The sequence below is a fragment of the Salvia splendens genome, chromosome 21, assembly GCF_004379255.2.
Source record: "Salvia splendens isolate huo1 chromosome 21, SspV2, whole genome shotgun sequence".
Taxonomy (NCBI): Eukaryota; Viridiplantae; Streptophyta; class Magnoliopsida; order Lamiales; family Lamiaceae; genus Salvia; species Salvia splendens.
This window is the reverse complement of record NC_056052.1, coordinates 23,519,647-23,583,578: the sequence shown is the minus strand read 5'-3', so window position 1 is coordinate 23,583,578 and position 63,932 is coordinate 23,519,647. Positions and strand designations below refer to the sequence as shown.

The 63,932-nt window shown below is 39.1% G+C and overlaps 5 protein-coding genes and 1 long non-coding RNA gene across 15 annotated transcripts; 3 read left to right on the top strand and 3 right to left on the bottom strand.

Moving 5' to 3' along the window:
- Window positions 1–18,283: 18,283 nt before the first annotated feature.
- LOC121784046 (F-box/kelch-repeat protein At3g06240-like) lies at window positions 18,284–19,644 on the top strand. The gene has a single exon (XM_042182229.1). The coding sequence runs from the start codon at window positions 18,284–18,286 to the stop codon at window positions 19,601–19,603; it is 1,320 nt and encodes a 439-aa protein (XP_042038163.1). The 3' UTR covers window positions 19,604–19,644.
- A 3,978-nt stretch (window positions 19,645–23,622) lies between these two features.
- LOC121783631 lies at window positions 23,623–30,435 on the top strand. Of its 3 annotated transcripts, XM_042181766.1 has the most exons (9): window positions 23,623–23,700; window positions 23,769–24,328; window positions 24,698–24,765; window positions 26,523–26,947; window positions 27,399–28,436; window positions 29,309–29,503; window positions 29,590–29,741; window positions 29,896–30,006; window positions 30,106–30,435. In XM_042181766.1, the coding sequence occupies exons 4-9, from the start codon at window positions 26,795–26,797 to the stop codon at window positions 30,167–30,169; spliced, it is 1,713 nt and encodes a 570-aa protein (XP_042037700.1). In that variant the 5' UTR covers window positions 23,623–23,700; window positions 23,769–24,328; window positions 24,698–24,765; window positions 26,523–26,794; the 3' UTR covers window positions 30,170–30,435. The 3 variants fall into 3 exon arrangements, with proteins under 3 accessions (XP_042037700.1, XP_042037698.1, XP_042037699.1); XM_042181765.1 differs by lacking the exons at window positions 23,623–23,700; window positions 23,769–24,328; window positions 24,698–24,765 and adding an exon at window positions 25,193–25,302; XM_042181764.1 differs by lacking the exons at window positions 23,623–23,700; window positions 23,769–24,328; window positions 24,698–24,765 and having other exon boundaries at window positions 25,167–26,947.
- A 213-nt stretch (window positions 30,436–30,648) lies between these two features.
- On the bottom strand, window positions 30,649–33,713 carry LOC121783205 (alkylated DNA repair protein ALKBH8 homolog). Of its 2 annotated transcripts, XM_042181205.1 has the most exons (9): window positions 33,632–33,671; window positions 33,434–33,538; window positions 32,719–33,018; window positions 32,196–32,297; window positions 31,990–32,076; window positions 31,766–31,891; window positions 31,395–31,676; window positions 31,010–31,075; window positions 30,649–30,880 (listed from the first exon to the last, which is right to left on the bottom strand). In XM_042181205.1, the coding sequence occupies exons 3-9, from the start codon at window positions 33,010–33,012 to the stop codon at window positions 30,824–30,826; spliced, it is 1,014 nt and encodes a 337-aa protein (XP_042037139.1). In that variant the 5' UTR covers window positions 33,013–33,018; window positions 33,434–33,538; window positions 33,632–33,671; the 3' UTR covers window positions 30,649–30,823. The 2 variants fall into 2 exon arrangements, with proteins under 2 accessions (XP_042037139.1, XP_042037138.1); XM_042181204.1 differs by having other exon boundaries at window positions 33,434–33,713.
- A 7,724-nt stretch (window positions 33,714–41,437) lies between these two features.
- On the top strand, window positions 41,438–44,255 carry LOC121784832. Its single transcript, XM_042183075.1, has 9 exons — window positions 41,438–41,831; window positions 41,903–42,106; window positions 42,280–42,337; window positions 42,443–42,505; window positions 42,827–42,902; window positions 43,294–43,406; window positions 43,568–43,657; window positions 43,731–43,862; window positions 43,966–44,255. The coding sequence occupies exons 1-9, from the start codon at window positions 41,533–41,535 to the stop codon at window positions 44,095–44,097; spliced, it is 1,167 nt and encodes a 388-aa protein (XP_042039009.1). The 5' UTR covers window positions 41,438–41,532; the 3' UTR covers window positions 44,098–44,255.
- An 11-nt stretch (window positions 44,256–44,266) lies between these two features.
- LOC121784830 (rop guanine nucleotide exchange factor 14-like) lies at window positions 44,267–50,033 on the bottom strand. Of its 6 annotated transcripts, none has more exons than XM_042183068.1 (10): window positions 49,898–50,033; window positions 49,570–49,725; window positions 49,146–49,249; window positions 48,334–48,457; window positions 46,062–46,442; window positions 45,824–45,978; window positions 45,667–45,741; window positions 45,312–45,581; window positions 44,877–45,224; window positions 44,267–44,802 (listed from the first exon to the last, which is right to left on the bottom strand). In XM_042183068.1, the coding sequence occupies exons 4-10, from the start codon at window positions 48,407–48,409 to the stop codon at window positions 44,419–44,421; spliced, it is 1,689 nt and encodes a 562-aa protein (XP_042039002.1). In that variant the 5' UTR covers window positions 48,410–48,457; window positions 49,146–49,249; window positions 49,570–49,725; window positions 49,898–50,033; the 3' UTR covers window positions 44,267–44,418. The 6 variants fall into 6 exon arrangements, with proteins under 6 accessions (XP_042039002.1, XP_042039005.1, XP_042039004.1 ...); XM_042183071.1 differs by adding an exon at window positions 48,861–48,932 and having other exon boundaries at window positions 49,570–50,026; XM_042183070.1 differs by adding an exon at window positions 48,861–48,929 and having other exon boundaries at window positions 49,570–50,026.
- A 9,748-nt stretch (window positions 50,034–59,781) lies between these two features.
- On the bottom strand, window positions 59,782–62,272 carry LOC121785569. Of its 2 annotated transcripts, XR_006046975.1 has the most exons (3): window positions 62,124–62,272; window positions 61,931–62,022; window positions 59,782–61,649 (listed from the first exon to the last, which is right to left on the bottom strand). It is a non-coding gene; the product is annotated as an uncharacterized LOC121785569 (long non-coding RNA). The 2 variants fall into 2 exon arrangements; XR_006046974.1 differs by having other exon boundaries at window positions 59,782–62,022.
- Between the last annotated feature and the right edge of the window lie 1,660 nt (window positions 62,273–63,932).

Here is a 63,932-nt window from a genome sequence, read left to right as displayed (position 1 = left end):
AGTGATAATATCTGGATTTGATATGATTATAAATAGTGTTTGTGTTCCTATTTTTTCAACGAGTGTTTCCGTGATTTCTTGTTAAAATTCCACTGATCGTTGATTTAGTTTGTGAAGTTCCAACAGCTTATTGCGTTGGCCTAATTTGATTAGGTTGCTTTCCTTATATTTTTGCTTTGAGTCTTTGTTCAATTAACATTTTGATTATTACAGTAGTTATTTATTAGTTCTTGATTTGAAAAAGGTACGAAGATTGTGAATATTAAGGATTGTTGTTAATTATACGGAGTAGTATATTTTTTAATTTGTGAATTATGCTAGTATTTAATATTAAAAATACTCCAAAAAATACTATAATTAGAGTATAGTATTAGTTACTTATAGTTAGACATGGGAGTGTTATATTGTTAACTCAATACTTAACTATAATTAAATAATAGCTATTAGATGTTCAAATCAAGGGCATAGATCATCAGCTCCGGAATATCAATGCGATCAACAAAAAACGTCAATAATGGTATTAAGGTCAATTTACAACAAATTGGTAGTAACTAACTTTTGAAAAATATCCCATAACTTTAAAACGCATATAAATTTTTCGATTTAAATTATTTTTCCGCAGAACATATGTCAAATTAAAGATAATTTTATAAGGATTCTAATGAGATCTTACTTGCATACGTTCCAATGTCAAAATTTTAAAAAAATCAAAAATTTTCATAAATTTCGTTAACAGCTTTATATCAATACACGACACATAATATGTCAATACAGTGCTTGTACAATGTCAATATGGAATTGTATTGACATTGTCATGTCTTTGTGTTGATGTATTTCATACACTGTATTGACATTTTGTTTGTAAACCTTAAATTTGATAGTTGATATTATCTTTTTAATATTAAAAAATGAAAAATGAAATTACACATGGCCAATATTAGTGTAATATCCGAAAATTTGTGGAATTTTATTCTTTGATTTAAGGATGAAATTTTTATGATTTTGTGTTTAATATATGGTGTGGAAATATTATTTGATTTATAATATTGTTGTGGATATGGGATTTTCTACCTAGACAAATTAAAATTTGGTTTTATTAATTCAGCTATGATTTAAAATTCTAATTAATCGATTTAAACCTCTCTCTCCCTCCCCATTTTCGAAATCCCTTCCCCATCACCCCATGATGTTCTCAACTTCCTCCACCCTCACATAACCGATCCTTTTCTTCCCCTTTCCTTTTCTTTTCTCTTTTCGGTCACTCTCTCAATCTCTCCCTCTCTCTCTCGCAAAGTTGCTCTCTCTCACTGGTAAGTCTCCCTCCTTCTCCCTCTCGGTTTTTATCTTCTTCCTTTCACTCCCTCTTATCACCTTCTTGGATTCCTCAAGGTGATACCCTCCTTCGTCGTGAATCGGAGTCGGAAACGGAAGTAAAGCTTTTGCGTTTCGTTTGAACCATCCGGGGAAGGTAACCCCTAACCCTTGTTTAATTCGAAAACTCATGCATATAGGACGTTTTGGTTGGTTTAGATGCTGAATAGGGTTTGTGGCTATGTGATATGGTTGAGCATGTTTTTGATAGTAACTGGCAGTGGGTTCCGACCCCTTTTTAACTAAGCAAACGATCTCCGTTGGGTACGAATTTTGAACTGTGTAAAGGTTAATGTGTCTTTTGTGTGGTGTGTAAATTTCAGCCTCTTTGGATGTCGTATGAATTTATTATGATTTTTGCAAGTAAACTGCGCAGTTTCGCGAGTTGTATGTTTTTGGGAGATGTTTTCATGTGCAATTGGCGTGATTCTGAGTGATATGTTTTTGTGATGAATGTGGGTGTGTTTGGCCAAGAGATGGCTCGGGAAAATCAGTGTTTGGTTCGAGGGTTTCGCGTGGGTTGGCCGAGAGTTTTAGGGTCCGGCCTAGGGCAGTGTTGTGGGGAGTTTTTGAAGGGATGATCCCAGGTGTCTGGGTGTGTTTTGGGACGTAGAATGTGTGGTGTGAATGTTGTATAGGGTTTGAGAATCGGAAGTTGGAGGAAGGTGAGTGTGCACTGGACGAGCCGGCGGTCGAGGTGCCGAGCCAGCGGCCGAGGTGCCGAGCCGGCGGTCGAGGTGCCGAGCAGACGGCCGAGGAGCCGAGCCAGCGGCCGAGATGCCGAGCCAGGCGGCCGAGGTGCCGAGCCAGCGGCCGAGGTGCCGAGCCGGCGGTCGAGGTGCCGAGCAGGCGGCCGAGGTGCCGAGCCTGCGGCCGAGGTGCCGAGCAGGCGGCCAAGGTGCCGAGCCAGCGGCCGAGATGCCGAGCCAGGCGGCCGAGGTGCCGAGCAGGCGGCCGAGGTGCCGAGCCAGCGACCGACGTGCCGAGCCAGGCGGCCGAGACACCGAGCCATGTCGAGACGCCGATCCTTTTTCCGAGTTTTTCCGAACCTTTTCCGAGCCAAGTGAGCCGTTTGCACAGTAAGGGTATGCCAGGACTTGGAGTGCTGTGTTCGTGTGTCGTGTGCGCGTTTTGGGTACGTCGTTTGCGTGCGGGGTGTGTTTCGAACGTGTGACTTTGTGTGTTTGTTTTGTAATATGTTGTTAAGTGTATGTACGTGTAACGTGCTAGATGTTGAAGTCGTCCACGTAGGAATCTTGCATTGTCGTTTAAAGTCTCGTCTCTTCTGACTCTAATCATGATATTATTTATCTTTCAAAAGGGTGATCTTTTTCGAGGAAAGTGTGGTTGAAGGGAACTGTTTTAAAAGCTAAGCAATCGAGGTGGGCTTTTCTACCCTACTTTTATGTGGGTTATCTTTAAATACGGACTTTGTTCCGGAAATGTTTATGGAGGTGAACTGTTTGTCTTGCCAATTGTTTTGTTTTGAAACCTATCTGAAGTGGTTTACCACATATGTTTAATCGAATTCGGGTCTGTTGGGCTGCGAACCCTCAGGCTAGTGTACACGAGACCGGGAGCCATCTGAGAGCAAGTTGGCCGGTCTAGTTGACCTGGGGTGTGGCCACGCCCCTTGTCATGGTTGGATCAGATAGTGTATGATAGAGGGAATAAGGGTGGCAATATCTGAAAATGACTGCGCAGTCGAATTTATGAAATATATTTGGTGTACTTGGGTTATTTTCATTACACTCAAAACCCCAATGTTACACTGTTATGGCATGACAAACTATGTTTTTGGCGTGTGTCCACTGAGTGCAATAAGTACTCAGCCCTGCATGTTGTTTTCTTAATGTGCAGGTTGAGCGGCGATGGGGAGGACGGATGTTGAGCAGTTAAAGTCAAAATGCGTTTCACTTTGTTTTGGATAATGTCGTGTCGTCATACCCGGCATTATCTGTCTCTTGATCTTTTTCCGCTGCTTGTAATCCGAAACAATGTTTTCTTTTAAACTCTGGTTACTTAAACTTTTGAAATGTCGCTGCAGTACCTTGTTTTAAAATGAATTTCCTTTTATTAAATGTCTTTGGGTCAAATATTCTTGTTTTTCCCCTTTCTTCCCCGCTTCTTTACTCCTCCCCTAGTCGCGGTCCACCGTACTTCCTATCCTTAGGAAATGCGGGCGTGACAGAGTGGTATCAGAGCCTAGGTTTTCTCTTTCTGCTCTGGACCCAAAAAATTCTTTTTCTGACTGGAGTAAGTTTTCAAAAGTGTCATTGGCTCAACATCCGACTCATCGCACTCAACCTGAAATGAGGTAATGAAAATTTCGAAATTTTGGAAAGTATATGGAAGTGGAGGAAATTGTGATTTTGGTGTTGAAAATGATTTTTATGTAAAGTTTAAGTAAATGTTGAGACATGTGGAAGGGTACAACGTGATGTGGAAAAGTTGGAAATTATTTGAGTTATGAACTGTTATGGTGTTATGAACTGTTGATGTATGATGAACTTATATGAAAGCATGTGGCTGATGTGTGATGATATGATGACGTGAATGTTGATGTGAGCTTTTATGTGAGTATGTGTTGGCCTTTTGAATGTTTGAACTTAGACGTGATAGAATTTCACTAGTGCTTCTTGGACCTATGATAGATAAGAGCTTTTGGCCTTTGAACACCAGCGGGTTTGGGTTAGAACAACGATACGTGCATACACACTCTCTCTCTCTTCTTCGGTTATGTACTCTGTTTTTATACGCGAGGCGGTTGTTTCTGTTTTTCTATAGATGGCGCGTATGTTCCGAACCCCGCGACGGAGTGATCGCGATAGACTTAGGGCACAGAGGGTGCTCAGGGATTATAGAGTGTACCGGAAGAAGGATCACGTACCGTTGATCGAGTTCGTGGCACACTTCGACACCCTCTGGAGGGCAGCTCAGGAGTTCGGAGTGACAGAGCATGACGGCATTGAGAAGCTAATAGATTTGCTTCCCGATAGCTGGAAGGAGTGGGCCGAAAGAACGGCGAGGAGGTACACGTGGCATGAGCCCGCTACCGATGACATGGTGGGTGACATGGCTGGCTTTCGGAAAGCCGTGTATTGTGCACTGGTGGACTCTCGAGAGGAGCAGCCCCCACAGGAGGTGGAAGAGAGGGTCGTGTATCAGGACAAGTATGTGAGCATGTACGAGGGTGAACAAGGGTATGAAGATGTTTATGAGGAGGCTCTGCCAGGGAACTCCGAGGAGGACGACGACGAAGACCCGGAGGAAGGGCCTATGGATGAGGATGATAGAGTCGTAGTCTAGAATTAGAATAGTTCGTTGTCTTTTCAGTTTTGCTTTCAGCACGATCTACTCTTGGGAACAATGTTGGCCTTCTTTCTTTTAATGAGAATTTTGATTTTGATTTATATCCTATGTGTTGCATCTTATACTACATGAAGGTTTTATAAGAAAATTTGGAGAAAGTGGTAATTTTGGATGAGAATTGTAGTAACACTTTTTGGATATTGAATCAGAATGCCGCCAAGACGTGCACGCCAACCACGACAAGGACCCAACGTGGAGGCACCACCTCCACCACCACCGCCACCACCACCTCCACCCCCGCCTCAACAAGAAAGATTCATAGTTACGTTCTCAAGGCAGAATCCCCCAAAATTTGACGGACAAGGAGACCCATCCAAAGCGGAAGAGTGGATACGCGGCCTCGAGCGTATCTTCAGGGTCATGGAGTGCACAGATAGGGAGCGCATTGCTGGTGCTACCTTTCAACTGTCAGGTGCTGCCGATTACTGGTGGGAGACTCGGCCAAGAACTATGAATCCTGCCCGCCTGGAGGCGCTAACATGGGAGGAGTTTAAAGTAGAGATCGATAACAAGTATGTTCCAAAGACGTACAGACGGGCCAAGGTGGTAGAGTTCCACACACTAAGCCAAGGCCGAATGACTGTAACCGAGTATGACCGAGCCCTCGCGCAGATGGCACGATATGCGCCCGAGTTGATGGACACCGATGAGAAATGGGCGGTGAAGTTCCGGGCCGGGCTCAGAGATGAGATAAAGGCCGCATTGGCCTGTCGAGGAGAACTCTCCTACTCGGAGATCTTGACTTGTGCACTGGACGTGGAAGATGCACTCCCTAAGCCAAGAGTTGTGGCAACAACAAACGCGACACCTCTACAAGCTCAGCCGGGCCACCAAGAGAAGAGGAGGTGGGATGGTGACCAGGCTCAGTATGGTGGTAAGAGGCCACAACACATGAGGAACCCACCCTACAATGGCGGGAGACAGAATACTTTCCAACCGAGGGCAAACTTTCCGCCGAGGAACCCTCAATGTGGGAGATGCTTCAAGTATCACACCGGGGAGTGTCGAGACCCTAGGTGCTTCAACTGTGGTGGGAGTGGCCACTACATCCGAAATTGCCCAAACAAGCACATGGGAACGGGAACGAGACAGAACCAGCTAGGTTTCCGTCCACAATCCCAGGCACTACCTGCACCTCCACCGCAACAACGCCGCCAAGGATTACCATCGCAAGCAAGGGCCTACGCCTTGAAGGGGAAACAGCCGGCAAACGGGAAAGAAACCTTTGAGCAAGGAAACTTGGCAGGTATGGGCACACTTCTCAATATGCCTATAGTTGTCTTGTTTGATACGGGTGCGTCGCATTCCTTTATATCAACGTCTTGTGTGGATACTTTGGAATTACCTACTGTTAAGACCGAACCCACTATGAGTGTGACCTCACCGGTAGGCGGGGCTATAGATATATCCCGATCTTGTGCATGTGTGAACTTTGGAATAGGTGAACTCAGTTTAGTGGCTTATAATTTGCAAGTAATGACAATGGGTAGCGTAGACATAATCTTGGGTATGGATTGGTTAGCGGAGAACCACGTCACCCTTCATTGTAGAGAAAGGGAAATTTCGCTTGAAACCCCCGGAAAAGAGCCGATGAAGTTTCACGGAGTCCCAATGAGCCGACGCAAGTCCATTATCTCTGCGCTGCAAGCCACTACAATGATGAGGAAGGGATGTCCAGCGTACCTTGTTTATTTGAATGGGGAGGAGAAGAAAGACAGGAAGATAGAAGATGTGGCGATAGTGAGTGAATATCCCGACGTCTTCCCCGATGCGTTGCCAGGACCCCCACCCGACAGACAGGTAGAATTCACGATCGATCTGGAGCCCGGATCGGCACCAATATCCAAAGCACCTTATAGAATGGCACCAAAAGAGTTGGAGGAGCTTAAGGTGCAACTGTAAGAGCTATTGGAATTGGGATTCATTAGACCTAGCGTGTCGCCATGGGGAGCACCAGTGTTGTTTGTAAAGAAGAAGGATGGAACGATGAGGATGTGCATCGACTATCGAGAACTAAACAAACTGACGCTGAAGAACAAGTATCCACTACCAAGGATAGACGACCTGTTTGACCAACTTCGAGGGGCAGGAGTCTTCTCTAAGATGGATTTGAGGTCTGGGTACCATCAGCTGAGGGTTCGGCGAGAAGATGTACCCAAGACAGCTTTTCGAACAAGATATGGTCATTATGAGTTCGTTGTAATGCCTTTTGGACTGACGAACGCCCCGGCAGTGTTCATGGACCTTATGAACCGCGTGTTCCATCCATTTCTGGATCGGTTTGTCCTGGTTTTCATCGATGACGTGCTTGTTTACTCAAAGAACGAGGAGGAGCACAAAGAGCACTTGAGAACCGTCCTAGCAACTCTAAGGGACGAGAAACTATATGCCAAGTTCAGTAAATGCGAGTTTTGGCTCAAGGAAGTAAATTTTCTTGGACATGTAGTAACTTCAGATGGAATTCGTGTAGATCCGGCCAAGGTAGAAGCGGTGCAGGAGTGGAAGTCACCTTCTACACAAAACGAAATCCGAAGCTTTTTAGGACTGGCGGGCTATTATCGAAGATTCATCGAGGGATTCTCGAAGATAGCAAGGCCAATGACGCAACAACTGAAAAAGGGAGTCAAGATGTTTTGGACGCCAGAATGTGAGGCGAGCTTTCAGTTGTTGAAGGAGAAATTGACCACCGCACCAATTCTAGCTGTGCCGGAGCCAGAGACTGACTATGCGGTATATACGGATGCGTCGAAGGTGGGACTGGGATGTGTGCTTATGCAGAAGGGGAAAGTGATTGCATATGCATCGAGACAATTGAAGCCCCATGAACTGAATTATCCGACGCATGACTTGGAACTGGCAGCTGTGGTACATGCTTTGAAGATCTGGAGACATCATCTTTATGGAGTCCGTTGTGAGATATACACGGACCATAAGAGTCTAAAGTACTTCTTTGAGCAAAAGGAGTTGAACATGCGCCAACGTAGGTGGCTCGAGTTGGTAAAGGACTACGATTGTGGTATAAATTACCATCCGGGAAAAGCAAACGTAGTGGCCGATGCTCTTAGTAGGAAGTCTCAATCTCAGCTGGCCACCTTTCTTACTATCGAGGAGAGTATAATCCAAGAGTTCAGTAAGATGCGTTTGGAAGTGGTGAGAATGCCCGAGACTGTGGAAGGGATAGTAGCCACGTTGGTGATGGAACCCGACTTAAGAGCCAGAATTGTAGAAGCTCAACGGCGAGATACGTTACTAGAAAAGTTTCGCTCAGAAGTGAGGACGGGTGAACTCGGAAATTTTCGTGAGGCAGCGGATAATGGTCTCACATACAAGGGAAGGTTGTGTGTGCCTAAGGATGAAGGCCTGAGGATGGAAATCATGAGAGAAGCACATGAAACCCCATACGCTGCTCATCCAGGGAGCACCAAAATGTATCAAGACTTGAAAAGACAGTTTTGGTGGAACGGTATGAAAAAGCATGTTGCGGCATTTGTGGAGAGATGCCTGGCATGTCAACAAGTAAAGGCGCTACACCAACGGCCCTATGGGAAATTGCAACCCCTCGAGATTCCGGAATGGAAGTGGGAACATATTGCAATGGACTTTGTGGTAGGACTGCCAAAATCCCAGCGAGGGAACACGGTGATTTGGGTGATTATAGATCGCCTCACCAAATCTGCCCATTTTGTGCCGGTTCGTGCCACTTATGGATCCGATCAGTTGGCTAAGGTATATGTACGGGAAATTATACGCTTGCATGGAGTTCCAGCGACAATCACATCTGATCGTGATGCTAAATTCACTTCTAGATTTTGGACAAGCCTGCAGCGCGAGTTGGGGACTAAGTTGAATTTCAGTACAGCGTTCCACCCGCAAACCGACGGGCAGTCGGAGAGAACGATACAAGCATTGGAGGACATGCTACGAGCCGTGGTGCTAGATCGAGGCGTAGGTTGGAAAGAAGTGTTGCCCTTGGTAGAGTTCGCTTACAATAATAGTTACCAGGCGACTATCAAGATGGCCCCATATGAGGCCTTGTATGGAAAGAAGTGTAGATCACCACTTTATTGGGATGAAGTGGGTGAGAGAAGAATTCTCGGACCAGACTCTGTAGAAGAGATGATAGAGATTGTCCGACAAATCCGTGGGAGGATCAAGGAGGCACAAGATCGACAGAAATCTTATGCGGATGTTCGAAGGACCGAGTTACAGTTCGAGGTCGGGGAAAAGGTCTTTCTGAAAGTTTCCCCTTCTAAGGGAATAACTCGTTTTGGAGTGAAGGGAAAGCTGAGACCCCGATTTATTGGTCCATACGAGATTTTGGATAGAGTCGGCGTGGTAGCATACATGTTGGCTCTACCACCAAGCTTTGGAAATGTGCACAACGTCTTCCATGTGTCACAATTGAGGAAGTACGTGTTTGACCCCACACACATCGTTCACCAAGAAGAGATGATGGTCCTAAATCCCGATCTAAGCTATGAGGAGAAGCCCGAGGCCATTTTGGACCGAAGAGTGCAAGAATTGAGGAATAAGTCAATTGCTTCGGTGAAAGTACGGTGGAGGAATCATGGAACCGAAGAAGCAACATGGGAATCAGAAGTTAAGATGAGAGAGAAGTTTCCAGAGCTGTTTGAGTAATCTAACAAATTTCGAGACGAAATTTTGTTAAGGTGGGAGGAATGTAATATCCGAAAATTTGTGGAATTTTATTCTTTGATTTAAGGATGAAATTTTTATGATTTTGTGTTTAATATATGGTGTGGAAATATTATTTGATTTATAATATTGTTGTGGATATGGGATTTTCTACCTAGACAAATTAAAATTTGGTTTTATTAATTCAGCTATGATTTAAAATTCTAATTAATCGATTTAAACCTCTCTCTCCCTCCCCATTTTCGAAATCCCTTCCCCATCACCCCATGATGTTCTCAACTTCCTCCACCCTCACATAACCGATCCTTTTCTTCCCCTTTCCTTTTCTTTTCTCTTTTCGGTCACTCTCTCAATCTCTCCCTCTCTCTCTCGCAAAGTTGCTCTCTCTCACTGGTAAGTCTCCCTCCTTCTCCCTCTCGGTTTTTATCTTCTTCCTTTCACTCCCTCTTATCACCTTCTTGGATTCCTCAAGGTGATACCCTCCTTCGTCGTGAATCGGAGTCGGAAACGGAAGTAAAGCTTTTGCGTTTCGTTTGAACCATCCGGGGAAGGTAACCCCTAACCCTTGTTTAATTCGAAAACTCATGCATATAGGACGTTTTGGTTGGTTTAGATGCTGAATAGGGTTTGTGGCTATGTGATATGGTTGAGCATGTTTTTGATAGTAACTGGCAGTGGGTTCCGACCCCTTTTTAACTAAGCAAACGATCTCCGTTGGGTACGAATTTTGAACTGTGTAAAGGTTAATGTGTCTTTTGTGTGGTGTGTAAATTTCAGCCTCTTTGGATGTCGTATGAATTTATTATGATTTTTGCAAGTAAACTGCGCAGTTTCGCGAGTTGTATGTTTTTGGGAGATGTTTTCATGTGCAATTGGCGTGATTCTGAGTGATATGTTTTTGTGATGAATGTGGGTGTGTTTGGCCAAGAGATGGCTCGGGAAAATCAGTGTTTGGTTCGAGGGTTTCGCGTGGGTTGGCCGAGAGTTTTAGGGTCCGGCCTAGGGCAGTGTTGTGGGGAGTTTTTGAAGGGATGATCCCAGGTGTCTGGGTGTGTTTTGGGACGTAGAATGTGTGGTGTGAATGTTGTATAGGGTTTGAGAATCGGAAGTTGGAGGAAGGTGAGTGTGCACTGGACGAGCCGGCGGTCGAGGTGCCGAGCCAGCGGCCGAGGTGCCGAGCCGGCGGTCGAGGTGCCGAGCAGACGGCCGAGGAGCCGAGCCAGCGGCCGAGATGCCGAGCCAGGCGGCCGAGGTGCCGAGCCAGCGGCCGAGGTGCCGAGCCGGCGGTCGAGGTGCCGAGCAGGCGGCCGAGGTGCCGAGCCTGCGGCCGAGGTGCCGAGCAGGCGGCCAAGGTGCCGAGCCAGCGGCCGAGATGCCGAGCCAGGCGGCCGAGGTGCCGAGCAGGCGGCCGAGGTGCCGAGCCAGCGACCGACGTGCCGAGCCAGGCGGCCGAGACACCGAGCCATGTCGAGACGCCGATCCTTTTTCCGAGTTTTTCCGAACCTTTTCCGAGCCAAGTGAGCCGTTTGCACAGTAAGGGTATGCCAGGACTTGGAGTGCTGTGTTCGTGTGTCGTGTGCGCGTTTTGGGTACGTCGTTTGCGTGCGGGGTGTGTTTCGAACGTGTGACTTTGTGTGTTTGTTTTGTAATATGTTGTTAAGTGTATGTACGTGTAACGTGCTAGATGTTGAAGTCGTCCACGTAGGAATCATGCATTGTCGTTTAAAGTCTCGTCTCTTCTGACTCTAATCATGATATTATTTATCTTTCAAAAGGGTGATCTTTTTCGAGGAAAGTGTGGTTGAAGGGAACTGTTTTAAAAGCTAAGCAATCGAGGTGGGCTTTTCTACCCTACTTTTATGTGGGTTATCTTTAAATACGGACTTTGTTCCGGAAATGTTTATGGAGGTGAACTGTTTGTCTTGCCAATTGTTTTGTTTTGAAACCTATCTGAAGTGGTTTACCACATATGTTTAATCGAATTCGGGTCTGTTGGGCTGCGAACCCTCAGGCTAGTGTACACGAGACCGGGAGCCATCTGAGAGCAAGTTGGCCGGTCTAGTTGACCTGGGGTGTGGCCACGCCCCTTGTCATGGTTGGATCAGATAGTGTATGATAGAGGGAATAAGGGTGGCAATATCTGAAAATGACTGCGCAGTCGAATTTATGAAATATATTTGGTGTACTTGGGTTATTTTCATTACACTCAAAACCCCAATGTTACACTGTTATGGCATGACAAACTATGTTTTTGGCGTGTGTCCACTGAGTGCAATAAGTACTCAGCCCTGCATGTTGTTTTCTTAATGTGCAGGTTGAGCGGCGATGGGGAGGACGGATGTTGAGCAGTTAAAGTCAAAATGCGTTTCACTTTGTTTTGGATAATGTCGTGTCGTCATACCCGGCATTATCTGTCTCTTGATCTTTTTCCGCTGCTTGTAATCCGAAACAATGTTTTCTTTTAAACTCTGGTTACTTAAACTTTTGAAATGTCGCTGCAGTACCTTGTTTTAAAATGAATTTCCTTTTATTAAATGTCTTTGGGTCAAATATTCTTGTTTTTCCCCTTTCTTCCCCGCTTCTTTACTCCTCCCCTAGTCGCGGTCCACCGTACTTCCTATCCTTAGGAAATGCGGGCGTGACAATTAGACCACAAGATTTCTAAAATCTTATGGTCTTAAATTAGTTGTAGTTAGCAATTAAATGATGAGTTAGCAATTGATCACTTCCCTAGTTAGACGTTGTTAATTCTTTACCGATGTGACTAACAAAATATAAAATGTTGATGAAACTTTTGTACTAATATAATATATTCCAATAATTGATTTTTTTTTACCATGAAACAATGATGACACATTTTGTTGCATATGCAAATAGTCAATGGTGTCAAAACATAAAGACGAAATATATTTAAATGAAACACTGGCGAAACATTTTGTACTACTATGATTTATGCAAACATCAAACATTTTTTATGTGCAAATTTCAATCATTTGTATGATTTGTTTAATTATCCCATTATTATTATTATTTTTAATTTAGTAACTGAGATAATTATAATGTAATTATTTAAATTATGATACATAATAAAAAAATTAATAATGATTATTATTACTTTTATAAATTAGTAACCAATTATAAAAATCTTAATGCCATTTTATATATTGAATCATATTTTGTTATAATAATAAATAATCTTAATTCTTATATTAATCAAATTTAGTAGTAGTATTGTAATAATTATTATTTTTATTATTATATCATCAATTAATATGAAAATCTTGATATAATTATTAAAGTTATGAGTCATAAAAACAAAAATAATAGTAAAAAATAATTATTATATTTTTTCAATCAATAACCTATTAAGCAAATCTTAATCTAATTTTAAAATGATTGATTATATTATTTTATTATTTTAAATTTTTAATTAAAAGAATAAATTAGTTAATTTAATCATAATGTAATTAATATATAGATTAATATAAATTTAAAATTCTAGCAATTTCCCTTGATATTGCAGGCATAAATATAGTGACTGATTAGAAAGCATAATATATGTAATCATATTTCTATGAAATCATAATTTCCAACAATATTACTTTCCTATCAAACAAACAGATCCATTAAAAAATCTCGATATCGTATGTATTACTAGTACTACTTTTAAATGATTGAAAATATAGAGCAAATTCGAACCAAAGTAGACAATATATGTTGAAATTGAATCGATACAATTAAACAAAATCTAGAAAGGAATGGTAACAGCTGCAGACAAAATATATGCATAGCATCATATATTCACTTTAAACCACTATATATATCACCTCTCAAAACATAACTTTTATAAAAAAAGAAGTGAAAATATAAAAATATATTGCATAAAGCATTTTTTTCATGGGGAAAGGTAAGGGTAAAAAAAGATCATAAAGAAAGTGCGGAAAGCTCGGAAATTTCTGCAAATGTAAAGAATGATTATTATGGAGATTATGGGAGGGATGAAAATATCCATACTCATAATTTGATCTCGATGGAGGAGAAGAAAAATAGGGGTAAAAAAGATCATAAAGTAAGTGAGAAAAGCTCGGGAAGTTCTGCAAATAATTATTTTGGAGATTATGGGATGCTTGAAATTAACTTTGGTTCGAAGAGCAAAGGGAAATAATCACTTTTTTCTTTTAAATTTCATTACTACTACATTCTTTTAAGGCGACCCCCCGTCTCGTTTCCAAGACTATGTTACGTTAGTTATATTTCAGTATTTAGTTCAGTAGTATAATGTAATAGTATTAGTGAGTCGAGCGTACTTATAAGCTCTATCTCGGGTTTTCTTTGTGGTTCATTCCCGGGAGATAGGAGGTCGAACCGCCCTAGGGTCCTAGAGTATAAAAAGGGAACTTGCCATCTCATCCATTATCAATGATAAGTTTATTCCCAAAATTGTTCTTTTCTTTCATCTCTCTCAAAACAGAACCGAGGGGATGATCCTCGCACACAGTCCATCTCCGATCACTTCGCTCTTCCACTGACGATCCAAGTCTCTGATACGATCAACATCGTATCAGCATTACACATCTATTTCATCGTTGTTGGCTGCATAAAACATAGTCTAAGAATCTGGGGCATTGTTTAGACTAAATCAGCTACACAAATGCCATCACCACTCAGATAAGGATAAGAATGATGAAACGCATTAGAGTAAGAAACACATAAGCAACACAGAAATGTTAAATTTCGATACTATTTTAAAAATTATCCATGGATTAACAGTAAGGCTAAATTCTTACAAAAAGTACTACATCACATGTATCTCCATATTCATGAATTCCTTGTCCAAAACCTAACCATCACGTGACAATCTTACTCTCGTAAACCTATGCATTGGTATGGTGAGAATGGTCTTCAGTTGCCCTCATATTTTGGGTCTGCTGTCACGTAGTGGTAAGCAATCACCAGCACAAATATGAAAATACCAAGAAAATTGGCAAAGAAGCCCAGATCTTGATCATCAATCATCTGGTACAAAAGATTGATACAAAATGGTCAGATTTCGTTAGAAACTAACCCCTCAAGATGACATACTGCCATTGCTAATTTGCAAGCAGCAAAACACAACCTTGACAAATAGTACTATATTGGTTCTAACATCAAATGTATTAGTGTTACTACTATCAACTGCTTCTTATCCATTTGCTTCAATTGATTCACACTTTCCAAATGACTTGACTTCGTGCTTAGTTATAGCTATTATATATTGATCTATGGCTTATTTCACTAGTAGTCTTTTCAACTTTACATCAAAAGAAACACAAATTATTACGTCAAGCGTCTACATGTATCACCAACAAAAGGGCAACAATGATCCTAAACACATCTAGAATCCTCCCCGGAACAAACTAGTTTCCCTCATTCAACTCGTTCACGTCGACCATTTGACAGAGTACAATGTAAAAACAGAATCCAGTTATATAGGTGCATAAATATCAGTTTTTTATGAGAAATTGAACTCCTTCAATTCACTGCCAAGATCCAAAGATCATAACCAAAGGCAAAAACCCCTTTAGCAATACCAAAGTAAATTATTCAGGAGATAAGTGGCATATGTAACCATAAATCTTACTACTATTCTACAATATTCTTTAGGTTCACAATTTAAAATGTGAGGTCAAATAATAGTATTTGTTTCCTTGAATTATATTTCTAATACATCAGCTCCTGTAATTATTTATGTTTCTTTTGCTGAAATGAGTGTGCATTATATGCATTTTTCCCTTTCATCATCAAAATTCTGAAAGTTCAACACAAAAAAAATCCTGAATTCCTCCCTGAATAAATATCTTACGCAAATGCTAAAATGATCCTCCAAAGCAAACTCCTCAAGTCAATGAATCGATAAATTGACAGGAAAATTAGCAAATTAACAAACAACAAGCTCACAAACACCATATATACCATATATCCAAACCAGAAAAAAAGCATAGACTCAAAATCAGTTATCAGATCAAGGAACTGCAATTAAATGACAAAATTTCCTTGCAACCACAATTATGAACATTTAAAAAATCAATAATTCCGAGTGAATTTGAGAAATTAAAAGTGAAAAATTGAAACTAACTTTGGTAATGAGAGAGAAATTGCAAAACCGGGGACGAAGCTCAGATCTGAGAGCTGCAGAAAAACTTCCGAATTCACTTTGCTGGTCGATGCTGTGAAATTTTACGACTTGTAGCGCAAAACGATGTCGTTCCGAAGCTCTATGGTTCATTAGACTTGGTCGTTATTGTGGGCTCTTATTTAATTGATGTTAATTGTGGTTAATATTTTTTGCTAGTTATTTTCAAAATTTAATGATCATTTATTCATTTATAATTTTGATTTTCCATATTAGTCCCAGAAATTTCTAGGTTTTAAATTTGGGAATGGCTTTTCCTAATTAAATAAACATGAGTTGATCGAAGCGAAGGAAAATGGTAAGGAATTTTCATTTGTTTTAAAAAGAATAATTTGCTGTGATCCTAATGTTTTGTAAAAAAATTCATGAAATTTAAAGAATGTTCATACTTTTTCATAAATTTTGCAAAAACAGTGCATTTTTTTAATAAAAGAATGATATTTATAAATGGTCCTTGAAAAAAATTAGTCCGTAAACTCATGATATAATAACGTGTGGAGACTTCTTCAAAAGTTTCAAAACTTTTTGAGGACTAAAATGCCATCGAAACGTTTTATGAAATAGCTTAAGTATTTGATTTGTGATTATATTTCTATTTAAGCTTAAGGTTATTTGAGAGTATTTTAGACTCGGTTATAGCTTGAATATTTAAAGGAATTTTAGGTTATAGGAGTATGATAATTTCTGTAAGTTTATCTTAAATGTTTGAATTTATTGTTTTTAATTTTATTTTCAAAGTATATCAACCAATATAAGCATACTTATTCTTTATTAAATTCAAATGGTTTAGAAAATTTTAAATCATATACTAAAAAAAATTGCTATTTAGTGACGGATACGGATAATTCCTTCACTAATCAATGAAATTTCGTCACTTAATAGAGTTAGTGACAGATTAGTATCGGCATATCCGTAATTAAAAAGCTTGTCACTAAAAAACTTTAGTGGCGGATTTGTTCGTCACTAAAGTTACTAACACACCCAATGACGGAAAACATAAGTAGTGGTCATGGGAAGTTCGTATTAGTGATAGTCTAATATGTCACTAATTAGTGGCTAACGTTTATGGGTCATTTATCCGTCACTAGTTACTGAGTCATCGGCCGCAGTCACTAATTAGCGTTTTTTGGGTAGTGAAATTATATAAATGTTTAATTTTTGCAAAAGTGTAATTTAGTAATTAATGAATCCACTATATTACTCTATTCGTTCCATAAACATATAAATTTTTTTCATTTTCATCTATCTCATGAACATAGTTCACTTCTATTTTTGGTAACTTTTTTCACTCTAATGTGGTGATTTTCATTCTCAACTAACATACTCCAAAAATAAATTATTTAATAATTATACTATACCAAAATAATTAGTTTTATCTAAAGACCACCTACGGATATCGACAAAAAAATAGAAAGTAAAAGTGTTGACCTTAACAAGTTTATTTACTGGTACATGTACACTCTTATATTATCAAAAAACTACTTTCGGATATCGACAAAAAATTAGAAAGTAAAAGAGTTGACCTTAACGAGTTTATTTACGAGTGCATACACCTTTATATTTAAAAAATAATTCAAAAAAGTTGTAATCAAAAGTCCACTTATAGATATCGACAAAAAAAATTAGAAAGTAAAAGCGTTGACCTTAACAAGTTTATTTACTAGTACATATATTTATAATAACAATTTTAAAAAGTTATATCTAAAGAACATTTACGGATATCGATAAATAAATTTTAGAAAGTAAAATCGTTGATCTTAACAAGTTTATTTACATACACACATACATTTATAATAATAAATTTCAAAGTTTTCAATAATAAAAAATGACTTTATACGTTATTACACCATAATTTCATACACCATTGGTGATATTTTTATTTTAAAGGATCGAAATAGTCTAAAACTAATTTTTTAAGTTCACTCAGTATATAGAAAAGACCAATTGCCTAAGTTTTTATGGAAATTATATAAATGACTTGATTTTTGAATAAAAAGGAAAATATGAATAAAGAGGTTGCACTCAAGTAACAGATTTCATCGAATTAACTGCGCCTCCCTGCGTCATCAATTACATCACTTTAACATTAATGCTATTTAAGTGCTTTTTCCTCCTAAATTTACTCTTTTTCCTCTCCAAATCCAAAAATATATATTCCTCCATCTTCAAAATTCATTAACACCGCCAAATCTCCACATTTCAAAAGTCAAATAGTGACAAAATTTGCTAGAGGTGAAAAATCACCTTTCACGGAGTATTTCATAATACTCCCACCGTCCACCATTTAAAAAGTTGCAGTATTTTGATTCAATATAGATTTTAATTAAATTATTTGACTTTGTAAGAAAATAAATAAATAAAATAAATGAAAAAAATAATAGAATATGAGATCTACATACAATAAATTAAAAAAAGTGAACTCTTATTTTATATCGTGCACATCCATCCCAAAATGACAAAATTGTACTCGCCCAATTTCTGAAAAATATGAACTGGTACCTATAACCCATCATGTTATTTACAACTTATATCATTACACTATACTACTAATAACATAGGGCAAACTCTCTACTAACACCTTTTACACTATTATTTCTTACTTTCTTACTTTACTAATTATACATTAAAATCCGTCGCAAATAAATAATCATGGGCGAAGGGAGTACTATATAACCACCTTTCTTTGTCACCAAATCCTGCAAGAAAAAAAAAATGTCTGAATATCTGCCTCGAGACATCGTGATGAAGATCCTCTCCCGTCTTCCTCCGAAGTCTCTCATCAAATTCCGCTGCGTTTCAAAATCATGGTACCTCATGATCTCCGCACCCTACTTCATCAATCTACACACACAACACGCACTCCTCTCCCCCAAAATGATGCTCCTCCGCCGCTACTCCAAGCTCATCCACACCGACGTCTACTCCGTTCACGCCGCCGCCGAATTCGACGACGCCGGGATCGAAATCGAGTATCCATTCCGCGACCGCGTCCGCTTCTACTACCGAATCGTCGGCTGTTTCAACGGCGTCGTTTGCCTCCTCGACGACCAGTTCGGCCAGCCCGATGCCGTCGCGATCCAGCTCTGGAATCCGGCGATCCGGCGGAAATTGACGCTGCCGCCGCCTCCGTCTTCCATCAATGAGGATCCGAGCATGTCTATGGTTGCTCTCGGCTTCGGATTCGATGCGGAAAGAAGCGATTACAAGGTTGTGAGAATCTCCTATCTTTACGGCGACTGTGAGTATCTTCTCCCGCCGCGGGTTGAGGTTTATGCCTTGAGCAGCGGGAGATGGCACACAGTTGAAGGTGAAATCCCCCACAACTGCGTGGTGGAGTATTTCTGGTCTCAGGTTTTCACCCATGGCAATGTGCACTGGGTTGCTTACAAGACTCTCGGGAAAAACGGTAAACGCGAGAATTTGATCATGTCGTTCGATGTGAGCCGGGAGGTGTTCGATGAAATGCCACTTCCGGAGCCTCTCGTGAATGAGGTCCCGCTCAATCTAGGAGCGGTTGATCTCGGTGGGGTCCTCGCCGTCGTTCAGTACGATGAGCGGGTGTGTGGCATGCGGTGCTCCATTTGGGCGATGAGGGTGTACGGCGACGTGGGGTCGTGGAGTATGGACTACGTGATTAGTCTCGACTGCGGGATTGGGAGGGTTGTTGGTGCTAAACAAAACGGTGACGTATTATTGGCCACGAGGGTCGGGACCCTCGTGGCGTATAGTGGGGTCGATGGGAAGTACGAGGATCTTGGCATATCTGGCACTAAGGACTCGTTCTACGCGGGCACGTACAACGAGTCCCTCGTTTTGCTTGTTGAGGGGGATGTGGCGAGACAAAGACTACCCAGTAATAATGATAGCGAGAGCGAGAGGGAGAGCGAGAGCGAGAGCGATATGGAATATCAGTCTTCAATTGAGGATGGGGACGAGGAGGATTGCCTCAGAGATGTTGAGAAGAGCGAGTTTCGGATGCAGAGTAGTATGTATCAGTATCTTTCGGTTTTCTTTAGGCGTCCTTTCATATAGTTGGTTTAATCTATCCTTGTTATTTTATTTCATCATCTAAAAGTGGCAAAAACTGTAGTAATTGAAATTCATTTAACAAAGGAGTATGTTTTCGCTTTATATGGTCTATAAGTTTGAATGTGGTATTGTTTTTTATATGACCTAGTTTATACTTGTATACCTCTTGAATAGTAGTACTCCTGATATAGTCTAGTGTGTACTAACTTGAATATTTATTTGTAATGTATAGTATTCATTTCATGATATGATTAAAAAAATTAATTGTACACAAAAATGAAATATCTGGTCCTCATGAATGCTAACTCTTATCGTTCAAGAAGAAAATGCTTCAATATTCATCCATCACAAATATTTGTGAATAAAAAATTAATATCCCAAATTTCTCCTAATACTATATTATAGAGTACCTTTTCATTTTTTTATACAACAATGCATATAATCATGCAAGTTTTGCTAATAGGGTTAGTCTATTATCAAAACTATTGATGGTAGACACATAAAGTCTTTTAGTAGTATCACGTGCAACACAAATTAAGCATATAATTTAATATTTAATCTCATAATTAATGCATATAAATAATGTTTAATCCCATAATTAATTTAGTATATAGAGCTAGTAATTAACGAAGTATTTATTTCATACATTATGTCATCGAAGCTTTAAATAAAGGTGCACACATGGTACATTGACGTGCTTCTTTTATATCACACACGTGTCTTGACTCTAGTGGTTTAGAAATATTTTGACTTTTAAAAAGTTACTCGAAACACAATTTCTGATATCGAAATTATGTGCATTTCAACTTGATTCTGCGAATGCAACCTAAAAATGAGATACTAATAAACAAAGAATTGCCCAATATTTCTATAAGACTAGCTATATGTAAAACTAATGTTGAAGTCGCCCAAAAGTTAGGTCGTTTAGTTCATGATATCAGTGTTTATCATTAGGCAAACTACGAAACAGATATCTATTGAATAACATATGCATATTGTTGGTATCTCGTGAAATTATTAATATCAAATGTATTGGTGAAAGAGTTTACTCCTTTTATAGTATATTTTTCACTATTTTTTTTACAAACTCACTTTTTTTTCTCCCTTAGAGGCTATTTTAGTATGTACATTCAAATTATTCATTTATCTCTCCTCTATTTCATTTATTATTTCTGTATTTTCAATTTTTATTATCATTTATTTCCGTTAACTTCTTCTCATTTCTCATTCTTAATTTTAATTAAATTAACTCATTTAATATAATCTTATCACTATGTCTCATATTTTCATTATAAAATGTTAATATTTCATTTTATAAATGGACTTCACATTTGCAGTATCTCATTTCACTGGCATTTTATTAGAGCACCCGCAACGCGGGCCGCCGGCGTTCCGCGGGCCGTTCCGCCGGCGTTCCGCGGGCCGTTCCGCCGGAACGACTTCGCAGCGGAACGCGTTGCGGTGCATGGTGTCGTCGAGGAGCCGTTCCCAAGCCGTGCCGGGTGCCGACGACACGACCCGCGGCACGGTCCGTGCCACCACGCGCTTCGGCGACGTGGCTCTCCCCGCGTCGTGCGTGTCGCCCACTCGCGGGCCGGCGAGTGGGCGACGTCACGTGCTGACGCAATAATTATTTTTTTTTAAAAAAAAATTCAAGTTTATATATAAAAAAAAATTTTAACGGTATTATTATCGTTTTTTTATACCGTTTTTTTATTTTTATTTTCTTATTCTATAAATACTCCTAATTCATCCTCATTTCACACACAACTACACATCTATTCTTCCTAAATCAACTTCATTTCCTCTCCAATTTTCATATTCAATCTCTTCACAAAATGTCCGGCGACGGCAACTACGGCGGTGGCGGCTCCGGTGGGTGGGATCTCAACGCGTTCGGCTATTGGGAGACCATGTACAACACACTTGGTGGTTCCAGTTCGTCGACGCCGGGCACCCAGGGGTCGGCGACGCCGGGTGGGTATCAACCACCCACTTTCGATGTGGATGCATACGCTCGACCCGCCGCCTCGCGGCCTTCTCAAGGATTGTCCCAAATTCGGGAGGATATCCCCGTTGCACCCACCCAGGGAGGAGGCCGAGGCGGTGGAAGCTCCAGGGCTGCGTCTGAGGCGGCCGAGGAGGAGGAGGAGGAACATGAGGATGAACCGGAGGATCTGGGCCGGCATCCGTACAGCAACGAAGAAACAAAGGCGATGTACAACGCCTGGCTCACCGTCTCGTACGATCCCATCGTCGGGAATCAACAAGCCGCCAAGTGCTTCTGGGAAAAGGTCAGTGATGTCTACCACCAGACTAAGCCGAAAGGGACCCGGATGCAGAAATATACAATGTTCCGTGCTCACTTTCGCCGAGTCGACGTACAGGTCAAAAAATTCTGCGGCATCTACTCGGCCGAAGCGGCGCAATACCAAAGCGAAGCTTCGGGCGCCGATATTCTGAGGGCGGCTTTGCGCGCCTTCCACCAGGACACCGGTCAACAGTTCAAATTTGTTGATATTTGGCAGCTCGTCAAGGACGAGGAAAGGTGGGCCGGCGATGTCCGCTCGAGCTCGGGCTCAACCTCAAAGCGCACGAAGCACACGGCGACCGGCAACTACTCGTCTGGTGACACCGGTGAGGCCAGCGAGGGTGAACCGCATGTGTTTGGGGGTACGAGGTATCCAACGCCCGACGAATACGGGGGATCCAGCCGTGGGCGCCGTCGGCCGCAAGGGACGAAGGCGGCGAAGGCGGCTAGAGCGAGGAAGGGCCGAGGCGAATCAAGCCAGCCGGCCTCGGGATCGGGCTCGCGGGGAGGCTCGGACACACTTATGGTGGCGTACATGACGGCCACAATGGCGGACACTTCCCGCTTCTCGTACGCCCAATTCGCGGCCTGGTGGAACGGAATTGTGCATATGGCAGCACAACTTGGCCTTCCGACTCCCCCTCAACCTCGACCACCTCCGGAGGATGATTAGCCGGCGGGGTAGTTTTTATTTTCCCACGTTTAATTGTGTGTATTTTATTTTTTTTAGGATTTTAATTGTGTGTTTTTTATTTTTTTTTAAGTTTAAGTTGTAATTTTTTTTAATGTTGTGTGTTGTTTAATAAAGTGTGTTTGTTTTAATTGAATTGGGTTGGAAATAAAAATAAGAAGTGAAATTGAATGAATAGTAATTTAAGGAACGGTTAAGGAACGACTAAGGAACGGAGGGTTGCAGGTTCCGTTCCTTAGTTAAGGAATGGAGTAAAAAAGTACAGTGGGGCCGCAAATAGTAGTTTAAGGAACGGTTTATGAACGGTATAGGCACAGCGTTGTGGATGGCCTTACTACTAAATAAATCTAATAACTCATATTACACTAAACTTCTACACTTAGTTTTATTAACATTTCTTGAAACTCGTGCAGACTCAAAATTTTTAAACATTAAAACAGTTTATTTATCATTATTATTATACTATATATTTACTGAAATATATGACTCTTATAGACTGCTAGATTTATATTAGTATTTTGAAACTAAAATCAAAATCCACATAAAAGTAGCCTCGTTTATCTCTATCTGGAGTACATAAACTATAAAAAAATCAAATGAAATTAACGAACTGTGTTTCGTGGAAGGAAAAAAACCCCACTTTAATAGAAAATGAATTCCCACCGCATCAAATAAAAGTTTTGAAAATAAAGAGAATCCTAACCTTTTTTTGTATGTGTTGATATTGGCAATTTGGCATCACGAGTAAAATCAATGAGCCATTCTATGAAAAATGCCAGCCTTATTCCTCATAATTATAAGAAAAAAACATGAGAGTCACCAATTGTGATAAATTGAGAATCATTATAGAATTTGGATTTGTCTAAGTAAAGCATCTTTACGTGTTGAAAATTGAAACCTCGGGCATAAGGACAAAATATTTTGTACGACACACCTATTTTCAGACAGTATGAAAGTGAGAATTTAAGACTGAAACGTCAAAAATTAACAATTACTACTTTTTTAAATAAATACTTACTATATATGTCTCACTTTGGATCTTGGTTTTGAAGGATCAGAATCAAAGGAAGTGCTGAAAGCTTTGAAGAGAGTTCAGAGGTTAGATCTAATGTAATGTTAGTGTATTTCTTTATTTTCTTTTAATTTACAAATAAAAAATATTTCAGATCGATTTATGGCGAGTGGCTTGTTGTTGGCATTTTTACTACTAATTGCTCAACTAATTACACTCAAGTGTGAGGTCCCCTTCACTTTTGTTGCAGATGCAATAGCAAAAGGGGCAGGTAATTATTTATTTTAATAATTGTGTCACAAGTTTATAGTTTTTCACATATATGCTGTTTTTTAAATCATATTTTTCGAAGAATTAGTTGGTAAATTTTATTGATTTCACTACTTCAGTTTGTATTGACGGAAGCCCAGCTGGCTACCACCATGATCTTGGATTCGGAAATGGAGTTAACAATTGGATGATTTATCTAATGGTTCGCTATTTGACTATTTCAGATTAATCCAAAAATATTATTATTATGTCTTCTATAAAAATTATTTTTCCATATATATATATATATAAAACTTTGGAATGTGAAATAATTAAAGGGTGGTGGATGGTGTAACAATGGTTTAACATGCCAGCGAAGAAGGAAAATTGCTATTGGGAGTACTAAAAATATTAAACCAACGAATTTTGGTGGCATTCTTAGTTCGAACCGTGGCATCAATCCAGGTATTTTGTCGAATATTAAAAAATGATGAATTATTTATCTATGTGTTATATATGTTGTGATTTAACGAGCACCTGGATACTCGTTAAATACACAAAAGTGCTTAGTGATGCTCGAGATTAACCCGTTGCAATGTTATTAGTTACTTAAAGTTTCTAGCCATAAAATTATGAACACGGACATGATCTCGTTAATCAACGACAAAATTAAGGCAACTTACTAACATTAACGTGCTCAGTAATTATTTTCTACTAAAATATGACTACTAGACTTGTCACATTAAGGTTTACTAAAGATATCATAAGCTATCAATCATGTGTACTATTATATTATTAATGTAATCACTTAGTTAATTTTTCTGTTAATCACAGATTTTTACAATCGGAATAGAGTACATGTTCATTACTGCGATGGCTCGTCTTTTATTGGAACTAATCTGGTAATTAATCTAATTCACTAATACAAATTGCTCTCTTTATATTTAATTAGTAGTACTAGTACTATTTATCCAAGTGTACATTTCCCCATAGGAAACTCATACAAGGTATTTATTTATTTATATTATTGCATTCAACTTTTTTCAATAAAATAATTGTATTTTATAAGTGGTGAAAAATGAAATTCAGATTTTGGAACTGCATTCCGTGAAACATTGATGAATATTGGTGATAATCCATCAAGATGGTGTTCGGTTGCTAAGATAAAATAATACCAAGATATAATTTAGGATTGAATTATGAGATTATTTTAGTCATTGGGGGTTAGCTAAGACTAATTATCTCATGATTATCCATCTAGGATTGAGTTGTGAGATTGAATCTCATGAACCAAACACACTATAATTTTAATACCGGATACAATCTTGCAAACCGAACACCTCCCAAGAGGATTATTTATCAACGCTTGTTACGCCCATACTTATATGGAATCGAATGAATTTTGGAATTCAATTGGGTCACCCAAATTAGGAAATAAGGTATGTCCACTTTAATAATATTGTTTTAGAATATAATTGAGTTAGCAGTTATGATTTTCTTATTTGTGTTCGAATTTTATTCTATATTTGACGAGTTTTTGTTTTAATTTATTACTCGAGATCTTTTATTTACATGCCTATTAGATATAACTATTGAATGATATAGCTAGCCGTATGCCCGTATAGTATAGGTAACATTTTAATATATGGTGTAGCAATGAACCTTGCAAGAAAATCGACAAATAAAGGAATTGAACTACTATTTTTCATATTCTTTTAGTTTCCTTTTTTATTATATCAAAATGAAATACTCCATGTTAGCATTGAAAACTAATGTGATTTTTTTAAAATATTTACAGACTATTTTGGGTGCAGTTGGAGATTGGTACTTTGATCGAAGCATTGTCAAATTAATCGATACTAGTACTGATTTTCCAATGAATTGTTTACCCCACAAGTCATTTTAATTTTCTTAATGATTATAAGTATCAGCCATTAAATGGAAAAACGTTCAGTTAAGTGACTCAATAATTATTGTAGCATCCGCCAATTGTTTTTGGAGAAATAGTTAATGTGTTTATGGTCTCTGTCACTCATAAATCAGGGAATTTAGTTAAATACTTAAATCATTTAGGATTTGTAAAATAATTGTGTAATTGAATACAAACGTAACATTACGTATTGAAACCAGTACTGAAAAAATAAAAACAAAATAACTAGTACTAAATGTATTAAATTGTTATAGTACTACTAATAATAGTCTTTATTATTTTGACGTGCAAGTGGATCCCAAAATAATTATGCACTATCAAACTTTCCAAAACAAATAGTAGTAATAATTTATTTGATAATAAAACACTGTAATTTAATTAGTAAAACATTTTTTTCTGAACTGAAGTTATGACGCTGAAGGATAAATGAAGACCATTTATTCCATCCTTCACATACATGTATAGCTAAATGGGCTAACAAGAAAATTTATTTGATTATTCACTTATAAATAAATAAATACGTAGTGTACTTAATATGGATTTTAAAAAAAATTACTAGTAATAAAGAGAAGCTTAAATAAATAATACTAGTAGTACAATTAATCTTATCGTTCACCTATTTATGGGGCTAAGTGGGCCAATGAGGCAGCGCGAAGATGGCCCAATATGGTTTAAAATAAATTTGAAATTCAAATTGGTCTGACTGCGGTGGGCCCATGTTGTGAACAGCTCCATATCTCAGCAAAAATGGCGTCCCGACCAATTTCCAGTTTTGAATCCCCAAATACTCAAACGCTGCCACATTTCACGCTCCCGAGCCCCCCACTACGCCATGCCTATAATCATTAGCTGGTGACTACTGATACACTTAGCTTAAATCGTAATTATTGCCATCGAATTCTGGATCTGGACATGCTGTAAAAGCAATCCAACATTCTGCCAGTAATTGCGGCAGATCTTCCCTTCACCGTTTGTTTCAATGACGAGTGAATGAAGAGAGAATGGGGCTGAGCAGTAGCAAGCACAGTGCTGCAGGCCAATTGCCTTCCTCCTCCTCGTCTGGTGCTGCCGTTCGGAGGAGTCGATCCGGCCGAAGCAGAGTTTTGAAGTCGTCATGTCTTGGATCTCACTGCGATAATCGTGATGCACCGCAGGTATTTTTTTGGTTAAGTTACTTTTTTTTTTGTGTAGATCCATTGGTGATTTGGTGTGCATGTAATTTGATCATTTTTTATTTGTGCGAAGTTTCTAGCAAAAATTCAATATCTAGTTTTTTGCTCTTCGTTTTGGTGTTAAAATTGTGAATGGTACTAGTAAACTTGATTGAGTTAGGCAGATGTTCCAGCTTTCTGTTTTTGCGTCTTTTTGCTCGCTGAGGGGCCTTATATTTTGAAGATTTTGCTTTTGGGTTACTGTAAGAACATGAAATGATGGAATATTGGATTTTGAATACATACATTAGCATAAGTTAGCCGATTTCATCCATACCTTTTCACCTTTTGTTAAATTGCTCTGTTTTTACCAATTGGCTTCAGTCTATGGGTTTCAAAGACGCTAAGTGGAGATGCGCTACATTAGGTTAATGAGTCTTATTATCATTGTCAGGTGTCTGGTGGCCTGGCTAAAGATAATGGAAAGACAGCCTTCTGTCCAAGTGAGAACAAATTAGATGCTTGTCCAGTTTCAGCTGATTGTTACAGGACAGATAAAGCTGAGGACAGTAATGACCTGAATTGTACAAATTCTGGCGTTCAGCTCCATGGGTGGGCTGACCCTAGTTTGACCGATAATACGTCTAGAGAAGGCAACAGTTCTAGGGTTCTTTCCTCTCGCTCACTTAATCCTCCTAGCCGTTTCCTTTCTCGCCTCAGTAATCCTGGAAACTTGAGCTTCCGTCTCACAAGAGGTAACAGTTTGGGCTCCAGTAGACCTTATCCTGCACCTTCAATGGGTCTTACAACTTCGAATGACAAAGAGGAAGAATGTGCTGATCCCTCTAGTAGTTTTGTAAATAGGAATGATAGGCCACAAGGCTGTGATTTTTTTCCTGCTTGCTTCACCAGTAGGTCTCCTGGAAGACCAGACGAAAATATTGCGTCTAACTCAAATCGGGATTTTTCCAGAAGTTTTCAAGATAGCCGACGGTTAAATAATGGTCTGAGAAATAGAAATAATAATACTGTAGATTGCAATCCGGATTTATTTTCACCTTTAGATCATGTACACACGGATGATGATGGAACAAGGCATGCTGCAAGACGGTCTGCTCGAGAACCTGCGGAACGAAATGTTCGGTTTAGTAGAACATTAAGTGTTGGCAGGCTTCGTGACAGAGTTCTTCGTAGAACTACTGCTTCTGATTTGGAGTTATATAATTTTCAGCAAGACAGGGAAGTGAGGCTTACTCATCAGGATACTGGTGCACAGGGTTTAGGTCATGCAGAACTGGATGCAACATCTGATGAAAATAACTTCAGTCATCAGAACAGTTCTGACAATGTCCCATCCAGTTTTCCCAACCCCTTTTATGGTAGTCAAAATAATGTGTATGGAACCCCACGAGCTGCTAGAGAGACCAGGTATAGAGATCTACTGGAGCATAGATCAAATTTCATGGAGCGAAGGCGAAGAATAAGATCACAGGTAGTTTAGTCCTCCTCACTTATTCAAACATATAATTCTGAATTTTGTTAATAAATCAACTGATGCTTTGTCTTGAATTTCATGCATTGTGCTTCCACTTTCACTCTGTTGGCATTATGAGTACAACATCTAACATATACATTTCATGTGAAGGTAATTTAGGTCCAGAACCACCATTCCTTCTGGTTTGCCCTATCCTACATTCCTTATTATCTTTGTAGTATATTTTGTTGGAATTTATGTTCATAAAGGATTTAGCCAGAGTATTTTGGAACTAGGTCAAGTAATATTATGAATGAGGTTATGTAATGAAAGCCAACCATGTTAGACTGCTTACATACATGCACCAGCTACTGATACTCAGAATTTCTCCTCCCTAAACTCTAGTAAGCCAAGTAAGAAACTGCAGAAAATTTCTTCTCACTATTATAGGCTCAGTTTTAGTAATAACCATTTTTCAATGTTTTTGTTTACTTGGACAAGTTTATCTCTGGGACACCTACAAATTAACCCAAGGAAATGGAGATCTTGATTTATACGTATGCATTGAAGTGTTTTCACAAACGATATTCCTTTTTGTATGTGTTTGAACTGGGGGAAACGTGATAGCAAAGCAAAAAGCTTATAAACATGTGTAAACATCTTTTCTTTAATTTTTGAAGACATAAACCTGCAAAGTGCAAACCATGTTAGGATATTTGAGATAACTGATAAGTCCCTGCAGCCAATGTAATATCTGATAATACTTAGCGTAAGCAATTTAAGCTATCAGGTTCTTCTGACAGTGAACTTTCTGTCCATGTTTCCCCTCTATGCAATTCAGAGGAACAGTCTTTCATACTGTGTATAACAATCCAATAATCTTCTCTTAGGTTCGTGCACTACAGAGACTTGGAAGCCGATTTGAGAACCTGACTGCTCAGGAGAGGTCTTGCATCCTATCTGGTCAGCATCAAGGAGGACATTGTACTTGCCGCATTGCTGCTCGAGAGGCTAATTCAAATGACGATGCTAATGCTAGGGCTAGCATATCAAGAATTGTCATGCTAGCAGAGGCTTTATTTGAGGTAAAATGTATAGATCTTCATGTATGATGTACATGTCCTTTTCCTTGCTAATATGGGGTGAAATCTGTTGTATTCATTTTTATTAGGTTCTGGATGAAATTCACCAGCAATCCGTTGTCTTGTCTCGGCCATCTGTTTCTTCAATTGGATCTGTTCCAGCACCTGTTGATGTGGTGGACTCCCTGCCCTTGAAAACATTTAGTAAATTCAAAAGGAAGTCGTGTGAAGATACTGCACAGTAAGTGAATGTTATGAATCGTTCTTGCAGTATGTAGCTATCCGGCTAATATGAAATCACTTTTGGAATTTCCTTAACTTCCTGAAGCTTTAGCATGTTTTGCATTTTTTATAACATTCTGATATTTATGAACACGCCCCATAAACCCGACCAGGTGTTACATTTGTCTTGTTGAGTACGAAGATGGAGACAGCATGCGTGTACTACCTTGTCATCATGAATTTCATAGAGCATGCATCGACAAATGGCTCAAAGAAATCCACAGGTGTTTCTTCTAACCGACACTGCTATCTCTGATGTGTTGATGATTATTGACATTAGTCTTCTTGATCAGTGACCCGAGGTAACCGTTTTGTTGTCTCAGGGTATGCCCGCTTTGCAGACATGACATCTGCCGACCCGACTCGCTAACTACAGGGAGTTGTTGATGGCAACATCACCATGTGTTTGCAAGACCAACTGAAAGTTGCTCCTTTTAGCTTGTGGAGAGAGGAGGATCAATTGGATCCCTTCCTCTGCTTTTGTTTGTGTGTTGTTGCTCTGTTTTGGTAGGTTTGGGTTTACAGAGTTGAAATTGTAAATCCTTCCGCTTTGTATTGAAATAGCACTCTATTGTATCACATAATTTTTTAACTCCTACTATATGTTAACAGATCATCAAATTCGTGTATGTAATTGCATCATTAGTTTATTATTTAGGAGGTTATACAATGACTCAACCAAAAGAAAAATAATACTACTAGGAAGTACGTACAATACAAGGGACAAAAATGTCTATATAAGGATAACCTACTTTATAAATATTTGTGTAAAAAAAGCAAGGATAAACCAAAATGTCTTTTTGCCTTCCATAATTTTATTGACGAAGGATGCAAAAAATAGGTGAAATACAAATTCGTAACACAGCTTAATTCTGAAACCAATAATTAAAGAAGTGAATTCAAAAACTTTCCCAGTCGTAGGAAAATTGCAATGAAAACAATGAAACAGCTGATTGCAGTTAAGTAGTGTATACACTGATCTAAATCATAATTTATATTTAAAGGTAGTACAAAATTTTGTAAATCCCACTTGAAATGAGACTATTTTTGTGAATCACAGAACTGAGGGAATTCACATCGGCAAGGGCCTTGCCTGACCTGAAATAAGAAGTTTACGCTGAATTATAAGCCTGAAATTATATAGGCAGTGACAGAAGAAGCATATAATGGATTGGCTAATAATCTAAGCTTACTTAGGGGAAAATGCCAAATCAACAAACCACACACCTTGCGTAATGTAAAAGACACTCTCCTTGCACTCCGGCGGATCAAACTGTCATTCACTTTGTCCACCTGCAGCATGCACACACGCAACACTCGGTGAAAGTTGCACGAAGGGTTCATGCATGCACTCTTTGAGGAAAAAAAGCAGATTTCACGAAATGAACAATGAATCAAACATATGACCGAAGACGTGTTCAACCCGAAAAAGATAAGGCATTCGTACGAAAAACGTGAGAGTACCGTTTGCAATTTCAAGCCCGACAAATATTTAGTGGGTAGAGCATCCTAATAGCTGACAACTACTATATTTAGTACGCAAATTGTTCTTAGGCTATGTAGTTATTTTTAATGTAAATACAATGTTCTGCAAGTTTTTGACAAATTGTACCTTGTGATGTGGAATGTAATGATGCCACGCATATCGAGCCTCTCCAGACATCAACAACAGTGAGCGAGGTGGAAGATAAATAGCCTTCTTTACAAAATTTAAGTTCTTCCCAGGTACCGGATTCTCCAGATCAGAACTTGTGGTCTGCCACACGCCGGTTGTATACTTTCTGAATTCCATGATGCATGGCCCCGCTAGTGAGAGGCTGATAATTAATTCTTCAAACGCAGAATGGGTGTCTACGTGTGGGGACAAACCAATTCCGGGAGGGTACTCATTAACCTGTTACCATTTTACAAAAGCACAACTTGTCAAGGTCTAAAACTCAAACCATTAGCGCGCTTATTACATATGAGAAAGACTCCACTTGCCGTTAGTTGATCTAGGGACATATCTGCAGCTCGACCAAGTGCTTGAAACGATCTGATCCTTTGGAGTACAGGAGACATGAAGGATGGGAGCTCACCCAGGTATTTGTTAGTATTAACATTCCTTATCTGTAAGTGATGGGAAAAGCGGGCATTGGCTAAAAGCAAGTAAAAGAAACCTGAAACAGATGTTGAGAGTATGCTTGTGGTGATCAATAACAACTTACATCATAGCAAAACTCATATCCATAGTGTTGAACTCTTCTTTTGGCTAGATGATGCCATGGCCTATCATCCACAGCTGCAAGCAATTCCTGCAAAAACGAAAGCAAACACGTGTGCAGAAGTGAGCTCATGTGCATCACAACAAGATATCAGTTGGAATAGGAAACTGATCAGGAGCTGTATATCACTCCAAAATCCGATCCTTAACTTGCTCTTCCTGAGGAGTGACAAAGTCGTGCATTAAGTAAAGTCCGGGAATGTCCAAATCCGATGCTGATGTCGAAACTTGAACTGAAGCAATGTTGTTTACCTAGAAAGAGAAGATAGGAAGACAAAAAACTCCTCATAGAGCTAAATGGATGTAAAGTTCATTTAACTTCATACTATAAGGAAGAGCAAGGGAAACAGGCCATTCAAGCACTACATATATTTAGCCAGCAACAGATAAAAGGTAATAGTAATTGATAAGGATACATTTTAGTGATCCATGTGCTAAAATCTCAAAGCAAATGCATCAGCAACAATGGACAGAACATGGACAGTAAAAATGGTAAGCAATTCTTCTGCTCACTTAAAACACTCTATGCATTTGCAGTACTTAAACAATGTTATGACAGGCTCGACCAAGAAAGACTAGAAGCATTGTGAATAAAAAAGTATGAAGTACCTCGTCTAAACTAAAATTGCTGTCAATAGAAACATATAGCAGAGGAGATAAAAAAACTCAGTACCTTACCAAGTGATTGCACAGAATACTGAATGTGCAAGGTACGACCTCCAAGACTAGAGCACAGATGTCTATTCAACGCTTTCATGGCAGCCTGTGAACTGCTCTTATCATGATAGGAGACAATCACTCGTGTCCCACTTTCATCAGCAGCATAGACACCCTCGACTTCTCCGTACATACCAAAAACAGATGCAATAGTTTCATGTGAGACTCCGACTGCAGGTCCACAGTTAGCCACATAGAGGTGAGGACTGGACACGTCATCCCCTCCCTTAGGACTCGTAAATCTCGGCATTAAAGTCTGCAACAGCGCAATGTACTGCTTAGTATCGCAGCTACACACAAATACAAGTGAAACATCCCCTCGAATCATTGAGTTTGTGAAGCATCACAACAACATACACACACTCAATCTGTTTCTCAACTAAAGCACAATTTATTGCAGTGTTTATGGTCTAATTAGCCACACAGGCACATCAAGAATAAACAACAGAATTCTCTTCTCGTTAAGCAAAAAAAGGGTTTACCTATCTTCTAAGGATTATTTTCTTTTTAATTTCATAAAATGCCTTGAATCCCAGTTCTCAAGATGTAGATATTTCAAAACAGAAATCTATTTATCTAGAATACGATCCCAACCCACCCAGGTTAGTAATTACTCCAAAACATATTATTTTGAGTATATCAGCGTAAAATCGGAGGAAAAGAAATACTACCTGATGCTGCACAACGAAGAACTTCGACTGCTAACAAATTGCAATGATTTATACTTCAAGCGGAAGACGCCATTGTGCAAAAGGAAGAACTTTTTATCGCCCCTTCTGTTGTAAAATAATTTGAGGAAATAAATATCCAGGTTTTGCCCTAATTAGCACTGAAATTTAATTAGGTCGAATGATTTTCAACTTCATAACCTTTAATCCATTTTTGAACGAATGAGCTCCGAATAAATTGTTATTACCAGAATCCAAGTAAGAATGATTTTCACCCAAAAAAGGTCAATATGGAGAAAGGAAGGAAAAAGTTTTTTTTTTATTTGAAGAGGAAAATTATTCAATTTGGAAGAAGCGCTCATGGGGTTTCCAGGGAAAATCGGGTTTATGGGGCACTTTACACTAAAGATTACGTAAATGTACCCATTTTGTTATCTATTCCAAAAATGGGAAAAACGCCAACCACATTGGCGTTTCTATTAGTAAAAACGCCAACCTCATTGGCGTTTATCTTCGCGTCGTATTGGAGGTGTATTTTCACCAAATACAGCGACGGGAAAAAACGCCAATGAAGTTGGCGTGTATACCAGGTAAAACGCCAATGTAGTTGGCGTGTTTAATTAATAAAAACGCCACTGAGGTTGGCGTGTTATGCTTAAAAACGCCAATTTGAGCGGCGTGTTTCTGTTGAACCATATCCTTATCAGATCTCCCCCAACATCGCGACCCTAAACACTTTCCCTCCCCAAAACGCGAAAACCCTTCCCAAACGCATAAAAACCTTTCGCTCGGGTCGACCCGGTGGTGGATTTAAGCGTGGATATTTTGAATTTGGCTAATTCTTTCAACCATTAGTCCTTCTAATCGGTTAGTATATCAAATTTTAGACTCATTCTTCTAAACATTAGTCTTCCAATATTTGATTGATTGTTGTGATAATATATATTGTAGTGTAATTAATATAATAGTTTGACCAATTATTATGGGTACACTAATATTTTGATGGATTATTATGATAGTATATATTTTAATGGAAATATTTTGACCAATTGTTATGCTATTATATGTTATAGTATATTTTATGGATTGTTATGATAATACATATTGTAGTGTATTTAATAGAATTATTTTGTCAATTTTTTGGCTGACTCTACATAATGATGAATGTAAAAATAATACATATTTATTTGTGTTTTACATTATTGCAGATAGTATGACGTGGTGTGTCAATTTATATTGGGGTGGAAAGATAATTCCCGGAGCAGTTATTTCGTATGATCCTCCTTTTGCTAAAGGATTCATTATGTTGGATGAAACAATTTCGTACGATGACCTTGTGGAAAAAATTTGTGAAAGGATGGGGATAAGCATATATGAAAACAATATTCAAATAATATGGAAACGTACTATATGCTTTGGATCCGGAGTCACGTTTATAGGTGTTCAACTAGAAGAAGTATGCATGCAACTAATGTTTAGTGAGAGTATGGTTATTGGAGGTGTAATTGAATTATATGTTGAGTATTCGGCAATTACTCAACATCATAGTCATCATGTCATAAGTTATGATGCTGGTACGTCAACGAGAGCCCAAGAACCATATTTTGCTGCAACACAAGATTTTGATGTTGGTACGTCTACGAGAGCCGAAGAACCATATTTAGCTGCAACACAAGATTTTGAAGCTGGAGGCGTGCATTTAGGGGATCGTGACAATTGTGATGTGGTGGAGGACATAATAGGTCCTGATAAAGCCGACTTTCTTGATCCACAATCACCTTATAATTCTGAAGATTCCGACACGGTTAGTACAGACTCAGATGGTGATCCGTCGGATGATGAACAATTTGTTGCTTCAAGACCATCCATTCCACTTGGAGAAACAGCAGTTGGAGAAACATCAGTTGGTGGAAGGGCAGTTGGAGGAAGAGTAGTTCCACAGTTCCCACAGCCTGGAATCAACTACTTTCGCACCTTACCAGGTCCATATGATAGTTTTGATCCCAAAAACTTTGAGCGTGATGATCCCAGTGTGCATTATTGGAGTGAAAAGGATCCTACCAATGTCGGTTTGCATACTAAATTTAGAACGAAGTTGGAATTGAAGGCAGCTGTGACTCATTGGCATTTGGAAAAAATCCGACAATATACAGTTGTTGAAAGTAAAGGAAAGAGATGGCATGCAGTTTGTAAGTGGCCACAGGGAAATCCGAAAGATAAGTCCTTACCGCCATGTTTGTGGGAGTGCCGAGCAACACTGAGGAAGCATGATGAACACTGGCAAATTAGAGTGTTCAGCACTGCTCATACTTGCATGGGGGATCGTAACTATAATGGTCACGCTAATCTTTCGTCGGGTATGATAGCGTTGAGTGTTCGCCATCAGATAGAAAACGATCCTTGCTACAAGGTAAAAGCAATTGTGGCGGATATTGAAAATAGATTTCATGTCAAAGTTAGTTACAAGAAAGCATGGTATGCTCGGAGGACAGCGATTGAGCTTGTATACGGTGGATGGGAGTGGTCGTTCAAAGTTTTACCAGCTTATTTGAATGAAGTGCAAAGACAAAATCCTGGCACAATTGTGGAATGGATGCACGATGACATATTAAGCAATGGTATGAACAAGGTATTCAAGTACGTATTCTGGGCTTTTGGACCAGCTGTGGAGGCTTTTCAACTATGCAAACCAGTTTTAACGGTTGATGGAACTCATCTACGTGGACGATGTCGAGGTAAAATTCTTATTGCCGTTGGATTTGATGCTAATAAGAAATGTTTGCCTGTTGCATATGCCATTGTTGATGAGGAAACCAAAGAAAGTTGGAATTGGTTTATGGAACGCATTAGACTTCATGTAGCAAAGCATGAAATATGTGTCATATCTGATAGGCATGTGGGAATCATAGATGCAATGAATTCTCCCATATGGAAAGAAGAACCCAATGTGGGTCATCACAGATTTTGCTTGGTACATGTTAGAAAGAATGTTTTGCAGAATCACAAAGGTATCATGGTCAAAAGACTTGTTTGGAAAATTGGTATTGCTACCAAGAAGCGCAAGTTTAAGATCAGACGTCGTTTACTTCGAAACGTCAACAACGAGGCTTTGCAGTACCTTGATGCCGTGGAGTTAGAAAAATGGAATCTGGCGTATGACAAACACAAAAGATGGGGTGAGGTTTCCACTAATATGGTGGAATCTTACAACAATGTGTTGAGAGGCGCAAGACAACTCCCAATTAAAGCTTGCATTGATATGATATTCTGGAGGACAATAGAATGGTTCAATGACCGGTCAATTGCATCAACACAGTGTGCCACACCACTTACCCCGTGGGCGCATGAAAAGGTGTGCAAAAATGATGCAAAAGGTCAATTGCATAATGTGAGAGCACCCAACACAATTGCAGGGCATTATGTGGTTCGAACAAAGCGTCGAATTGGTGGAAAGGGCGCTAATAAGTGGAAGGTAAAGTACTTGGACTCGCACTGCAAATGTCAAAAGTGGCAGATGTGGAGACTTCCATGTTCACATGCAGCGGCAGTTGCGCGTTTTAGAAACGACAACATGCTGTCGCTTGTTGATCCCGTATACCGCACAAGTGTTTGGGTACACCAATATTCTACGGTGTTCAATCCACCCAGACACCAAGATTATTGGGCCGTGCCTGAATGGACTTTGCAATGTTCACGAGCTCAGTTAATGCCTAAAAGTCGCGGTCGATACCGTACTACTAGGATTCCTAATCAGATGGATGTCCGTGAAGCTGACCAGCCACGAGCCCGACGCCGATGTAAACATTGCCGTCAACCAGGTCACGACAGGCGCAACTGCCCGAATGCTCATTCAAGGATGGATACTCAGTTGGTAGATGATGCCGCTGACGATTTTTTGCATCCACCTCCACCAAGGATGGATAATCAGTTGATAGATGATGCCGCTGACGATTCTTTGCCTCCACCTCCACCAAGATATGCAGTTCGAGGTCGTCATTCTGTCAGTCACACTGATGATGTCGATCACGATTTTATGCCTCCACCTCCACCAAGATCTGCAGTTCGAGGTCGTCACTCTGTCAGCCACACTGGTGGTACAGGCGAACACATCGGTCTCAGTGATGTCCCACATTCTCCACCTCGGTCTTCTGTGCGAGACGAATATTTTGGGGTTGATTTAGAGAATGTCGTTGTGCGAGAGACTCCTCCGTCTAGACTCTCAACCGCCAGAATCGGGAAGGGGATCCGTAGCTTTTTTACGCGGAAAAGGCGAGACAATTGAACGTATGCATTGTGTAATATTGGATTTCTGTATTTAGCAAGATTTGGACTAATGTATAGGGTAATATTTGTATGTACTTATATATTGAATAATGATGAAATGATTAAAAACTCTTAGCTGTTGGAGCGTTTTTTTATAGGACACGCCGATGTGAGTGGCGTGTTTGAAGAGACGCCTACTTAATTGGCGTCTTTTCACTTTAAAACGCCAACGTGAATGGCGTGTTATTACTGAAACACGCCAACGGGACTGGCGTGTTTGTTCAGAATGTCCGCTTTCGGCGTAGAAAAAACGAGCAACGAAAAAACTAACTTAAAAACGCCAATGGCGTTGGCGTTTTTAAATAACACGCCAACGGCAATGGCGTCTTATTAAAAACGCCTCAGCCGCCTGCTCGGCACCTCAGCCGCCTGCTCGGCACCTCGGCCGCTGGCTCGGCATCTCGGCCGCCTGCTCGGCACCTCGGCCGCCTGCTCGGCACCTCGGCCCCCTGCTCGGCACCTCGGCCGCCTGGCTCGTTCCGTGCACACTCACTTAAAAACGCCAACGGGAATGGCGTTTTTAAATAACACGCCAACGGGAATGGCGTCTTATTAAAAACGCCAACGGGAATGGCGTGTTTGTTCAGAATGTCCGCATTCGGCGTAGACAAAACGGGCAAAAATATAAACTAACTTAAAAACGGCAATAGCATTGGCGTTTTTCACAAAGACTTACATTCACAAAAACGCCAATATCTCTTTATTTGCCTGTTTTCATTTTCATTTCTACTAGGAAATAATAATTCAGACATCCAAATACTTAATCATAAAGACTTAAAATCAATGAGTTCAAATCAAATGAAAAAACATCAATATCAAATTACAGTAATATCAAGAGTTCAAATTAGTTCAATCGTCACGACGTTTCCGCATAAACAGACGCCGTATCCCCTTCCCAATAGTAGATGTAGATCTAGGGATCCTTGAGGGAGGAGTATCTTGAACAACAGCGTTCTCAAGATCCTCCTGCACAGACGACCGCGGTGGAGAAGCGGGGACATCACTGAGGCCAATATCTTCTCCGGTACCACCGGTATGGCTAATAGAATGACGGCCTCGAAGTGCAGAGCTCGGTGGAGGTGGGTCCTCAAAATCGTCATCGGAGTCGTGTACGAACTGAGATGACGACTCTCCGCGGACGGTTTTCTGCTTGGTTCGTCGTTTTGCCTTTTGCCTTATGGGTACGTCCACGTCCATTGCAGAGCGCTGCGAAGGAGGGTAGTCCATCAGCTGAGGCTCAGTGATCTGGCGAAACCAATTCATATATTCTTCCGTTGCAACAGGCTCAGTACTGTCCTCCAGATCAGTCCATATCGTAAAGTGTCTGTTGTCCCACTCCTGTATATAATTGGCGTGCCATTGAACCCAATTCCGACCAGCTTTTCCACGGCGATCCTGTTTCAAAAAATCAGAACCGTGGAACCGGGGGAGATCCGGGATATACGGTTGGACAATCCCGAATTGGCGCAACACTCGGTGTGGCAGGTGTGGCTCAGCCAGATTCCAACAAATAAGCGTTGTGATCGACATCCATATAGGACGACCGGCATCACAACTTTCCGGCAACTCCCGGTGGAGATAAGGCCTCCAAATAAACTACATGTGATACAAATTTTTCAAAATAATTTCCATAAAAACAAAAAACAAAAAACCAAAAACATTTTATAAATATATGAAGTACCTGATTAGGATGCATCATGGAGAACTGATCTCGGAAATTTTCAACACAATGTCCGGGTGCTTTTACATATGACGCCGGGCCATTCCATCTAAAAAATTTAAATTATGAGCGAAGAACACGAAAATTGATGAACATTAAGTTTAAAAACGCAATTAATGAACAACTTACGCGCTTGCACATGGTAGATAGTCTGTATGCACGGGATCTAGCATCCTCGGTCTAATATTTGGGATTCTCTCCCAAGCCCAAAGTTGTAATAGAGTTAAGGCTCCCCCTACATCCGTCCTCTGACCAACGGCCGCTTCACACAAATTGTGGTACAAGCAAGCAAGCGTCGCCCCACCCCAGCTATATGTAGAACACCGTTCTATATCCATGAAAAAGTGTAGGTAGAAGAACGGAATTTTATTTCCGGTGGCGTTGGGGATCATCAGACCACCAAGTAATAGCAGACAATAGATACGAGCCCGCTGAGCATATATGTAGTGTTCGTGGTCATTAGACAGCTCAATCCTCAATTGGCGCGATAAGCTCGTCTGCTTAAAAGCCATTTCCTTCAACTCGGATGCTTCCGGTATGAATCCTAGAAAATCCATACACCTGTCCGTCCAATATCCCGCGTCCGTCGGGGGGATGTAAGTTGTCAGAGCCTCTCCATCAACTTTCAGGCCCCATAAGACCTCCACGTCTTCCAGTGTCACAGTCGCTTCACCGACTGGAAAGTGAAACGTGTGAGTCTCTGGCCTCCAACGTTCAATCAGAGCTGTGATAAGATGGTGGTCAATTTCTTTTGGTTTACCACACCTTAACATACCCCCAAACCCCATCTGGTCCACTATTGTCAAGACATGTTGCTGGATGGGAACATCCCAAATTTTTCCTTCAAATCGTCGGCAGCGTACATCTTCGGATGGAACTCCTGCCCATATGTTGTTAGAGACGTGTTGTCTCTGAAAATATAATACAGATGGATCCGCAGGACCACATGCAAGCCGACGACGAGAGGTTGAAGATGATGCCATAATTTACCTACATAATTCAAATTCAACAATAACCAACCATAACATTTAATCCAATTTCATAAACCAAATTCAACAATAACCAAAATCATAAACCAATTCACCTACACAAAATTAACAATTTCAATTAACAATTCGCCCAACCTACCAATTTCAATTTTGCCTAACCTAAACAAATTTAACAATCTAAACTAATCAACCAAAACCCACATAAATCAAAACAATTTGCCCAATTTTTTAGCTATAAAAACCCTAGGGTTTAGGCTTATAATCAAATTTATACACAAATTAACTTAAACCCAACACAATCCAACATAATAATCAACAATAATATCATTCAACCAATCCAAAATGCATAATATTTCTACTCAATTCACAACCCATTACAAACCCTAGCTATCCACCAATTACTATAATTATGTAAAAGGTAAGCATACTAACCGAATAAAATAGATGAATTTGGGGGAGAATAGCACCGATTGATGAATGTAGGCCGAAATCACGGAGAGAAGGCGCGCAGCTGGAGAAATCGCGAAGGCTGTGTGTTGTGAGGTTTTCGCGATTTGGGGGAGGAACGCCTGGTATATCAGTCTGATTAAACACGCCACTCAGAATGGCGTTTTTCATGATTAAGTAAATACGCCACTCCGGTTGGCGTCTTTTACAAAACGTCAATATGTTCGGCGTTTCAACAAAGAAAACACGCCATTTACAAATGCGTTTTTTTATTTATACACGCCAACCAAGTTGGCGTGTTTAATCGTAATTACAATCCGAGAGCATACACCCAAAATACGGCACAAGTATAAAACGCCATCATCGTTGGCGTATTTACCTTAAAACACGCCAATGACGTTGGCGTATTTACTAATAGAAACGCCAATGTGGTTGGCGTTTTTCCCATTTTTGGAATAGATAACAAAATGGGTACATTTACGTAATCTTTAGTGTAAAGTGCCCCACAAACCCGATTTTCCCGGGTTTCCACGTTTACAGTTGCCACGCTCCACACCTTAACGCTTCTTCTTCCTCCCTCCAATTTCTTCATTCTACTCTCTCACTCCACACACTGAGCTTCAATGGCGGCCGCCATTCTCTCCTGCAGCAACTTCCCCCAAATCAAACTCTATTTCCCATCCCCCTCTCACTCCATCCCTCGCGCTTCTCGATTGCGCGGGAAACGCCAATTCTCGTCTTTGCCGCGCATGAAGGTTAGGGTTTCGGAAGGCTCCGGAAGGTTAGGGTACGGAGGCGGAAAGATTTACCGGCGGCTCGGCTCTTGTCTCGTGATACCTCCGCCGGCAGGCAGAAAGCCAAAGGCTTTGATCAAATTTTTGGGCGGCGCTTTCATCGGCGCCGTGCCCGAAGTTACGTACAGGTAGTTTGTATGCAAAAATGGCGCGTGTTTTTTATGTTATAACCGTTTTAACTGTTTGCTTGTGTTCACAGTTATCTGATGGAGCTATTGGCGGAGGAAGGCTATTTGATTATATCTGTTCCGTACAATGTCACATTTGATCATGAACAAGTTACGAGAGAGATCTACGAGCGTTTCCATGCTTGTTTGAATTCGATTTTGAGCACAGGATTGCCTGATAATGGAATTTCAGCTGCTGATATAGCTGATCTTCCCTATTATTCCGTTGGACATAGGTAAGGCTGTTCGATATTCATGTTATCATTGTTCGAGTATTTGTTTTATGAAGTTAATTGAGTCAGTTTTGATAATGAAATTGTATCGGGTTGCTTGGCAATGCAATGCAGCTAGTGCTGTTTAGGAGTGCCTGAAATTGATGTGATCTTTTTTAATTCGGATTTTTGTGCAGCAATGGCGCACTTCTGCAAGTGCTTACGGGTAGTTATTTCTGTGAGAAGATCCCTAAGGTTGTACTTGTGCATCTCTTTGTTGCTCCGGCTGGCCAGTATATGTCTAATTGGATGAAATGAGTATGTCGTATTTGACAAAGAATAAATCTGTTTGTGTTGAAGGCCAATGCAATCATATCTTATAACAACAAATCAGCATCAGAAGCAGTTCCTTATTTTGAGCAGGTTTTCTTCATTTATTCGCCATTCATATGTTTATATGGTTACTACAGAGATGTGTTCATTTTTGACTTGTTAAAATTATCGGCATTGTAGCTTTCTGGTCATCCACCCATTTGTAAAATGTGATGTTAAAATATCGACAATCTTATGCTTTGTATCTTTTAACTACTCAAAACTCTCATAGAGTCAAAGCAGTGTATATCATACTAGTATATAGGTATAAACAGATTTATCAACTTCATATACAAGGGTCATTGAGAAGGCTAGATCTCTTTTGTGTTTCTGCTTCCTCATATTCTGAAATGCATATATTCTGTATTGCAGTTGGGTCCTGTAGTCAAGCAAATTATGCCAGCGATTGAAACATCCCCTGTGTATTCAGTGGCTCAAAGTGTCACAGGTGAATAATGTTCAATCATGGAATGCCACTTTATTAATTGTTCTAGAACTTCAAAAACAAAAGGTTGAACCGTAAAGAAAACTCTTGTCCTAATACAGACTTAGGCAGTTTTGACAGAATAAAATATCTTCTTCAACTCCTTTTACGTAGTTTATGTCAATAATGTTGTTGAAATTTATCTAAATGGACTTCATCTATTTTTTTCCTGTGATATCTTTGGTGGACGGGGTACTGTTTTCCAGAAAAGTTGATCATGGATGAAAATGAAATGCAAATAGTTAATCATCTAGGATGTCAGTAGCTTAGAAGTGAATGCTTGTCATTTTTGTTCTTAACTACCAGAATTGGTATTATATACTTCCGTGATCTTAAGATGTCTACAATTTCATAGATGGATGGAAAACACTAGTAGACGTTGCTGAAAGAGTACTGCCTGGCTATGATCCCGAAGCTACTGTGTCATTGACTAAGTTTGTCGATCAGTTGCCCTCAGTCTTTAATCAGGTACGTACGGGCAAAATATTACTCTGCGAAGAAATTACCTTTCCACTCATGTTCATATCCTTTGACATAAAATTGCACTCATATTTCTTGGGATATAATTTCCCTTTCTCGGTTTCAGAACTTAAGTCCACATATATTTCCAATCTACTATCTTAATCCAGGTTGCTCAAGGGACTTCTGAGTTCAAGCCGTCCCCTGCTGAGAATCTCGACTGCTTCAACAAGCTATATAACATTCAACACACGCTACTGGTACCTGTAATCTCTGCATCTCAAATCTCGGATAAATATGCTGTGCTGCTAGAAGTTTATTTTTGTGCCTCAGGTTAAGTTTGAGACGGACCCAATTGACGAGACTGATCTCCTAGAAGAGACCCTAAAACCCCGTGTTGAGTCTTTTGGTGGAAAAGTAGAGAAAGTCGTTCTACGTGGCACTCATATGACTCCATGCATTCAGGTATTGTTTCTAACCAGTGGCAAGGATGGATCTTCTATTATTATGCAACTAGTAATCTGAAAATATAGATTGCAAATGTGATTGTATTGGTTGATGTGATCAGGAGCCAAGGTGGGAAGTAGGCGCAGTGTACACTCCAGCCGACGCAATTGCTCAAGGCCTTAAAGCCATTTCCCTTAATGAGATCAGAGCCCTGTCTAGAACAATCACTAACTTCTTCTGCACCCTTCAATAATTTTTACCACTGTGAATATAGGATTCAATTATTCTGTACTGACATCATATGCTTATGATGGTAGAGAGCTGTTTTGGTGAGTTAATAGTTAATACTGCTTGCTCTTTACTATACTTCTTTTATGTCACCATCTGCTCTTTTTTCACATTCTTCTTGCATATATTTCAAATACATAAATTTAGAATTTACTAATAAGAAGATTTGACCGTGACACATATATGAATATATTATCTTTGAGTTTCAAATGTAACTCAAGACATAATAACCTGCTGCACGACACAAACATGGTGTGTTATTTACATGACAGAATATGAGTTCGTATCAGTCATATCTACCAGACATAAATTGGCAAGCATTTCTGCCGACGCACCAAGCTCGGCGGCTTGGCGTCGCGCTCACCGAGGTAATCTTAGCTCCATCGTTACGAGCCTCCACGTCGGAAGCGTCGTCAGAGACAACAATGGAGTTGCAAGATTTCGCATCTGTGGAGTTCAGCTGATTGATGAGGGAGTGCCGGACACGGTCGAGCATCGGGCTGTCCGAGATCCCCGGGATCCTAGCTCCAACGAGCTGCGACATCGCAATCGGAGAGTTGGGGTTGCTCACAATGTCTTCTTGAAGAATGTCTCCTAGCCGTGACAGAATGCTGAATGCTGTGTTGGATAAAGCTCGGGAGTAGGCTTCAAGAATCGAGTGTCCAACATCCTACACATTTTCAACAATCAATATTAGTCTATAGTTTATAACCAGAGTGTGTGCTTATCTATTGCATTGCATACCATTCCATATCTGATTTTTGTGACATCTAAGAATGTCTGAGGAAGATTTGGATACTTGCTCTTGAGCTGCAGCACTAGTAGTTCGGCTCGGTGAATCAATGCTTCCGTCTTATCGAGTTCGGACAATGGATCTAAAACGAAAGACCACGACCTTCGCATGGGGGACTTGACATTGTCTTGCTCCATTTCTCTCTCTTTCCATGCGAATATAGCACCTTCCAACCGGTTGATGGCATCGAGAGCACCGACGTCGGATTTCAGATTCAGGCAGCTGATCATATCCTCGGTAGGCAGACACTCTGCAGACAGTATTTTGTACAGTTCCTCTCCAAGGCTCGTCTTCGGGGACTTATACAAAGACAGGCAACAACAAGTTCAGTATCTCAGCCCCCATGATTCAGACCCGTGTAGGCATATATGGGAGAGCGAATGTACCTTTGGGAGCGCGTCTCTGATGTTGGCAGGGATCGGCATATCAGCCAAGATGTTCTCGTTGATGGCTTTGGCAGCTTTGAAAACTTGAAAGATCAATTTTCCCTGATGCAGCAATCTCTTTCTTTCTATCTCTGAGAGGCCGACTGTGGGCACTTGCGGGGAAGGAAGCCACCACCGCTTGCTCTGTCCAGAGCTCCGGCTCCTTCCTTCAGCTCGGCTGCCCACCTCAGCATACCAGAATTCTGTATTCACCATCGAGTCGAGGGTTTCCTGGTGGTATCAGAGATCAAAGAGGTGAAGTGAGTATGAATAGTGAAACGTGAAGCTTGTTTATTCGTGTGGAGAGACCACCTACAATGAGCATGGAATCCAATTTCCGCAGAGCTGGAAGATTCATGTTGATGTCCGCTCGAGCTTTTGGAGTCATGATCTACCCGGAATAGCAACAATACGAGATCAGCCATGTAACCATAATGCATCATATTTTTTATGGCAAGGGCCAAAACACATACCTCTATTGTCCGGCCATTAGCATCGTTGTGCTTTGCAGGAACCAACTCGACCATATAGTTAGTTGGGGCAAGCAGCCAATCCATTTCTCTTTGCCATTTGCTCTTACTCTCATCCGTCAACGGCTCTAACTTCCAAAGCTCACCAAAGACGGAAGCTGCAAGTTTTTCACCAACATTTGGCATAAGCAACATTTGATAAGAAACTAAGTGTGCTACATGGCTGATTAACAGTCTCTACCTGCTAGATTATTGATAGCATTTGACAGCGCTAATGCTGTGGAGATTCCCTTTGCCCCACCGGTAATATCCTCCCCGAGCAACAGCTTAGCAAACTTTTCCTTAATTGTTTCGATATCTGAGCATTGGCTGGTATGCTGTGGCTTTTCTTTTGCAAGGATGTGTCTAGGGGTTGCTGTGAAATTCCACTCATCTTGACACTGATCGTCTTTCTTCGATATCGTCCAGATAGAGGAGAACGATCCAGAAGCATTATTGCTGGACGAGCAGCTCGAGTCATCCTCGTCATGGGAGTCAGTGACACAGCCATCCCCTCTGCTGGTGCCACTATCATTATCAAAAGACTGAATGCAGCTCTCGAGACCATTATACGTCATTATCTCTGTAGCATACAGATTCCAAGTCAGTCGATGAAACAAACCATAACCGGCTACTGTTAAATATTGCACGAGAAACACTATTTCTCGACCTCAAACATCAGTCTGTGACTGCACTTGTTTTAAGATTCTTTCAAAAAATTGTTTGATTTCAATCCTACTTTTGCTGTCCAAACTTCCATTCAAGCACAGCTGATGTAAATCACTCCAAACTACAGCATTCATCCTCCCATTTGAGGTAAGAACACTGAACTTTGATAGCGCGATTAATTAATATACAAAGAACACATGTCAGAGTGAACAAGAATGCAACGACGACAGATCTTAGCAAACAGTATGTCTTATTGGATGCTATTCTTTTCTTAGATTACTAATGTTAAACATATCCCCACACAAAAAAATGTGTGATTGCTAAAGGTCGACTTATCACGTGACATAAATAATGCCCCATCTAGTCTGCACATGGTATAAACAAGCAACACACGGCACTGATTGTAACCTAAACTGACAAAGGATAACAGTTTGAAATATAAGACACATCTGCAAATACATCAGAAATAACTGGAGAAAATCAAGCTAGTTGGTAACGAAAATTGCGGATGTTTTTTTCCATGTTTTTGTCTTATAGTTAGAATTATCAATCAGAAGTAGAACATATTGAAAGGATCTGAGTAGTGATAATTTTTTTTTATTGGCAACAAGCATAAAAGTCAAGATCTTAAAGAGAATAAAAACAAGATGAGCTGAGATGGACTGATCATGGAGGTATAATTCTACAGGAGATGTAGATCCAAATAGAAACCATTTAAATTTAAAAAGGGAAATGTCAGAAGACAATGACTTTTTTGTCCCATCAAATGCAAATTCATGATTTCTGATGATAAAAGAAATAGGGTCCATACAAACTCAATGGTGCCTCCATCACTAAGTGCTACTGAGAAATCTCTATCCCACCACAAAAAATGAGAACATAAAACTTTCTTCACTCTCTCCATCCACTTTTCAAACACCAAAAAGAAATAAATTTGAAATCTTGGTGGCCATAAAATTGACTAAGCAAGTCAAAGATAAAAGGACCCCCCTCAAAAAAAAAGGAAAGAAAGAAAGAATTGCAGTTAATATATGGAGTAAGTAGTAGTTTATCATGTAAATTTGACCAATAATGCTAGGATTTCTTGTTCTTTCAGTACCGAGGCATTGAACTACTTCTTGCAGTGTTTAATAAATGTAATAAATGAGGTTCAACCCCACATGGCTGAATATGCACAAAATGCAGTGAGGTACGTTTATGTTTTGCTACTATTATTATTATTTTCTGGTATGGAGGAGGGTAGGGGCAATTTGGGTTACCAATTACATAAACAGATCTTTCTATAGGCTTGACCAATTTATTTTGGGTAGGGGGCACATTTCTAAACACCCCAAGAAATTTCCTCATTTGAAGATCAGTAAGCCCCAAGATTCAATTTTTTTTGTCAAATGCACATCTTGTATTGATAAACACCCATGTGGTAGGAAATTAGGTGCATAGAAAACCAGTCGATGACTTTATGAAACCTTTATATTTAACTTCCAAATAAAATAAAGTTCAATTATGACCCACCATGCCAAGTTGTCTATACACAAATATCTCAAGCATTTCCTAATATGCATCCTATTTCTATTCTATCATGTTTCAATCTCCTCGTATATTCCTACACCATTTACCCCCAATGTGTAATGTAGTACGTTAAAAGAAGGGGCCGAAACAAGACCGGAAAGACCAGAAAAACATCTCTGTTTAACACACAGTTTATGATTCTTGCTCAGTTGGGGCATCTGAGCAACAGAATCTATCCACATCATTGTTTGTTTTTTTTTCATAGAATAAAAAATAAATTTGGTAAAGAATATTACTGTCTTCTTCATCGAAATCGATGCTCATATTGCTCATGTCTCTCGTACAACAAGCAAATCTCCTCCTCATGATCATTGTGGAGTCTTTTTTTATATAAAAATATGATTTTTATAAACCACCTTCCTGCGTAGAGAGAGAGATAATTAAATGCATGATATTGAAGTTTCAATAGCAATAAATAATGTGAGATTTTTTAAAAATGAAATGTGACATGCCGACAATGGAAGAAAATTCTTCCAAAATATAGGAAGAGAGAGCAACATCATGATTATTAAATGTTAATGAAAGGTACTTACTTGGCAAAACCAGTACACAAAATGTAAGATTCAATCAAAAAATCTTGGACAATCAATGCTTAGTAAATACTAGCTCAGAACTCATAATGAGCCACATATTTTGGTGGTAATTTGTAAATGAAGTGTCTTGAAGAGTCACAAAAATTGTTGGAAATGTAGAACAATTACCAGTATTTAAAACACTTCTTTCATGGGAGAAAACTAAAGAGAGAGAAGAATTATGGGATTACCAAATTTTGCGGTGATTTGTCCCCTTTATAACCCTCAACGTTTTTCAAGGGGTCCAGTTTTCTAAATCACTACTTCAAAAACATGAAATTTTAATTAATTAAAAATAGTTCAAATCCATACAGAGAAAAAAAAAAGAAGTAAATTAAGTAATCCCAAAGCCATTAAGTTGACTCGTGAGCTCAACTCAGTGAGTGAGGAGTGGACAGCACGATAACAAGAAACAAAAAGCTTATGATGGTGTAAAAATGGAATCTTGCGAGTAAAAGTGTGGTTAAAAAAGGAACCTTTAACTTAATGAAGCAAGCTTTTTTGACAGAAGGAATGGGTCAAAAAAGAGAGTAGTTTCAGTTTGTCGTTGATGTCAGTCCTCTGCAACACAGCTTTGACACTGCATGAAAAATTAAATATGATTAACTAACATCACTCAAGAAAATAACAAAATGAAGTGAGAAACACACACGTAACGTGTGTCTGTGTGTGGAAAAAATGGGTGAAGCCCAACTGCGTTCACATTTAGAATGTAGAAAAAAAAGGAAAATTAATCATGAGAAAAACAGGGCTGTGCACATTAATCAGATTTGAAGTAAAGATCGAATCTTTATTTAAAATCCCACCTTCAACTCAAACCCCAGAAGAAGAAGAAGAAGAAATCCCAGAAAAAATACAGAGAAAAGACAGAACAGAGAGAGAGTAAGGTAAAGAACGTACCTTTTTATTATCCCAACAAAGAAAACCCTCCTGTTTGATGATGAATGCAACAGAAAACAAATGCTGTTTCAAAAAAATTCTACTTCTCCGTTGGATTGAATGTACTCAGTAGATAGGAAAGAGAAGCCCCCAAAATTCAGAGTGTGGAATCAAAATCTGAAGCAGAGATAAGAAAAAACAAAAGAGGGTTAGAAATGGTGTGAAAGGAGTAATGTTGCATCGTGAGAAGAGACAGACAAATGAGAGATGAACAGATTGCAGGTGTAGTAGGGATTGGGCAATGCCAAGAATTGAGAGAATATAATAAGAGTGTGATTCCATTTATTACATCACATATCTATCTATCTTGATTGTTGATGGTGGAGCGGGAAGAAGAGACAGAGGAGAGTGGTGGAGGAAGTGAAGCCAAACTCTTGAATTGAGAAGCTTTTTGTCCGAGAAAAATATGGCAATGGTAAATTATTATGTCATGAAAAGACTAAATATATAATAAACGATTATTTTTGGTTAATTAACTCAATGCCCAAATAGATTTAGTGCAATAATTATACTCGATTACATAATTAGTAACCGTATGACATGAATTGAATTGGTAAAATTAAACCTGATTACATAATTTAAATGTGAAATAATTAAATGTTTTTCCCTAATTTATGATAGATGTTTTGATTTGAGGTGTCCCTTCTAAGCAACAATTTGAATTTCATTAGGGACCTACAATGTGGAGCGTTACATTGTCCCTTTTTTTCTGTCCTTACTATAGTTTCAAATTATGATTGTATTTACATCAATAAAACTCAAATGATTAAATTTGAATCGAAAAGCCTAATTGTACTATGGTAGCTTAATAGTCGTAATTATTATTCAACCTATGTTGTTTTTGTTGGAGATAAAGTGCCAAGTTTGTACAAGCCTATTACTCATTAACTCTCTCTATATATTACCAAGGGGGGTTAGGATTAAATTATTAATTAACACCATTTTTAAAGGAATTTGTTGTCAATTATAAGAAAGTAAGAGAAAAGTGGATGGGTTGAGAAAAAAGATTATGGGCCCAACGAAGAGAATTAAATGAAGGGAGGAGGATCCTATGGAGGAATTAAAGTTGGGATAAATAACATTTTTAAATGTAGTATCATATGAGTATTTATTTTCTGCTTGTCTGTTTATTGTATACTCGTTACTTTGTATACGTTATTCCATTTAAGTGCTAGAATCGAATTTTAAAATTTTTGAAATTTTATTTGCATAATGCGATACATACAAATTGTATGGATTGTGGAGTACTATATGATAGTGAGATTTAGTATTCAAAATCTATTAAGTGAAAAATATATACACTTGAAATTTATTAGATACATCATACATGCTTATAGTTAAAGAATTTAAACTCAATTATGGACGTTTATAATTCAGATCTTACTATCACAACTTCGCTTAAAATAAACGTTGTAGTCTAAGTAAAATTTAAATTCAAATTTTAATGCTAAGTCAAAACCATACTATTTCCATAAATCACTTTTTTTATCATACGTAAGTTATTCAGCGCGCGTATATATATATATATATGGATGTATTCATTTCCTTTTCATATATTTCCTCCTTTTTCCTTCTTAATATCAGCCATTAGATTAGAGAAATGGACGGTCAAGATCAACATTGGGTAATTAATCCCGTGTTGCATTATTTGTCTTATTTTGTGCATTATGAGGGTACAATAGTAATCTAATAATGGCTGGAAACCGCTACGAATAATGCATCACATGGTCACGAGTAATGCATATAATTGCCTATATAATGCACAATATGTGAACTGCAATGCATACGAACAAGATGTGCTGTGTTATGATGTTTGACACACGTTTATTGTTTCCCCTAAGGGTTTAATAAGCTTAGGGGCTAGGGTATAGTACAGAGACACGTATGTAATCTTCACATGGTAACGAGTAATGGATATAATTGACTATATAATACACAATTTGTGAACTGCAATGCATACGAACAAGATGTGCTGTGTTATGATGTTTGACACACGTTTCTTGTTTCCCCTAAGGGTTTAATAAGCTTAGGGGCTAGGGTATAGAACGTACACATTAATAACAAATTATAAAACGATACGAATAATTCACCAAATTGTCACGAGTAACGGATGTTATTAACTATATAATGCACAATATGTGAACTGCAATGCATACGAATAAGATGTACCATGTTATGATGTTTGACACACGTTTCTTGTTTCCCCTAAGGGTTTAATAAGCTTAGGGGCTTATGATGCATTACTAAATGCACTTATGTAATCTTCAATCCGTTGATTAACCCATATACACAATACCTCTAATAATGCATAATATACTGAGATAATGACAATTAACAGCTACATAATGCACTACCTAAACCAAATAATGCACATACGTATATTCCAATAACAACAATTTGTTAGTAATGTCTACGTACTATACCCTAGCCCCTAAGCTTATTAAACCCTTAGGGGAAACAAGAAACGTGTGTCAAATATCATAACATGGTACATCTTATTCGTATGCATTGCAGTTCACATATTGTGCATTATATAGTTAATAACATCCATTACTCGTGACAATTTGGTGAATTATTCGTATCGTTTTATAATTTGTTATTAATGCGTACGTACTATACCCTAGCCCCTAAGCTTATTAAACCCTTAGGGGAAACAAGAAACGTGTGTCAAACATCATAACACAGCACATCTTGTTCGTATGCATTGCAGTTCACAAATTGTGCATTATATAGTCAATTATATCCATTACTCGTTACCATGTGAAGATTACATACGTGTCTACGTACTATACCCTAGCCCCTAAGCTTATTAAACCCTTAGGGGAAACAAGAAACGTGTGTCCAAACATCATAACATGGTACATCTTATTCGTATGCATTACAGTTCACATATTGTGCATTATATAGTCAATTATATGCATTACTCGTGACCATGTGGTGCATTATTCGCAGATACCAAAATGTGGCAGTTACTTTTCCGTCAAATGTCAATAATAACCCTGTAATGCATACAACTACCTTCTATAATGCAACACGGAACCAGTTTTATAGAATCAATCTGATCCGTTGCTGCCTTAGATCTAACGCGTAATATTAAGAAGGAAAAAGGATCTAAGATGTGAAAAGGAGAATAACGCTCCCCTATATATATATATATATATATATATATATAAATAATTTTATTAAATTCGAGTTCATTCCGCAACTTATGAAAAAATCAATCAGAAAAAACATGAAATTTAAATTCATTCTCAATTAGTATTTTCTAAGATATCAAATTTTGGGCAAACTTTATGATTTGTAAAATTGCATAGCGTCCCAAATAGAAATACTTCTTGAAATATAAGGGTGTTGATAAAGCACTTTTCCTATGAAACTAATTTGTTTATTTTCACGGTATTAATGACAAAGTTGTTGTTGTAAAGCAATCTATCATTGCACGTCCAGAGCCTTTATCATAGCGGCAAAAAACTTAGACATTATTGTATGAGGTGCCGAGTTTGAGCCCTTTTGACATTAATTGTAATTTCCTCCCTTATATAGGAGTTATTTTTTAAAAAATGTTGATCATCTAATTAATTGCAACTATTAATTTATAGAGCTCTTCAAAATCAACTTTTTAGTCCATGTTGAATGGGCCTAATTCATATAAAAACCATTTATTGCGAATTGTGTGCCTTTTCACAACCTTTTTGAGAGAGAATCAAAGTTGAGCTTCCTGAATATATTTACTTAGTTAAGTATTGGGATTAGGGGTTTTATGAGCCACTTTTACATTAAATTAATATTGTGGTTAGTCGACAACCTCGAGACTGTAAATACACATTATAGTTTATACAAAATGGAGTTATACTTATAGTTTTGGATATAAAACCACATCTTAATTAAATAAATTAATTAAAGTTTCGATTAGGACAATACCACTAACAAATTCTATCATCCTAAATTTATGGGCAAAATGAAGATTATGCGGTCTTCCCCACCCCAACTTTTTACATTCAAATTTCAAACTATTCTTTCCACTAAGTGTTAATAAATTATAATATTATCTCCACTACACATTCACACTTATATATTTACTTAGTACTCCTAGTAAATTATATGATTAGTTATTGAAACCATTCGCAAAAACAAAAGTTTGCTATTTGATGCTTGAATAACAAATTAGCAATATAGTAGTACTAATATTTTACAAACAATATAAAAGATTGTGCATATATCAAATTATTTATATTGTCTTATCTCCCATAAAGTGAGACGGGACAAATTGCCAGATACATTTTGCTACCCTGTGATTCAATATCAACATATGAACAAAATTGTCGAAACCGAATACATGAATAAAAGATCAACCGTTGGATCAATGCACAACAAGCCAAAAGACAAAAATTAGTTTTTTATTATCAAAAAATAAAAACTATATGGGGAAATTAGTTCAATCAATCCCCTTTAGGTTGAAGGATCCTTCCACAAACAGCTGATTTGAAAGTAATTTATTTGTATGAGATAATAGTAATTTAAATTATAAAAATCTATTGAAATTTTGAACAATCTCAAATTCGAAAACGGAATATTAAATCATGAATTTTTTATTTAATCCAGTCGTCCAATCCATGTACAAAATAACATTTTTTTTATGATACTAACAAACTAAAACAATGTTGTCTCATTAAAATGAGGGAAAAAAATGAAAACTAAAAGTATTTATTTTAATGAAATAATGTCGTTTTAAGTATCACTAAAAAATGTGATTTTATACACAGCGAGAGTGCAAAGAATTGAAACTTCGTGATTAAATATTTCGTTTTCAAATATTTTTGGAACTAACCAGGATTTAATATAATTTCTTAATTTAAGTACTATTACCCATATTTATACAAGTAAAGGAACAAGTAGATAATTTACTCCCATAAGCTGTAAAATTTAATCTAGACCACTGGCTTTTGTATAGTTTACAGTTATCATAAAAAAAAATTTATCTAGACCACTGGCTTTTGTATAGGTTACAGTTATCATAAAAAATACTTATAGAGTAGTAGTACTAATTTACAGTTGTAATCTGAGTACTTATTACTGTGATAAATATAATACATTATTAATGATAAATGCATTAATCAGCAATCTAATTGCAGTAGTGATTGTGATAGTTCTATAGCAGTGGGATGGGCCATGGGAGTCAGAAAATGGGCCGATTACTCTTGGGCCTCCAATATATCTCTCTGTCTCTGCTATTTTTTTAATATTGTGATGGGGTATAGTTTATTACTAGAGGGAACAAATTACTACTATATGTTTAATTATTTAATTTATGGAATTTCTGTCCAAGAAAAGAAGCAGCTTGATAACCTTATCAACGAATATAAAAAAATTTATCAACTTTTACACTACTTTTTTTGTTTGTTTTCTGAAACTTTTATATTAACTCCATAGTATAATATTACTAATATCGTATCCTTTAGAAAACTTATGTTTATTATGCTGTAACAAAACACAAATTCTGGCCTAACTACGATGTAAGTATCTCATAAATTGCTTTTGTGTGTAGTAGTACATAAATGGAGTTTAAATTTTTACGAAAAAATGGCATATATAATTATGTTTAATCACATTATTTAAATTCACATACACATTATACTATCCCATTATGTTTGAGAAAGAAAATAGAAAAAAAAGAAGAGAACAACACACTTCATTTACATAGTGCATAATCAAGCGAAATTGGAGCGAAACCGCACAACTTTTTTCGTGCATGAGTCTAATTTTATTATAAATCGTGTGCATTTTTGCAAGCCAGATCATAAAACTTGCTCGAACTCATTCATTATAACATTATTACTTATTGGCTCTTGTTGGTTTCTCGGATTACAAAGATAACTACCGGGCGTAATACAACCCAAAAGAAAGGAAAGGAAGAACTGAACTTAAAAATACAACGTATAATCGAAACTACTAAACCAGTGTGATTAGCCGAGTCGAGGAGGCCTCTTCCCGCAAGACGAGATACGCCCCGGTAGTGCTCTTCGGTTTGGCGTGTCGTCCCCAAAGGTAAAACGGCTACGTCTCTATTGATGCAGCACCGCAATCAACAGAGCTCCGGCGAACTGGATGGAGGAGAGGGCAGAGCTTCGACAGAAAAAACTATGCAGGGAGAGGGAGAGAGCTTATGATGCAGAATGCTTTTTGAATTGTGTAGTGATGCATGGAATGGCTGGCCTATTTATAGGCTCAGTCCACTGCAGGGGGTCAACAGCCATGATGGCTGTCATCATGGCAATTCGTAACCGACGTCGGTTACAGACGTGTGGCAGGAGTGTGCCATCCGTGTGTGGAGCGTGTGGATTTCTCACGTGGCAACCGTGACTGTGCCTCGCTTGACGACGTGTCAAGCCACTTGGATTGCTGACTCGGCGGTGGTCCAAAAAGAATAGTTTGGGCCAAGCACCAAGCCCAAAGACCACCCAAAGACCAATTGCCAAGATCCAAGTCCAAGTCCAAGTCCAAGTCCAAGTCCAAGTCCAAGATCAAGATCGGGATCGAGATCGGGATCGGGCTCGGGATCGGGCTCGGGCCCGGGCCCGAGGCCCGAGGCCCGAGGCCCGCGGCCCGCGCCCGCGACCACGAGCACGAGCACGAGCACGAGCACGTGCACGGGCACGGGCACGGGCTCGGGCTCGGGCGGGCGGGCGGCGGCGGCGCGCGCGTGTGCGCGCGTGTGGGCTCTTTCACCCATCTTGGTCCACTATAATTATTAAGTAACATAAAGTCACTTAATTTATACACATTAAAGATGTGTTAATCCTCCAATGTGGGATAATTAACACTAGTTAATTATTCCCTAAGCTCCATCTCCAAGCTTTAATTAAAAGCTAATTATGCCCAACTTTAATCCACTATTTCTCACTCACCGGAAATCGGATTTGAGAAAGTGAATATACTACTTTTACCTACGTAAAATGTAGATCGACGCTATGTCATTTAATTTCACAAAATTAAATGTCTCGTCACATTTATTATTTGGTCAAAATCCATTGACCGGGCATATTTAATCCATGATTTTTTACAATCCCCCACATGAGTGGAAATAGCCGAATGCATATGCATGCAGACACAAGCTCAACCCTCGCGAGGTATATAAGCATAAGGATAGGTAGTTGTTGACTTTGAACCCTCCATAGTCGACACCATCGGATACACAGGCGGCTTAGTAGCGCGATGCTTTGAACTAATCCCCCCACGGCGTGCACCGAGACAATGGTGTTAACACTTAAACACCTCAACCTCATCCGTTCTCACGTTTTGTGTCCATTGCGGTCTTGGACACCACTTTGGATTCATAAGTGCGTTTTTTATGAAGCGACCACACTTCGCACTTACGTAGGTGATTCTTAGTCAAGTACCTTGCCATACTTGGTCTCTTTGAGAATTCCATCTCTTTGAGATCCTTAAGAACCATTAAAAGTCATAGACTTAGCCTTTACCACGAGGCAAGTTCTCCAACACTCTATTGCTCTCTAGGGAATAGATATAGTTTGAGTGTTTTTCCATGAACTCTCATAGCTTAGTTGTCCCTTTGAACCAAGTTCTTGGGATCTCCAGTCATCATGGTTGGGTTACCACTATGACAATTCTTTAGTTTGTGGATTTCAAACCCATTCCCTCTAGCAACTTATTCATTTGATCACGGTTTAACCCTTTGGTTAGCGGATCCGCTAGATTATCTATTGACTTCACATAGTCAATTGTAATCACCCCTGTTGTGATCAAATGTCTCACGGTGTTATGTCGTCGACGTATATGTCGAGACTTACCGTTATAGAAACCATTGTTTGCCCTTCCAATAGCCGCTTGGCTATCGCAGTGAATCAGCACTGGTGGCACTGGCTTAGACCAACATGGAATGTCTTCAAGGAAGTTCTTAAGCCACTCGGCTTCCTCACCAGCCTTATCCAAGGCAATGAACTCCGATTCCATTGTTGATCGGGCTATACAGGTCTGTTTTGTGGATTTCCACGATACAGCACCACCCCCAATAGTAAAGACATATCCACTTGTTGAAAGTGAGTCTCTATTATCGGATATCCAATTGGCATCACAGTACCCTTCAAGCACCGGGGGGTATCTCGAGAAGTGTAGCCCAAGATTTTGAGTGTGTTTTAAATATCTCAAAACCCTCACAAGAGCTCTCCAATGCTCTTTGCTTGGATTGCTCGTGTAACGACTTAACTTGTTCACGGCACAAGCAATGTCAGGTCGAGTGCAATTAGTCAAGTACATAATGCACCCGATGACCCGTGCATACTCTTCTTGTGCAACGGGCTCGCCTTTGTTTTTGCTCAAGTGAACGTCGAGTTCAATTGGAGTCTTAACCGGCGCGCCATCATAGGCTTTGAATTTATTCAATATCTTCTCAACATAATGTGATTGTGTTAAGATGATTCCATCATTCGTTCTTAGAATCTTCATTCCAAGAATTACATCGGCTAGACCCATGTCTTTCATGTCAAAGTTTCTCTTTAACATGGCCTTTGTATCGTTAATTACTTGAGTGTTGCTACCCAAGATTAACATATCATCAACGTAGAGACACACTATAACATGACCGTTATTAGTGCTCTTGATGTAGACACATTTGTCGCACTCGTTGATTTTAAACCCATTTGATAACATCACATTATCAAACTTCAAGTGCCATTGCAATGGCGCTTGTTTCAATCCATATAGGGATTTCACGAGCTTGCATACCTTTTTCTCTTGTCCAGGTACTACAAACCCTTCGGGTTGTTCCATGTAGATTTCGTCTTCTAGTTCACCATTCAGAAACGCGGTCTTTACATCCATTTGATGAATCTCGAGATTGTGCAATGCAGCAATAGCGAGAAGCACCCGGATAGATGTAATCCTTGTTACAGGTGAATAGGTATCGAAGAAGTCATGTCCTTCTTTTTGTTTAAAACCCTTTACTACTAATCGGGCTTTATACTTATCAACTGTTCCATCGGCCTTAAACTTTCTTTTAAGAACCCATTGGCGACCCCCTTTTTGAATTGTGTAGTGATGCATGGAATGGCTGGCCTATTTATAGGCTCAGTCCACTGCAGGGGGTCAACAGCCATGATGGCTGTCATCATGGCAATTCGTAACCGACGTCGGTTACAGACGTGTGGCAGGAGTGTGCCATCCGTGTGTGGAGCGTGTGGATTTCTCACGTGGCAACCGTGACTGTGCCTCGCTTGACGACGTGTCAAGCCACTTGGATTGCTGACTCGGCGGTGGTCCAAAAAGAATAGTTTGGGCCAAGCACCAAGCCCAAAGACCACCCAAAGACCAATTGCCAAGATCCAATTGCCAAGATCCAAGTCCAAGTCCAAGTCCAAGTCCAAGTCCAAGATCAAGATCGAGATCGGGATCGGGATCGGGATCGGGATCGGGATCGGGATCGAGATCGGGCTCGGGCTCGGGCTCGGGCTCGGGCTCGGGCCCGGGCCCGAGGCCCGAGGCCCGAGGCCCGCGGCCCGCGCCCACGAGCACGAGCACGAGCACGAGCACGTGCACGGGCACGGGCTCGGGCTCGGGCGGGCGGGCGGGCGGCGGCGGCGCGCGCGTGTGCGCGCGTGTGGGCTCTTTCACCCATCTTGGTCCACTATAATTATTAAGTAACATAAAGTCACTTAATTTATACACATTAAAGATGTGTTAATCCTCCAATGTGGGATAATTAACACTAGTTAATTATTCCCTAAGCTCCATCTCCAAGCTTTAATTAAAAGCTAATTATGCCCAACTTTAATCCACTATTTCTCACTCACCGGAAATCGGATTTGAGAAAGTGAATATACTACTTTTACCTACGTAAAATGTAGATCGACGCTATGTCATTTAATTTCACAAAATTAAATGTCTCGTCACATTTATTATTTGGTCAAAATCCATTGACCGGGCATATTTAATCCATGATTTTTTACAGCTCTAACTAGCATAAGTTGAGTTATTGGCTTGAACAAAACCACACAAGCTCACAGGATTCCAATCCAGCTTAAATTGACTCGAATCATTTACACAATTTAATACGTTAATATTGTCTTTCACGGATCTCTCCCACCACTGCCAATGATGATCCTGTTAGTGTAATTGGATTAACTTAATTGATCAACGTGATCATAATGAGACATCAAATAAATTGGAAGTGCGAAGTATACACTTATTTGAATTTATTATGATTAGACGGGGGTTCGGGTACAGCGCCCCTGAGTAGCAGGGTCCAAGGGGCGACAGCCCCTGGCTTAAAGTTGTTGTACAGAAAATTCATCCGGAAACGTAATTTCTAAAAGTTGAAGGACTATTTTGCAATTTTCTATTCCCGACAAAAACTGTTAAAAACAGTTGTGAAACGAAGAGACGCGACTCTTCGTTTTTCAGCATCTTCTTATGTTCAATTTCTAGGTTCAAAGTTGTACAGAATCAACAGACAAATATCTTCGAAACCTGAATTGTATCCGATCAAATATTGGTAGAACCGCCGAATTGATTTGATCTGAAAGTGTTACACGCACATCTGATTTGTTCACGTTTTGTTTAAACTCCCTAACAGATCCGTTGATCAAGGAAACCAAATTGCACGTCGGTAGATTCTTTTATGAGAATGGACTTGACTTTGATGCTGCCAATTCACTCAATGAGGATGCACTAATCTCTTTTATCACTCAATGAGGATGCAGCGTCAAGCTCTTACTATCGAGGAGTTAAAAGGGTGGATATTCAGGGATGTGATGAAGGAAACGACCTCTTGCGTGGATGAGATCAAAAGATCGTGGGCTGACACTGGCTGTAGCATCTTGCTCGATGGATGGACGCATGCCAATGACCGAACTTTTGTGAATATTTTGGTGGACTGCCCCAAAGGTACTGTGTATCTTTTCTCGTCTGACACAACTGATTGTGTTGAGAACATGGATGCTACTATGCAGACCTTCTTCATGGTGGAGGTTGGACTCCAGAACGCCGTGCAGATAATCACATACAAGAGCTCAGCCTTCATGAAGGAGGCCGGTGGATCTCATCAATGAGACATTGGAGAAGGCAAAGATCATCACAAGATTTGTTCACAGCAACTATAATTAGTAGTATTAATAAGTGGAAATTAACAAGTTGAACTATATTTTTGCAAGTCGTCACTCACTTGAAAAATAACCAAAAAATGACTCGCACGAACTTGCACGATTATGGCTCAAGAGTTTGAAAGGCTGAAACAGTTCAAGGAAGTCAAGAATTTGCACACCTTAGTTCATGCCATCAGCGCCAAGACAAAAACTAATCCGAAACATCAGAGTTTGTAACCAACACGAGCCCTTCATCAGTCTATATAATCAAATATGGCAGGTATGATACTGCAAGAATATATTATGAATAGCTTCACAAGCAGGAGAAGCTTACTGAACTCATGAAAGTAAAAATGCAGATGCTTGAGAATTTATTTCAGACTAAAATAACAGTCCGAATTTATTTTAGAGCACTCTGTCTTCATTCTAAAAGACAAATCTTGAGGCTGTTGATTGTTTCAATTGGGCTATTTTATATGCCAAGTACTACTACAGTAAAATGCAGTTTAAAACGACAACTAAAAGAACAGAAATATGCCAATTATTCTCCCAAGCACTAAAAGAGAGCGTGCCATTATATTCTTTCAGGTCACTAGAAGACAAAGCTATGACCCATAACACAGCCACATGGGCAATATAATTGCCAGAATTTCCCCAAATCCATTCAACGTTTCAGACATATACTCCACTGCAACATAAGGAAGAGCATAATGGGATACAACTCACATGATTCACAAAACAGATATAGTACATACTAGTGAATGAAACAAACCTCATTCTTTACCATGGATCCAATGTAACTCATGCATCTTAGCATAATTATCATTCTAAAATACACTAGGCTTAGGAATTAGGATCATCCATGGGAAATGCATTAACGTTTTCTCAGAAAGCAGTATTTTTCAAGAGGATTTCGAAGAAGAGCTACTACTGGATAGAATTTACCTGATAAAAAAACAACAAATAAGATCTCATTGATACACAAGTTCTATTAAATATCCAGGAGTATTTTCGTATCAGAAGCAGCTGAAAGGATAATCTGCTACTGAAAAACTTTTTTTTCTTAGCTAGAAAACTACACTAATTAATCTGCATAGAGTATCTGTCAATGCAGAAAACAAGATCTATCATTCATGCTCAATGCAGAAAAACAAACGAATCAGATCCGGCAAAAAAACTAGGAGTAATTGCGAAGAAAACGAATTCAAAATTGACATCTACCATACCAATCGCAGATCCACGTGAATCCTTCCAATATAAACTAGACGGAAATAATGATTCACCGCGGCCTCTGATTCAGTTGATGCAAGGCAGGAACCTGATTTTCGCCAAATACAGCGGCAATCGAAAGTTATACTCGCCACGATTGGCCCAAATTTAACACAAAATGCAACGAAGTCGGCGAAAAAAGTTCCCGACCTGCACCAAGCGAACTAGAGGCCGCCGCAACAGAATCCAACACTGAGCTCAAAAGAGAAGGCTATGCGGAGCCATAAGTCATAACTGGGGGGATTTGCAAGTGAAGAGAGGAGAGGTGAGTTTATAGAGGTAGAGGACGAAGCAGATGATGCCACGTGTCATAGCACCGACGGCAAGTGTGACGTCGCGAAAGGAAGGGAAGTTGTGATCAAATTCGTTGGGAGATGGGAAATGGTGCCTGGATTTGGAGATAATTACGGATGGACCACTGGTGGAGTCGCGTGCGTCAACAGTATTAGCACGTGCGCGTGGGAGACTTCATTATTATCACCACAAGGTGAATTCTTCTCGTTTTAAAATTTTACTTAATTTATTAGTGGTTCATACTTTTCTCGGATTGGTTTGTTCATTTGGAATGGAATCTGATTTATTTATTTATTCTGAGGTTTTATTCCTTACTATTTTCTGCAACATTCTCCTATCTATCTCTTTTAAGTAGAGCAATTACTAAATTAAATTGGAAAGGAATATCTAGATATTTTGGTTGATTATTGTACTCCTATTTACTGTAATACTATATCAGATTTTTTTCTTTTAAAAGTGAGACCATCCCCACAAGCAATACAATAAGCAATACTATTATAATTAATTAGCAGCCACTCTAAATTATTAACTATCGCTGTCTAATAATTGCAGTTTTAGCTCCACATGAAAGGGAAACTATGTACTACTTACTAGGATTCGGCCCCTCCCTCATACATGTGAAGCTGTATTCTTTCTAGATTATGATATGTTACATGATTATATATAATCATATAGAGGTGAAATTATTTAATACTCTATCAAACTTTATATAACATCAAAGTTTTAGATCACTTAATATCATCTATCCATCTAATAAATCATAGCATGATTATATATAAAACTGCATATAATCAGTCGACCTACTTTGGACCATAGCCATTTGAAATTGCATACAGCACTTACCGAATTATTGTTTTCGCACACGGATTTTCTAGCATTGTTTAGTTCGTTTGTAGTTTTGGGGGTTTCTAGCTAATTCATTTGTCCAGTAATTAATTTATTTTTCCGATTTCATAGTTAATTATTTAAGAAAAAAGAGAAATGTGGGACAACGAGAGACGTGTGATTTATGTTTGCATATATGTGGAATGCATGTATATGTCTTCAAGCATTCGTCTTTTTTTACAAAAATTCAAAGTTTCCGAATAATGGCAGTGAATGGGCTCCATTCCCTCAAAAATAGTCAACAAATCTACAAACTGCAAATTCAAAAGTAGTAAGAAATACTCCTAGTGCTAAGATTGATTGAGATTCCGTTTCAAATTCAGTATAAACATATCACCAAAAAATGAACATCTTAATGAAAATTTTGAGCGTCACTTTATTAATGATATTAATTAGTGTTTCAATAAGATTTATATCCGCACGTATTTGAATAATACCAAATATTTTTTCAATATCTATTAAATTCGATATTTGATAACAAATAGAGGTACGAATATATATATTTATTTATTTAACAATCAGCCACCATGATGGAAAATTGTTTTTCGATTCGAAATCGCCATTGTTCGACAATAAAGCTATTAAAAGTTAGTAGTAACATTTATAAGAGGGAATGTCAATGAAAATTCAACACTTCCTCATTAAGTCAGTGATGGGTGAGAGCAAATTCCACAAATGTCGTTGTAAGAATTTATCTACTTTTTTCATATAATTTTAACGCAGAGACCAATAATATTTATTAGACCATCCACAATGCCGCCCAGCCGACCGCCCAGCCGA

Bases quoted from the DNA above. Each gene is read 5' to 3' on its own strand.
- LOC121784830 (XM_042183068.1), bottom strand. From the start codon at position 48,409: ATGATCATGAGGAGGAGATTTGCTTGTTGTACGAGAGACATGAGCAAT. The intron at 46,443-48,333 runs GTAATATTCTTT...TGTATGCTACAG, and splicing joins CGATTTCGATGAAGAAGACA to AGATAATGACGTATAATGGT. The intron at 45,742-45,823 runs GTATGTGTTTTG...TATTCCGGGTAG, and splicing joins CTAATGGCCGGACAATAGAG to ATCATGACTCCAAAAGCTCG.
- LOC121783205 (XM_042181204.1), bottom strand. From the start codon at position 33,012: ATGCCGAGATTTACGAGTCCTAAGGGAGGGGATGACGTGTCCAGTCCT. The intron at 32,077-32,195 runs GTTAAGGATCGG...TCGTTTTTGCAG, and splicing joins TCACTCCTCAGGAAGAGCAA to GAATTGCTTGCAGCTGTGGA. The intron at 31,076-31,394 runs GTACAATTTGTC...TGCATGCTGCAG, and splicing joins ATTACATTCCACATCACAAG to GTGGACAAAGTGAATGACAG.
- LOC121783631 (XM_042181766.1), top strand. From the start codon at position 26,795: ATGGGGCTGAGCAGTAGCAAGCACAGTGCTGCAGGCCAATTGCCTTCC. The intron at 29,504-29,589 runs GTAAAATGTATA...CATTTTTATTAG, and splicing joins TAGCAGAGGCTTTATTTGAG to GTTCTGGATGAAATTCACCA. The intron at 30,007-30,105 runs GTGTTTCTTCTA...TTGTTGTCTCAG, and splicing joins TGGCTCAAAGAAATCCACAG to GGTATGCCCGCTTTGCAGAC.
- LOC121784046 (XM_042182229.1), top strand. From the start codon at position 18,284: ATGTCTGAATATCTGCCTCGAGACATCGTGATGAAGATCCTCTCCCGT.
- LOC121784832 (XM_042183075.1), top strand. From the start codon at position 41,533: ATGGCGGCCGCCATTCTCTCCTGCAGCAACTTCCCCCAAATCAAACTC. The intron at 41,832-41,902 runs GTAGTTTGTATG...TTGTGTTCACAG, and splicing joins GTGCCCGAAGTTACGTACAG to TTATCTGATGGAGCTATTGG. The intron at 42,107-42,279 runs GTAAGGCTGTTC...ATTTTTGTGCAG, and splicing joins TATTATTCCGTTGGACATAG to CAATGGCGCACTTCTGCAAG.